Source organism: Camellia sinensis, chromosome 1 (genome assembly GCF_055761805.1).
Source record: "Camellia sinensis isolate YWXY chromosome 1, ASM5576180v1, whole genome shotgun sequence".
NCBI classification, from domain to species: domain Eukaryota; kingdom Viridiplantae; phylum Streptophyta; class Magnoliopsida; order Ericales; family Theaceae; genus Camellia; species Camellia sinensis.
In genome coordinates, this window is record NC_138961.1 from 211,360,006 (window position 1) to 211,432,094 (window position 72,089).

The 72,089-nt window shown below is 36.1% G+C and overlaps 2 protein-coding genes across 22 annotated transcripts; both read right to left on the bottom strand.

Moving 5' to 3' along the window:
• Nucleotides 1-25,579: 25,579 nt before the first annotated feature.
• On the bottom strand, nt 25,580-41,716 carry LOC114257267 (haloacid dehalogenase-like hydrolase domain-containing protein At4g39970). 21 transcript variants are annotated; one of them, XR_003627507.2, is made up of 10 exons: nt 41,547-41,704; nt 40,855-40,952; nt 40,598-40,642; nt 40,433-40,483; nt 39,293-39,376; nt 39,096-39,173; nt 28,135-28,309; nt 27,663-27,901; nt 26,349-26,439; nt 25,580-25,871 (listed from the first exon to the last, which is right to left on the bottom strand). XR_003627507.2 is itself a non-coding variant. In XM_082894540.1 (10 exons), exons 2-6 carry the CDS (start codon nt 40,867-40,869, stop codon nt 39,129-39,131), a joined length of 240 nt encoding a protein of 79 aa, XP_082750666.1. In that variant the 5' UTR covers nt 40,870-40,952; nt 41,547-41,704; the 3' UTR covers nt 25,580-25,851; nt 26,349-27,901; nt 28,135-28,309; nt 28,502-28,517; nt 39,101-39,128. The 21 variants fall into 21 exon arrangements, 20 of the variants coding, with proteins under 20 accessions (XP_082750666.1, XP_082750696.1, XP_082750677.1 ...); XM_082894540.1 differs by adding an exon at nt 28,502-28,517 and having other exon boundaries at nt 25,580-25,851; nt 26,349-27,901; nt 39,101-39,173; XM_082894570.1 differs by having other exon boundaries at nt 25,580-25,780; nt 27,784-27,901.
• A 3,469-nt stretch (nt 41,717-45,185) lies between these two features.
• On the bottom strand, nt 45,186-47,835 carry LOC114257268 (U-box domain-containing protein 30). The gene has a single exon (XM_028197027.2). The coding sequence runs from the start codon at nt 47,098-47,100 to the stop codon at nt 45,739-45,741; it is 1,362 nt and encodes a 453-aa protein (XP_028052828.2). The 5' UTR covers nt 47,101-47,835; the 3' UTR covers nt 45,186-45,738.
• Between the last annotated feature and the right edge of the window lie 24,254 nt (nt 47,836-72,089).

Genomic DNA, 72,089 nt, shown 5'->3' on the forward strand with positions numbered 1-72,089 from the left:
GCCAATACTTTTAGTGACAGGGCTTTGGCGACAAGTTGTATATTTTGTCGCCGATTCGTTTGGCGACGGAATTAGTACTTTTGGCGACGAAATTTGTGGGTCGCCAAATGTGTTTTTTGTTGTAGTGACTTATTTTCCTTTCCAGTTTTACATTTTCAGTCTTACATTTCTTGTTCTTTACATTCCTGTACTTTAAATTCCTGCACTGCACTGCACTTCGTTCATAGGAGTAGTTTCAGGTAGTAGATTGTCGCTGTAAATCTCTACGAGACTGAGTTTGGATCATTGTAAGTTTTTCATTTTAATGAGATACTTCAATTGTTCTTCATTTAATTTGTTATCTTATTTAATTCTCTTAAATCAAGCCACCAATAAAAGTCCTCTTCATTGAGGTTGAAAGAATTAAAATACAATCATCTGATAATTGGTTGGTAATTAATTCTCTGTAAGGACTAATTGATCCTTGTTGGCACGCTTGCAATTACAAAAATAACCTTCGAAAGTCAAAAAACCAACATTATTCAACCAAAAAAAAATGGTGTGAAACCACAATCACATAAAGTGAGAAACTATAATAAGTTTTTTTTTTATTTATTTTTTTATTTTTTTCTTTCTCACCTCCGACCCAAATAGGGTCTAAATTTTGTCATTGTTATGCCTTTGGCAAAAGGTTTGCACATTTCCAAGTTTTGGTAAAAGTCATTTTTGTATTTTTTTTTTTTTTTTTTGGCAAAGAAAATAAAAGAAATAGCATTTTCGCTATTTGAGTCACTTGTCAAATTTCGACATTTCAAGTACTGTATAACATGTCAAAATCTCATCAATTTATTATATTGGAGATGATCTCAATTGTTGAGTTTCGCTTTGTATTGCATTTATAGTGTTTTTATTTTAATTTCATCGAACTTTGCCAACTAGAAGAGAATGATAAAAGACCATAAGCAATTTAATAAAAATACTTGCATAAAGTTACAATACAGTACATAATTACACATATTGATAATCTCCTGGTGATTGAAAATAGAAAAAATTAAAAATTGAAACAGTAAATTAAGCTTTTGATTATATAAATACACTGAGTGAATGGCCACTGGTTTGCTGCTTGCCTTATTTTTGTTTCTTAAATTCCGAACAAAAGTATGATTTGGTGCAACTTTGGAAAAACAAAAAAAATAAAAGGGAAGCCTATTGCTTGATCAAAGGAAAGGAGCATTAAAGAATCCATATTACTAACAAATAGGGGTGGGTGTGGGTCAGTTGTGGTTACGAAACTTTCAATTTGCCATTCGTCCGTTAGATTGGTAGATTGGAGAAAATTAATTTGCATCTGTCTACCAATCCAACGGATGCGGATTGACGGATGGATACTAATCGATTTGGCAATTTAAAATTTTATAAATTTTTAACATAATTCAACATGTGCACTTCCTCAACAAAAAAAAAAAAAAAAAAAAAAAAAACAAAGCAAAACAAAACAAAACAAAAGGCAAACATGTGCACTTCCTTACTTAGAATGAAGAAAACAAATACAACCCAGAAATCAAATATAGCCCAGAAACAAGTCTCTCTCTCTTAATCATACAACCCAGATATTTGTATACTGAAACATATTTGTATAATGAACCCAGTTGAATGTAGAAATTCATCCCCTTGAATAAAGCATATTTGTAGAATGAGGCCAACATAGACAGATGGAAAAAATCTTGTGAAGAAAATTGTGGGTGTTGATTTTTGACCACACAACCAAACAGGAAAACTCAGCAGGAAAGCACCAGCAGAATAGATTCAGCCCAAACAACCTGTCACAGAAAGATAAGAATCTGGCGGTGGTTCATCCACCTGAGGGCACTCCAACGATCAAGTCAATAATTATCTCTAAAAAATAACCAATTGTGCTTAACTCACAGGAAAGAACTTACTGCTTACAGTATATCATACATACCTAAGACCCACGGGGGTGCCTTGCTTTTATAGCTAGCACTGACCTAATCCCTATAGAAGCCTAACCTCAATGGACTCAGGCTCAATATTCATCTTGGACTCTCAGCTAGATAGGGATAAACTCTCAAAGAGGTTTATCTTTATCCAGACTGAGATCCTTCCTAGTTCAGGGACTCTTGTCTCTTATCTACTTGCCTCGGATTCCGGTATCTCCGTAGATAACCGTGGCCTAGCCGAGATCATCTCGGCATCAAGACCAGGCCACGTTGCACCTCGGCTAACACTTCGGCGTCACCTTGGCCACGTGCTGTCATTCACAAAATATTTCCCCACAACTGTCCCCTAGGTTCTTTTACCTCGGCAACTTGAGGTGATGGAACCTACACTGCTTATTCATATATTATATCGGCTAAAATTCATTCTTTCTTTCAACCGAGATCATTACTCGTCGGCTTTAAGTACCCAATACTTAACTGTCCATTTCTATCAAGGATTAAGAACCAAGAACCAAGTTCTTTAAGTATCTTAACTAAGATCGTTCCTCTAGCCGAGGTTTTTGCTTCATTTAAATCCAGAACTCCGAGAGTTTTATCTGCTTATGAGCAGTCACGCACGGTTTCCTCCACCGTTTCCACCACGTGTCCTTCTCTTATTGATTCGTATCTGATACGCGCCACCAGGTCGCGTCGCTTCTGCACACGCCGTCTGACAGACACATCGTCCAAGGCATGTCATTATGGTTTGCCACATTTTTGAGTTTTTGATTAAACTCTTACTCTTTCTCTGCCTCTTTACTTCTCATTCTTGCATTTCCCTCTCCTGTGCCCAAATTTTCGCTCTGTAGATTCTGCCATTTTTATACCTTTGAAGCTCTATACTTGCTTCGATTACCTCCTCCGGCGACCTTTTTATCATTTGATTTTGATCTCTCAAGTCATCTGACTCCGGCGTCTCCTTCTTCGGCTTCAATCGGTAAGTCTCTAATATTACTGTTCGTATCTTTGAATAATTTGTACTGTTCTTTGTTTGTTCTTATGTTCTGGTCATCATGAGTCATTTTTGGTTCCTTGAATTTTCACTGTGCTTTGAATTTCATCATTCAGAATATCAAATGTGTTTGTTTGTAATTTGTGTTGTTCAATTTCTCTCTGTGTCTATATACATTGTTCGTGGTTTTTGCACCCACATACGCACTATTGCACACACCTGTTCAGTGTTCTTGAATCTCTGTTTCTTTCTTGGGTCTGAATCATGTCCTTTTTTGTTTCTCTTTGACTTGATTTCCAAATTCTTGCCCTTGCACCTTTGTTTTCATGCTTAGCCTGTAGTTTTGGGATTTTCCTAGAAACCAAACACTTAGGAGAAACTGAAACAAACTCCCCTTAGATCTGAGAAAACCATAGCCTCAGTGCTAGTTTAGGTTTTAGTTGAGGTGTTCAAACCTATATCCATTACCCTGTTGCTCAATTCCTTTACCCCGAGATAATGGGTATGTTCAGATGGAGGTTTGACACCCCAGAAAAGCTCGAATATTTTAAGAGAGAGTTTTCTATCCCCGCCGAGGTCCAAATTAGGTTATCTAGGGAGGAGGACTCTATCATGCCAGATGGAGACTCCATGCCCTTTCCCATTGTGGCCTTCATAGAATGCGAACTTCAGCTTCCCTTAGATATTCTCTTCAGGGAAATCCTTCATTGCTATAAACTCAACCCGATGCAGCTAGCCATCAATTCTTACAGGGTTATTAATGGTATAATTGCCCTAGCTCGCCAAGAAAACACTAGGATAACATTGGCCGACATTCAGTATTGTTATATTATGTGTGGCCTAAAGTCTGAAAAAGGCTACATTTACTACCTGAAACCCAGATCCACTACGTACAAAATCATAGCTGACCTCCTAGACTCCAACAAGGGTGCTGGAGATGATTACCTCATTGTCTCGGGCAATTGGGAGTTTGCTCCTGATGATGATCTTCATCTCTTTCCTCTGCGTCGATCGGTGTTTAAAGAGGGTAATGGTAAGAACTGAGTCATCTTTTTAATCATATTTCTGTTAGGACTTGTCAACTCACATATCTTCGCCTGAATACTTTTTCCTTATTGTTCTTTTTTGCAGCTCTTCTCCAGCTGGCAAAGGACTTCCGACAAAACTTTTTCCCCAGCAAGGACTTAAAAAAACTGCTTGGCTTACCCATCGACAAACGCAAAGCCCCTTTCCTACTCAATTGCATCCCAACGTACAAGTCGGCTTTGCCCGACGTCCCTCGGAGAAGTCTGACTCCACCTTGTGCCTCAACCCCTCTAGTTACCTCCTCACCAAGAACTAATCAGGCTTCCTCTTCTGATCCAGTTGAGCTGCTATCGACATTCGCCCCCCCAACTCATCCCGATATCATTACGCCAACATCGACACCGAGCTCCACCAAACGTCCCTGCCGGCAGAACCCGAAGTCGCAAACAACGGGATTTTGAAGAATTAGCATTTGACCCAGCAAACCCACTAATTGCTCTACTGGCAATTCATTTTGGTACTAAAATCACTGTCGCTACAACTGCTGAGGAAATGGGCCGCAGCAAAGCTATTGTGGAGGACCTCCTGGCTGACCTGCTAGGAATGGTGACAGTCTAATCTTCTCCATCAGAATCCCAACCCAAACAAAAACCAAAAAAAGGTAAAGAGGGCCAAGACAAAGGCCCTTGTTACCTAAGTTGATATTGATGATATAGTGTCAATCTCAAAATTGGCCGAGGTTGAAAAGAGTGCCTCTAACGCCGAGAAGAGGCCTGCTGAAGACGAGCCAACCAACACCTCGTGGACAAAAAAGCCAAAGTCCCAGGTGGCCGCAAGCCCAAGTGCCTTTAAAGTCGATGATCTTTGGGCTCCTGCCATTATGGTTGGTGATAAGCCAATAAAGGCTGAAGATAGTGCCATTGATAGCATCGAGGTCGGCGCCACTCTCTCCACAGTCATGCTCCTTCCAACTGATCTCAATCGCATAGCCAAGATCAATGAATACGAAAATTTCACTCTGATGATGCAGCATTCTGTCTTGATAAGTTTTCAACGCTTGGAACTTTTTGACTTGTCTTTTGAGTTCTTCATACTAATTTGTTTGTTTCTTTCTAGGCTATCTAGTATGCCCATTCTTTTGCTACGAAAGCCGAGGCATTCAAAGAAGAGTTGGTCCGCAAGACCAAAGAAGTTGCTGGCTTCCTCGCCTCCCTCAACAACGTCGAGGCAAAAATGAAACTGTTGCTAGATCAGGCCAAGGCTGCCAAACAGGCTCAAGATCAAGCCGAGGAGAAGGCAAAGGCCACTAAAGCGGTGACCGATGTTCTTAGGGCTGAGGCAAAAGAGTCTGAGGCTAAAATTGCCAAAGTCGAGGCGAAGTTACAAGAGGCCTTGGCGACCAAGGAGGGCGAAATCAAGGTAGCTAATGAAAAGGCCTACACCGAAGGCCAAGCTGACGTGCGTGATACTTACAAGGAACAAGTAAACCAAGCCTGCAACTGAGGTTACTATCTCAGCTGGACGGCTGCTCTGAACAAGCTTTCCATCCCACTGGATTCCGACCTTCGAAACATCAACAAACTTCAAGTGCGCTTCCCTCCGCCTCCCAAAAGATCAGGCGGCGAGGACGATGAAAATGAGGCCAAGTCAGACGATGCTAAAGAAGAAGAAGAAAAAGAAGATGCTACTAAAGAGGCCAAGTCCCCAACATTAAATGGTCAAATCCTGGACTTGACTCATGATGAAGAGGAAAACTTGGCTTCTAAGGGAGCCTCTTTAAAACAAACCAGTTATGAGGCCGAGGTCCAAGCAGCTGATAAGAGCTTAGACCAAACCTTGCTGGAAATCGATGCCGAGATAGTGGCAGAAAAAGAAGTCGCATTGCCAACTGAGGCCGACACACTACCAACAGTCGAGGTTGAGTGATCAGAGACCAGTGCCCATAATTCTAACACTTAGGAATTTTTATTTTTTACCTTTGAATAGTTTGTAATTTTTGGACAAGTAATCTCTTTTGTCAGGCCGAAATGCCTTTGTTTTTGAACAAGTTCCTCTTGAATGCATGCTTTGCTTTTATGCCTTGTATGCTTTCGTACTTAGAATATTTTTGTATGACTTCAAAGCGTACCCTTACTGTATAATAACTTTGCGGTAAAGTACCTCGGATACAAACCTTGGGTTTTTTTTTTTTTTTGGCCAATAATTTGAATACCGCGGCTAATACATAAAAATATTTCGAAATATTTTTACAAGTGTTGTTTCTCTAGACTTATTCAGTCAAGCATTTCTCCTTCATCTCCACTTACTATCTTCTATCATGACTTTTTTCTTCCATCCTTTCCAAGCTTGGCAACATGGTTGGTCATCTCGGCTAGTATGTATCTCGAATATTGTCTCGACTAACTTCAACTTGTAAATTTTTCTGAAATTTCAACAAGTGTTGAGCCAATTCTAGCTTGTAAATAAATTTCAACAAGTCCCAAGCTCTTAAACTTTTATTCATCATTCTCCAGCTCTATGTCCCCTAATGTGAACCTAAGTTCTACTTAAATTCACAGTATGCGTTTATAGCCTTTCGCTGAAGTCATTTTCGAACAAAGACTAGCCGAGGTGTTCAGCCTTGGTTTCTTTGTTAATCCGATTAAAGCAAACTTAGTTCCATTCGGAGTTTAACTCCGCTGACATGGCAAGTCTAGGTTATTTCAACTTAGTTCAACTTCATTATATGCAAGTATAATTCGACTATGTCATATAATAAGTCTAAGTTATTTGTCATGTTTCACTTAGAAACATCGCCAACTTAGTTCAACTCTATTATATACAAGTATAATTCAACTCTGCCATATAATAAGTCTAAGTTATTCGTCATGTTTCATTCAGAAATATTGCCAACTTAGTTCAACTCTATTTTATGCAAGTATAATTTAACTCTGCTATACAATAAATCTAAGTTATTCGTCATGTTTCATTTAGAAACATCACCAACTTAGTTCAACTCTATTATATGCAAGTATAATTTAACTCTGCCATACAATAAGTCTAAGTTATTCGTTATGTTTCATTCGGAAACATCGCCATGGGACTGGTCAGTCCTTTCGTACAAATTTCAAATTCATCAAACTAAAATTTTATTATTACTTTGGCCAATAAAATTATGACATAAATTTCGGAAAAACAAAAATCTAATAATAGAAAAACTTCAAGTTGCAAGTGTTCCAAGGTCTTTGCAACTCTTTGCCATCACTATCCTCAAGCCGATGTGCCCTATTGCCGGCGACCGAGATGATTCTATAGGGCCTCTCCCAATTTGGGCCTAACTTGCCCTCCCTAGGATCCTTCTTGTTGCCGACCACTTTCCTCAGCACAAGGTCCCCCACTTTGAACTCTCTTGGGTTGACCTTCTTGTTGTAAGCCTTAGCAAGTTGTTGCTGGTACGCCCCCAACCAAATTGCTGCATTCTCTCTTTTTTCCTCCAATAGGTCTAGATCTCGGGCTAGAAATGCCTCATTAGTACCATTTTCCACTGCCTGGATTCTGATCCCTAGAATGCCGACTTCTAGTGGAATAACCGCTTCAATGCCATAAGCCATAGCAAACAGAGATTCCCCAGTTGATCTTCTCGGTATAGTCCAATATGCCCAGAGTACATTGGGCAACTCCTTCACCCATTTTCACTTTGTTACTTCTAGTCTCTTTTTGATCCCATCCAAGATAGTCTTATTGGATGCTTCTACATGACTATTACTCTGAGGGAAACTTGGAGTAGAGTAGTAGTTCTTGATTTTGTACTTTGCACAGAAGCTTTTGATTAGCTTACTGTCAAACTGTGTAACATTGTCTGCTATTATTGCCCTTGGGATCCCAAACATGGTAACGATGTTCTTCCATATGAAGTTCTTCACATCAATATCTCGAATCTTCGCAAGGAGTTCAGCTTCTACCCACTTTGTGAAATAATCAATTGCTACCAGCAAGACCTTTCTTTGCCCAGTTGCTTGGGGCAGTTGTCCAACAAGATCCATGCCTCACTCGGCAAATGGCCAGGGGCTGGACACCGGGTTCAAATTTGTTGCTAGTTGATGTATCAAATGTGCAAACCTTTGATACTTATCGCACTTTTTGACGTAGGCTTCAACATCCTTCTGCATGTAGGGCCACCAGTACCCCTAAGTAATGGCCCCATGAGCAAGTGATTTGCCCCCAGCATGGTTTTCATATACCCTTTCATGTATTTCATACAAGAAGTCTTTAACTTGGGAGGGATGCACACACCTTAAAAGGGGACCAGTAAAAGACCTTATGTAGAGATATCCTTTTGCTGTCAAGCTAAACCTTGCCGACTTCAGTCTGGTCATGTACGCCTCTTTGCGATCATCTAGTAGCTTGTCATCCCTAAGAAACATCATTATTGTATCTATTCAACTTGGACCCATCTCTACACATATTGCTTCATACTCTATGATTAGTGGTTCCACACTTGAGCCTGACAAATAATCAACCATTATTGTCCTTACCTTCCTTGATTTCATTGCACTAGCTAGGTTAGCCAAGGCATCGGCATGGCTGTTGTCATCTCGGCTAACCTACTGTAGTCGGCAATCCTAAAACAAGGCTAACAGTCTAACAACCTCTTTGACATAAGCTATCATTCTTTCATCTCAGACTGTATACTCGTCTGTTGTCTGGTTCACAGTAAGTTAGAAGTCATAGAAGACTACGACCTCATCGGCTTCCATTGTTGCTGCTAATTTCAACCCTGCAATTAGTGCCTTATATTCTGCTTCATTATTTGAGGCTTTAAACCCCAAATGGATAGACTATTCCAACATTCTCCCATCTGGTGATACCAATACCACTTATGTCCCCACTCCTTGACAATTTGAACTCCCATCAACAAACAAGCGGAAGGAGTCGCCGATGTAGATATCGTAGGGCTTGGGTTTTTCTTCTTTCTTCTGCTCTACCGTGGGATTTTTCATTCCCAACTGGGTCTCTTCTTCTTGCCCTGGACACCCTAAGCTGCGGCTCACTGGAGCCCGACATGGGAGGGCACCTAGTGTGAACTCGGCTACAAAGTCGGCTAGAACCTGGCCTTTAATTGTTGTTCTGGGCCTAAACTCTAAGTCATATTGGCCCAATACTACTGCCCATCTGGCCACCCTGCCTGTCAAATCTCCTTGTTGTAGTAGGAGCTTCAAGGGATGTTTAGTTAATACCACAATCTTGTAGGCTTGGAAATAATGATTCAGTTTTTTTGAAGCCATCACCAGGGCTAATGTTAATTTTTCCAAGGGTAAATAGCTGGTCTCTGCATTTGCTAAGGTTTTACTCACATAGTATATTGCCCTTTGTTTTTCCTTCTCTTCTCTGATTACCACTGCACTCACTGAGTGCTTTGAAACCACCAAGTACAAAAACAGTTCCTCTCCAGGTACTAGATTTGAGAGAACTGGGGCTGTGGTCAGGTATTTTTTCAACTTGGCCAATGCGACTTCACACTCCTCTGTCCACAAAAAATCTATGGCCTTCTTCAACAAACTGAAAAATGGTTTACACTTATCTGAACTTCTGCTTATTAACCTATTTAGGGTTGCGGCCTTTCCTGTCAGCATCTGTACTTGTTTTGCCAATGTTGGGCTCTTCAAGTCAATGATGGCCTTGATTTGATCTGGGCTTGCCTCAATACCCCTTCTAGCAACCAGGTATCCCAGAAACTTACCAGACCCAACTCCAAATACGCATTTCGAAACATTGAGTTGGAGTCGATATATTCTAAGAATATCGAAAACTGTTTTCAAGTCGGCCAGGTGATTCTCAGGTTCTTTGGTCTTCACGACCATGTCATCAATGTATACTTCCATTATTTTGCCAATCAGATGTCTGAACATCTTAGTCACCAACCTCTGGTAGGTTGCTCCTACATTTTTCAAACCCGAAGGGCATCACTCTGTAGCAATACAGCCCTTTTAGGGTGATAAATGCAGTCTTCTCCTTATTTGGAGTGTACATTGCTATCTGATGGTATCCCCTGTAAGCATCTAAGAAGCTTATCCTTCCATGCCTTGAAGTGGTATCTACTAATTGATCAATCTTGGGTAGTAGGAAACTGTCTTTAGGACAAGTCTTATTCAGGCTGATGAAGTCTACGCAGACCTTCCACTTCCCATTCTTCTTTTTTATAACAACTGTGTTCGACAACCAAGTTGGGTAGTTTACCTCTCGAATGCTTTTAGCCTCCAATAATTTGTCCACTTACTCCTCTCCTGCCTCCACATGAACCAGCGTCGTCCTCCTTGCTCGCTGAATGACAGGTTTAGCTGACCTGTCTACATTTAGTTTATGGCAAGTGACCTCGGGATCAATGCCAGACCTCTCGTATGGCGTCCAGGCAAACACCTCTATGTTTGCTCGCAAGAATAACTCTAACTCCCTTTCCTCCTCCTTGGCCAGTCCTGAGCCGAGAAGGAAGAAGTGCTCTTTATCACCTTGTTGGACCAAAATTTTCTTGAAGGCTTCCTCGCTTTTGTCGGCCAGCTGTTTGCCGGCATCATCTAGGACCTTCATGTCCTCATCCTCAATTTCTACTGTTTCTGCTTCTCGCACGTTGCAAGTGGATTTCATTGCTTCCATGGAGCAATTCTTTGCTTGCACCTAATCCCCTCTAACCTTCTCAATTCCATGTTCTGTTGGGAATCGCAACAGTTGGTGCAGTGTTGAGGAAACAACCCTCATTGCATGTAATCATGGCCTTTCCAAGACAATATTATAAGAGGAAGGGGTGTTAATTACTGTGAACTCTGTGCTTACCTTGTTGGTGCCTGCCTGTATCTCTAAATTTATTGCTCCCAGCAGCCAGGTCGACGTTCTATTGAACCAGACCATTGGGCTGTTGGATGTTCCAGATCATCTCGGTGTAAGCCGAGCTCCTTGTAACATCTAACATACATGATGTCACAAGAGCTGCCTTGGTCGATCAGAATGCGTTTTACCTGACATTCTCCAATCTTAAGGGTTACTACCAAAGCATCGTTGTATGGATGTTGCACCATGTCCAAGTCTGCTTCAGTAAGGACACCATTAGTCCCTAGCACTCATCTGTCCTAGGCCACTTTTGCTAGACCTGATACACATGTTGTAAGTGTTTCACCCTCTGAGTCTCCCCACGTACCTCATTCTCATTGACCCTTGAGCGAATCACATTGATCACTCGAGGTCTGTCTGCTTGCGGTTGCGGTGCTGGTGGAGGTGGTACTGCCGGTGCCTGGAGCAGCCTCGCCTGTTCTTCCCTCGTTCTGGTCTCATCTTCTAAGTCCCTTAAGTGACCTTGTCTAACCAGATCTTCCAAATGCGCTTTTAGGGCACTACAACCCTGCATCAGGTGTCCATTTTCATTATGGTAAGCACAATGTTTCCCTAGACTTCTCCTCATAAACTCGCCAGGGATCCTCTCCGGTGCTTTGTAATATGGCTGGTTCCTGATCTTTTCTAGAACTTTATAAACCGGGATCCGAAACACAGTGGTGACTGCATGTGCAGCCCTCAGTCCTGTTTCTTGTCTATTTAATCCAGTATTACCTCGGCCTCGCTTCGGCGAGCCGTTTCTCTTTTCCTACTTCGGTGCATTTGCTCTCGCTGTATCCTCTTCTGCTCTGGCATATTTCTCGATCATTGCCATGAGTTCCTCCATACTCTTTAGTAGAGTCTTTGCCAGTGACTTTTGAAGCATGTAATAATCCTCCAGGCCGTTCTTAAAAGATACGACCGCTAACTCCTGGTTGTATCCTAGAATTCGATTGAATACCTCATAATACCTTTTGGCATAAGCCCTAAGACTTTCACCCAGCCAATTTTCAGATCCATTAAGGAGTCTACCCTTAATGGCTGCAATTTGTTTATAACAAACCTGGCCACAAACATCTCGGCCAAGGCTTCCCAACTCTTCACAGTTCCTTTTGGCAACTTGTGAAATCAATCTGATGTAATTTTCCCAATGGATGAGGAGAATACTTTACAGAGCAGCGGTTCGTTCTCGGTATACAGTGCCATTGAATTCAAATATAAGCCAACATGAAAGTTCGAATCGGACTTACCGTCATATATCTAGAACCTCGACATATGGAACCTTTTTGGGGCCTCGAACTTATCCAACTCCACCGAGAATGGTGTCCTCAGCTTGACCGGAGATGTGACCTCGACATTCTATCGCTTCCTTTGGAGGTAGTCCTTCAAATCCTCCTTAGTCTAACTAGGAGCTCGGCTATCAATGAATTTCAGCCTCTTTGGTGCACTGCTCCCGACATCGTTATGAGTCCTCTTGGACTTCTCTTCATTCACTGTATCAAAACACAGTTCCTTCCCTCGAACATGTCGATGTTCTTTGACATACGTTCCTTTGGTACGAGGCGTCCTCTGAGACTCTCCCCTCATTGACTCTGCTCGCCCGGCGTCTCGTAAAAGCCGGTGTGAGCGTTCCTTCACCCTGTCATGCTGAGGGACTGCTGGGATGGCTTTCTGCCCTCCTTTCTGGGCATCGTTCTTGCCCGCTGGAATCGGCGTGTCTTTCAATGGAAACGGTGGCTACATAACGTTATTCTCCATTATGAAGTTAACAACCGATTGTAGGTCTACTAACTTGTTTGCCATTCCCTTCATCTCGTCATCCCTCCGCAGGCATCTACCTTTCCATACCTGGAGGTTTCATTGTAATACCCGTCTTGATATGCTTTCTTCAATGCGTCTCCCTCTTGGCCGACGTCCTTTTCCCTGAGATTCTGATCCCGAGGTCCTTCATTATAGTTCTCCTCCTCCACATTAGGATCAGCGTGTTCGCCACTCCCACTAGGGATGTCATCCCTGACCTTTTCTTTTTTCCCGTTGTTGGCCATCTATTCTCTTTACGTTTCCACAGACAGCACCAAATTGTGAGTGTTGATTTTTGACCACACAACCAAACAAGAAAACTTAGCAGGAGAGCACCAACAGAATAGATTGAGTCCAAGCAACTTATCACAGAAAGATAAGAATTCGGCAGTGGTTCGTCCATCTGGGGCACTCCGACAATCAGATCAGTAATTATCTCTCAAAGAGAGCCAATTGTGCTTAACTCACAAGAAAGTACTTACTGCTTACAGTATATCACACATACCTAAGACCCACGGGGGTGCCTTGCTTTTATAGTCAGCACTGATCTAATCCCTGTAGAAGCCTAACCTCAATGGACTCAAGCTCAATGTTCATCTTGGGCTCCCAATTAGATAGGGATAAACTCCCTAAAAGCTTTATCTTTATCCAAACTGAGATCCTCCCTAGTTCTGGAACTCTTGTCCCTTATCCGCTTACCTCAGACTCTGGTATCTCCGCAGATAACCTCGGCCTAGCTGAGATCACCTCAGCATCAAGACCAGGCCACGTGGCACCTCAATTGACACTTCGGCATCACCTTGGCCACGTGCTGTCATTCACAAAATATGTCCCCACAAAAACTAAGGACAACAATCAAAATGCAATAAAGTACATGCATAGCTTCCTTAAGAAGATTATGGAAAAAAATCAACAATTGGGATACTGGTTCTCTCATTACAGAAACACAAGACCCTCAGTCAGATTGCATCATGTTGATATACTAAATGAAGAACACGGTGACAAGAAAATGAGCAGATTTGCATTTCTACATGATTAATTTAAGCTGAAGCCCTAATTACTGAAAAAAAATAAAAAATAAAAAAATAAAATAAAAACATAGAACACAACACACTCACAGAACAAAGGTTGAAAAAAGATCCATCAAAGAGAAGAAGAGAAGAGAATAATACCTTCAAATTGATGCTTCAATTGCTGCTCGCCGCCACTATCGCCGATCACTAATCGTCACTAGCCACCACTGTTACCGATCGACGCTCCTATTTGCAAGATAGATTTATATAAAATGATTTGTGGATGGATGGCCAATAGCCAATGCCATTGACCAGGAAGGAGAACATATGACCTTACTGTATATTTGTGCTTCAAATTTGTAATAACCCAACCTGTAATATACTTAATTATGCATGCGATCATGTGTTTGATATGAATTTGTATGTTTAATCATGTTAAAAGGTTTGAGAAATTATGATTATTATGAATTAAATCTATTTGCGAGGTATTCAATTTGAATATGAAATTTATCGACAAGGATTTTGGGATTTGATTTGAAATTGAGGGCCTTGGTGATTTACGAAACAAAAATTGATGATGATAATAAGCTTAATTTAATATTTGGAACCTCCTTGTTTTATTTTAGGGCATTGATCGAAATGGTAACATAATGGTAAAGTAGGAGTAAACCAAGAATTTAATTCAGATAATTTTTCCTACGAACAGTCGTCACTCTTTTTCCCTTTTCCTTTTCCACACTTTGAATTTGGGTGTGAGGCTAGAACCATTGAAAAGCTTATTTCTGAGGCTTCAATTTGTACACAAGAACGACCTAAAACGGAGTCCGGACGGTAGAGTTATACCTGTTTGAAGTTTTCATATATGTGCTGGAAGCTGGTACGCTCGAGCGTGTAAAGAAACGCTCGAGCGGACCTCGCGAATTCAGCATGTTTAAAGGGACTTTTCTAGATCATTCATCACACTTTCCTCTCCTCTCTTCATCCCTCTTGCCCTAGGTCCGAAAACCCTAGGGTTTTGATCCCAAATACTCACCATTCCTCTAAGTTTTGATCATGATCTTCCACCAAAAAAGTGAAGAAGGCTTGAAGTTCAACATTTTCAACCGATTAGGATTCGGATTCACGAAGGATTCTTCTCAAAGCTTGCTCCTTTGCTTGATTCTTAAGGTAGGGGCCCTAGTTCTTCTTCAATACTTGCATTAATGGATAGATTTGTGGTATTTTGATTATATAAAGGCAAAATCTACATTTTTGAGCATATAGTGTTATATCATGGGAATTGTCGTGTTAGGATTCAATTGTTGGGTTAAGATTATAGATTATAAACCTTGGGTGTTTAATCAATGGGAAAATTGGAATAAAAAGAAGTAGTGTGAGAAGTTTCAATTTTTCTTGAAAATCTTGATTTTCCTTGAAAGCCCTAAGTTGAGTCATGATGATAATTAATGATTTTGCCCAAATTGAAAGTAAAATCATGAAATTGGGAGGTTGAAGTATATATATACAAGTTTAATTGTATTTTGGAAATGTTTGAAAATTATGTTAAAAATTAGCGATTGAACCTTTATTATGGATAATGTAAATCATGCTATAACATGAAATGAAATTTGGGAGAAAAGATGTGTCAATGATATGGACGACATAAATCTGGTTATGGAATGTTGAAATGGGATTCAAGAATTTATCTTGAATTATGTTAAAGTGCAAATAATGTTGACTTATGTTGAATTAAGTTGTGTTTGAATCGTGTTGAGTTATGTCGGGTTGTATTAAGTTTAGGTTCAATTTGGAGAAATTAAAGGACTAATTCGTGAACACGGTTAAGGTTAATTAATATGGAAATAATTATAATTCTTCAATTGAGCTTGGGTTCGGAAACCTTGATATATATATGAGATGTAAATTTACATGCATCATGGATTTCTAATAATTGATTTCATATTTTGATGAAATAAGAATTAAGCTTTGAAAATTTATGGGTTTATGAACAATAAGCCTAATTTATAATTAAAGGAGTTTTGATGTAAATGATTTAAAATGGATCATATTTTCTTGATTATTCAAGAGTTTGTATGTTTTAGACAAGCCATGTATGAACCTAAGTTTTGAAATTATTTTGAAAGCACAATTCAAGTTTTAGAATTTGTGAATTTGGAATTGGGCTTGAAATGAAGAACATGAATTGAGTTGAATTTGATGAATTTGAGATTTGTGTGTACATGCATATAAAGGATTGTCATGAGTTTGCATATTTGAATACAAACATGCATTTCATTATGAATTGAGGGCTATTTGGCACATGCAAGCATGGTAATGTTGAATTTCATGAAGTTGATCATCAATTGTGCTATTTAAGTTGAGAATGAAGCCTATATTTCACATGCATGTATATTTCAAAATGATATGGGAATTAATTTGCATGAGCTTTGAAGTTATATGGTGGAAATATGAGTCTTATGATATTGATTGCATTGGTTGGAACCAAGTGTTGAAGCTCAAACATAATCTAGAAAAACCCAGAATTCGACCTGTCCGCTCGAGCGTGGAGAGTCCTGCTCAAGCGTGCCTTGTTTTTCCAGACTCCTCGCTCGAGCTTTAGAAGTCTCGCTCGAGCGTAATTTGCAAATAACCAGTACTTTTGCAGAACAAAGGGGTCCGCTCGAGTGGAAGGCCCTGTTTTAGAAATTTTGAAAAGATGTTTTATGCTTCGTTTTCCGTTCTCTTTCATTTCAAAGCTCTCTTAGGCATGCATTAAACATTGTAAATGAATTAAAGAACATGAAATGAACCTAAGAATGTTAAACAAGCTAAAGAATGGGATGAATTGTTATATGACCCAATGTGTTATGAATTATGTAGGGTCAAGCGCAGGGACGAATCAAGCACCAGAGCACTGTGAGTAATAACTTTGTAAAGTTATGTTCAATGTTAAATATTTTCTTAACATTATGATATGAAATGATTAGTTTCTGAAATGCTACGCTATGTTTGAAATTATGAAATGATTGATTTCTGAAATGCTACGCTATGTTTGAAATGAATGAATGATTATCCAAGATTCTGAAATGCATTCGTGGTATCCTTAACATCATATGATATGCGTCCCTTTATGGTCATCAGGTCCCTTTTACGGGTCATCAGGTCCCTTCATGAGTCATCAAGTCCCTTTATGGGTCATCAGAATGCCTTTATGGCCGTCCCTTTATGGGTCATCAGAATGCCTTTATGGCCGTCCCTTTATGGGTCATCAGAATGCCTCTAAGGCTGTCCCTTTATGGGTCATCGGATTTGTTAGCGCTAATGGATGAACCACGTATGATCATATGCAAAATCTGAATATGAAAATGAATATGAACATGTATATGAATCTATTTCTTATTTGGAATCTGAATATGCATAAGACTCTGTTTCCGATAAGAACCTGTTTCTGGTATAAACTCTGATTTTTTACTCTGTGATGGACATTATTCAGTAAGACTATTTATCCTGTTATTATTCACTAGGCTTCAGCTCATTGTATTATTTATGTATATAGGTGATCAGTCGCGTGACCAGGCCTAGAGCTTCTGCCTGGACTCTGTTTTGTCAGCCAACCTATGTGCCTCCCGTGAAGGTTCCGGATACGTCTAGTGGTTATGGCTAAGTACATAAAGTTCAAGTTTTATTTTTTTGTTGGTTAAACAAGTCTTTGTTTATTTTGGATATAAGGCTAAGTCCCTTTTTGTCTAATCTGTATTTATATGATGACATAAGAATGATGTGTAATTATGTATATAAAAAGTTTCAATTTTTTCTGTCTCATATGAGTCTGCACAGCTCAATGGACGTTGTATATTTGTTATTTGCTTTCGCTAGCCCCTAATATTATGTTAAAATGTCTCAGAGGCCTTCGGTAATACCAGGATTACTGGCCGGTTATGATGCTAAACATGTAGGGGCGGGTTTGGGTCGTGACAAAATCACTAACCTTTTTCATCAAAACCCTAACAATGGTTAACCCATACTCCTCCTCCACAATAACCACCACCAACTTCGATTCCCCTCAATCTTACCCCTCCACCTTCTCCGACTCCTTCCTTGACAACAGACAACAACCTTGACTTCAACTCGCAAAGCTGGTGACAGTGGACATCACTATGGGCGCCTCGATTCAAATGTGTGTGTGTGTGTGTGTGTGTGTGTGTGTGTGTGTGTGTGTGTGTGTGTGTGTGTGTGTGTGAGAGAGAGAGAGAGAGAGAGAGCGAGAGAGTTGAGAGAGAGACACAAAGACACTGTTGTTGTTGAAGAACCTAGGGGTACAAAACCTGAAATGAAAAAAAGAGGGGCAAAACAGAGGAAAAATAGGGAGAAATAAGTAGGGGCAGGCGAGTCGGGTAAGCACATGGTGTTGGATTAATTTCTAATTGGGACCACATATTTAAATGTGTGTTATCATTTATAAGAAGCCTAAACTTAAGTGATCTAATTTAGTTGTAAGTAGGCTTAAGGGCATGTTTGCCATGGAATTCATGTGTAGATACTACTATTGTGTAATTTTTATTTCTATGAGGCGTAAAAATAGACATTATGATAGTTTCCAACCGCTAGATGGAAAACTATAAACATTTAGGGGTAATGGTCCCCAACCCTGTCCAACAAATGCATATTCTCCAAATCCTCTCTTAGAGAAAACAAAAGCATTAAAAGTAAGGAAAAGGATTGGAAGACTATCCCGTAATCACGCTTCCGCTCAACCATCATAATGGATTCAGGTACACATTTCTCTTCGATCTCTTAATAATACAATACGATACGTGATCCGATGTTTAAGATTCTTAGGATTTAATCCTTTCACATAGAAATGGTGGTTTATCCGATACCCGACTCAAACCCGCAAAAATGAAAAATATGGGCTCGTATCCGCCCACTACGTTCCACGCATCCACTCAAAAGTGATCGGGTCGGGTCGGTCATATTTGACGGGCCGGTGAATATGCTACACAACCTTACTAACAAACCAAAGTTTGTCCCTTCTTTGCTAGTATACGCTCTCCACCATAGGTTACCATTATTACTCTTCATTTCCAACATAATCAAATAACATATCAATAATGCTATAAAAAATTATTTTTCATTTTTTGAACTTGATTTAAGAGTTAGACCAAGGTGATAATTTTATTTTTGAGTCAAAATTTAAGAAACTTTGTCCACCTATGCTGAAAGTCGGCCCTAATGAAACAATGGTCCTGTTTGGTAGAATTGTGGGAAAGTGCTTATAACTTATGCCTTAACAGCTTGTAGTTTATAACTCCGAACATAAGCTGATTTCTGACTTATAAATTAAGCATCTCCTGCCCCACTCAAAGAATAAGCTGATTTCTGACTTATAAAAAGCTATAAGCTGCATTGTTAAGTTAAACCAAACACATCAAAATAACTTAAATTAAGCTGAAAGCTGAAATAAGTAACTTTTAAACTGCACCAAACAAGCACAATATATTGCTTCAAAAAGTGAACTTTGTCCACCCTTCTCCCACGTGTTCTTTCTGTTTTTTTCCTTTTTACTTTGTAAGTTGTTTTTGTTTTTGTTTTTTTTTTTCTTTTTCGAATCAGTATTCTTTATAATGAGTCTCTCTACAATTATTTTGATATAGTATCTCAACGGTCTATAATAAAATTAAAGGTGAATTACAAATATACTTGTTTAAATTTTAAATTATTTTTGTGATTTGAAAGATTATAAATATTATATTGTCAAAAAATTTTATTTAACAAAATTAATTAAAAAATAAAATTTCTAACTACACTTTTATATAATAATAAAATTATTTGAATTATTAATTGAAATTAATTTCTGACATTATTAACAATTGTTAATTAATTTGATGATTCATTAATCAAATGGGCCATGTATTATAAAATTAAAAACTTCAAAGAGCGAGATGTAATTTTCAGAATCATATGAGACAATTTTAAGCAAACATCAAGAAATGTATTTGTAATTTATTCTAAAATTAAAGTAAAAGTATGTTACTTGATGGTGTGATTTTAATGTCATTTTATATTTATTTTAACTAGAATTATTGAATTATGTATTTTGTTGATACGTCTTATTTTAATAAAAAGTACAATAAAATTATTTTAAGAAAACTATAACAAAGAAATGGGACACTTTTTCTAAGTTGGGTTTTGTGTGTTGGGTGCACTATAAACCATTAAAATTTTAGAAATCAAAATTTAAAGCCAAAATTATTCATTAAAAATTAAATATTTTTGTTACGAGAAGTATCGTTATTATATTTTTAGTAACAAAAATTAGATATTAGTAATGAATTATTATCCTTTTGAGATCAATTTTTTTGTCTAAAAAAATAAATCATTTTCAGACTAAGAGGTTGTTTGAGATGAACTATATAAGTGTATTTTTTGAATTTTGGGCTAAAAAGTAGAGAAAAAAAATATGTATGTTTGGAATAAATTTTTAATTTTTTACGAAAAAATGTGTATTAAAATATTATATCAACTAGCAAAATTACCTTTCTATCCTGTGTTGCACTGTGCTGGATTCCATGCAATGCACTGTGATGGTATTAAAATATTGTTTGGGTTCCGTGCAGTATATTGTGCTGCACTGTGTATGGTATTAATCTATTGTTTGGGTTTCGTGCAGTGCACTTGCTGCACTGTGTTGCACATTTTTTTTTTTCACCAAAAATGTCCAATGATGTATGTGAACAGTGTTACCTGTTTTACTTTTTCAGTTACTTTTTGACTTTTTTAGGGAATGCCAGATATGCACTAAATTATTTTGTCATAAAAGTCTATTTATTAGTGACATTTTCAAAATTTTGTTATTAAAAGCCTTTTTTTTAAACTTTCAAAACGACCTTTTAACGATGGAAATTAGTTCCTAAATATCTTTTGCAACAAATTTTTTACTCTTAGAGACCAAAATATTTGATTTCTAAAACTCTTACATGTTGTAGTGGTGGCAAGGTATTTGATAATATAATTTGGCACTCAAAATTGAATGTATTAAGTGATAACCAATTAAGCCTGTTTGATAATCACAATTGATATTACTTAAATATTTAAGTGTCATTTAAAATGTAAACTAAAATTTAAGAAAATTTTAAATCATATGAAATTTATTTAATTTTGACTGAATTTATAAATAGAAAATATAAGTATTGAAATACACTACTAGAAACTCACCACTACTACAACCATCACCGCTATCACCGCCATTATGCCACCGCCACCACTACCACTACCACCACCCCACCACCACCACTACCACTATCACTATTATCGCCACCGCTACTACTACCACTACCACTACCACTTCCACCACAATCAATCCCATCATGTCATCGCTATCGCTACCACTATTACTTCTACCGCAATCACCCCATCATGCCACCTCTACCGCTACTACTACCACCACCACCACTACCACTGCCACCACCATCATACCACCATTTCCACCACTACCATTACTCCCAGTAATTTCATCACATATATCATTGTTGCCATAAGTACTACCATCATTTTACTATCACTACCATCATTATCGCTACCACCACTACCACCACCATGCCACAGCCACTACCATCATCACCACCGCCACTACCACCACCAAAATTAAAATATACAATTTAAAAATAATAAATTTTAAATTTGATCTTATACATATCAAACAATTTATTTTTAGTTCAATGCTTAAAAATTTTATCAAATAATTTTTCAACCTAATAAAATTAATATTCAATTTTTAATATTTATTTTTCAATCTTTAATTTTCAATTTTTAGTTTTATCAAACACAAATGGATGTTTTAAAGCTCGAGGGGTTATATGATGAGTCTAATCATTTTTTTATTTTATTTTTGTCAAAAGAAACGCTCATTTATTATTAAAAAAAAAAATTAATCTATATCTATCTATTTATATATATTAATGAAAATGAGATTTGTAGTGAAGAATCTTGTGAGTGGAGACTTATGTTTAGGTCTTATTAAGCTGACTTATTATCCAATAAGTTCTGCGAGAATTAATAGCGTTTTTTTATCAAACATTATTAAAAAATGTCACTAATTATTAATTTTTCAGTGATAGTTTAAAAATTTTGTCATAAAAAATGTCACTAATTATAAGTTTTAGCAACAGTTTAAAAAAATCGTTACAAAAAAAATGTTACTAATTTTTAATTTTCAACGACAGTTTGAAAAATTCGTCATGGGAAAACGTTACTAATTATAAGTTTTAGCGGTAATTTATAAAAATCGTGACAAAAAAATTATTAATTGTCAATTTTAGCGACATATATAAAAAAATCGTTACAAAAAATTATTTTTAATAACGATTTTACTGAGATTTATTTTCAATTGTGGGAGTTTTATTATCTCATATTAATTTTCTTGATTTTCTTAATTTGAAACAATTAAGAAAATTTCCATTGACTAACTTTCATTTGACCATATAAAAATAAAATTCTAATTAGTTCATAATTTAAGATTTTTAAAAAAAAAATATACTAATGATTTTCAAAATACATATTTGTGTTTCTATTAAATATGAGAAGCAATTCGCCAAGAATAAGAAAATAAAGATGTCAAATTTTAGCTATTCAAAGATTGACTTCTTATGCACATATATTTCTATCTTTTCATATGTATAATTTTTCTTTAGATAAATTTTCAAATCTCTTATTCTCACCCAAAAAAAAAAAAAAAACCTTACAGATTGTAAAAATCTTGTGTAACACACAAAACTAAGAATAATAAAATATTTTAGAAAAATTTATCTATATTTATGTCTATATATGTAACAAAAGTCTTACCAAAGTTTCAAAATCCCATATCTAATTTCTTAATTTTTTTAATTTAAAAAAAAATCTATTAGGTAATTATTACATTATGGCTTCCAAAAAGAGAATGTACTAATCTATTTTAAAATTCAATTAAAAAGAGAACACTTTTATGGTAAATCTCATAATTTACGATTTTGATTTCCTATTATTTCATATTTATCTATACTATATGTTATGTACCTATATATATATATATATATATATAATATCAATTAAAAAGAGAACACTTTCATGGTAAATCTCATAATTTACGATTTTGATTTCCTATTATTCCATGTTTACTTTATACTATACGTTATGTACCTATATATATAGTATAGATGTAATCATTCAAAAAGATAGAAAAATCTAAAACACACATTGTCAATTCAAAAACCATAAACATTCATATCAGTTATAATATCCAAAGATTTCAATCTCTTCTTCACTGCAATATGGTATCAATATCTATTTCAATTGTTTTATTTTCTGATATAGATTTTAAATATTATTCATTTTTTTTTTTTATTGTGGATGTTAACACATGAGATATTGTAATATTTTTATGATTGTAGTAGTATTTGAGAGTTTTAATTTATATTTATGTCTATTTTTTGTTAGATATATAGCAGTCCAAGAAAGTTGATGATACAATGATGAATTTATCCAAAAAAAAATTGCATGTTTTAATTTTAATTCCTCTAATTTTGATTTGAAGTGGGTTGTTTTGATTATTTTCTAACTTTACCACTTTAAGCAAAACTTGTGATGATGGTCACTCTGGTTGACAACATGAAAGTTTTTTTATTAATTATTTAATTTTTTTTGTGTTATTTATTTATTTATTTTGTAGTTTCAATGTAGAGCTACAAATCATTTGAAATTTTTTATGAATCATTTGAAATTTTTCATGGAAGTCATTTAGATCACCATTTATGAATGTGAGATCATGTTTTTAGTTAAGTCCGCATTAATATTATCATATTATTATGAATTATGAATATCTAACCATATTACTTTTTAGTTTTGTCAATATCCATTATTTCAATAATTTTTTGATAATTGCCTTTCTTTTTTTTTCCTTTTTAAAATTATTTGTAATCTTTGAACAGGTTTCCTGCAAATGGTTTGGCATATGTATTGATTATTTAGTCATCAGACATATGAATAATATTATAGGTGCATCACTATGATTTTTGTTTATTTTGAATTTTTTTTTTTTTTTTTTTTGTGGCACAAACAAACTTGATATCCATATTATTCGTTCATAATTTTTTCAAATCTCACTAATATGAAGCACTCACAAATGTATATATTGATGTTTGATTCAGTATGTATGTACTTTATTTTCATCAATAAAGTTGTTTTTTTTCCATTTTTAAAATATATATTAAAAAAAATAGCCCATAATTTCTTCATATCTCTAACTAATATGAAGGGCTCACAAATGGCATGTAATCTCACAAAATCATAGAGACAAATCAAATGATTCACTCAACTTAAATATTGTAAATTTGTTTTTTTTTTTTATATAGATAAATATACATAATCTTATAAGATAGAGAAGGAAAATATAATCAAGATATATATAATGTTTTTTGAATTATTTAATTTAAAAATAAATATAATTTTTTAAATTGACTTTAAGATTTTATTGATTCAAGTCATGAAGTGAGGTTAACTTCATATTTATAGCCAAGTTCAGTAATTTTTATTTTTTTCACGTCTTATACAATTAAAAAATTCATTTCCAAATACAATAACTTTCTTATATCATAAAATAGTCAAAAAGTCATTTAAAATGTTAATTTCAAACAACCACTTAGTTAAAAATAGTTAAAATTTACTTATCTCTTTTTTAAAAATTATTTTTAATTAATTAAAAAATAAATTTACTCATCATTATTTAATCCGGTACATAACACAAGTTGTACGCTTGTTAAATAATTAATCAAATACGGTGAAAGATTATTTAAAAATTATTTTTAACGACAGATATGAATTTTTTTTTTTCTTTCTTTATTTTATTTATTTGTTTATTATTACTTTTTTAAATCTGTTCCAATTTTCAAAGATGAAGGTGAATGTATGTGCTGAATACAAGGTAGTTGGACCAATCTATCTAATCCTTATCTGATCAAAAAATCTATCTAATCCTTAAATCATGATGTATAAACTGCATGTTCATTAAATAAATAAACCAAAGTCAAAAGCAGTAACATTATGACATAAATGAACTGGTTAAAGTGGCTGCCAGTTCATTACTAGTTTTAATATCTTGATTTAGATAAACTTTCCAATTCTGTCGTACTTACAATATAATATAAAATTAACCACAACTTCTTGAAAATTATGATAGGGTTTGTTGAAATGCTCTTGTTAATTTCAAAGCCTGACATCTTTGCTTGCATTGTATAACAGTAACATTACGGATCACAAAACAAATTTCATCAAAATCATTTCGAAGTTGTTGCTGGATGACTAGCTAGTTAACCCTAAGTTTTTCTAGTCAATTGACTGATTGATTGGCTACAACTTCAAAATATTTCTGGTCAATTGGACAACCGAGTGAACGACTTGGTAGACAATCGATTTTGAAATGAATTTGATAAAAATTTATTTTAAATCGAATGACCAACCAAATAACCAGCTAGATTTGATAAAACTATTGAAATATATCATATCATCTCAAACTTTTCATCAAATTTTTACTTGAATTTGATAAAAAAAAAAAAAAAAAAATTATAAACCTTTTGAGATGCTCTGACAAAGACTTTTAAAATGAAATTTGCAAACATTCAAGTGACAAAAACATATCTTCTTTTAGATATTAAAAAATATAAAATTCTTCCATCCTTTCTTTTTCCTCTTTTCTTTTTCAGTATTACGAGAAAGCGTTTTATTCTACAAACTATTGCCGCCAAAACTGCTCACACTGGGATCCTTTAACAAGTGAACTTCATCAATGAGCACAAGTGCCATATCATTGAAAAAGCTCAAACCACCATCTTTAATGTGGAGTCACTGCATCAAACTTCTGCAGAAAGGATAGGCAGCTTACTAAACCATGCTCCAGAAACAATTCCCCCCAGTCATCACCAATACAAAGTAAATGAAACAAAGAGTATCCGTGGATGTCTTGATGGTGCGAAATCAATAATCTTCTGAACTTTTCAGTATTCAAATAAACATCAAAAAATTTTCCATATACAAAATCGTAGAAAGCCTACTGTTTTGAGTGTTCCCTTCCAAGTGAATAAATCTTCCCTCTGCAGAGATGAACCTTGAGAGCAGCCTCAAAATGCAAAGCTCAAAAAGTACTGTTTTTCCACTACCAATTGGTGCTGAAATGACCATATTCACATGAGATAGGAAACAGGCAAAAAAGCATTCACTTTGCAGCGAGTTAAAGTACCTGTAAAACAAATACAAATGCTAAAACAGGACCGATTACACCGTGTATAGCAAAAGAACAATATTTTAGGTATTGTGGGCCAATTCCCTAAATCACATTTATCATCATACATGGTTGATGTTATGAAAATTTAGATAGACAAATAAAATAAAGCAAAAATTATTGCATAAATTTAGCATGCATCCATCTCAGTTGTTGCATGTTTATAAAACTTAACAAGACCAGTTCAATAATTGAAAATCAATGTAGGAAAAAATATGAAAAAATGCCAAAAGGATGCCCCCATGCAAGCTGTTAGAGAAAAAAGTTGTAATTTCTTCAAATGTTTTATGAACTCATTTTGCTTGGTTGAATATTTTGGTCAACCAATAACACATCTGAAATCTCAATCTCTCATAAATAAGAAAAAGGGGATTTTTAAAATATAACTTTTCCATATAAATCATGATTCCAACATAATGGTCAACCATCAAATTCCAATAGGAACTTAAAGTTACCTGAAACCAAAAATTGAACAGAAAGGAGCAGGTGAAGCTGAAACAGACTGCAGTGCATATTGATCCATAAACAAGCTCATTTATCAGTCCACTAGGGAAATGAAAAGATAAAAATCTCTTTAGCTTAAACTCATGTTTGTTTAATATATAATAGTATATTCCGTAGGATAATCATTTCAGAAACACATCATATAGAAAAAGGATCAAAGCAATCCATGAAAATTAAATTTTGATCATTGAAATAAAAACTGTCTGTTGCATTTTAACTGACTTGACATTGATCCTAGACTGAGGAATTCAAAATAATAGACGTGGAAAATAAGTGAGGAGACATTAAAAACATTAAATAGTAACTGTGTAGAAAGAAGCATGACACCTTCAAACATTCAGAGTGTAAAAATCTATATTTATGCATTCGAAGTGTAAAAATCTATACTGAAGTAAGATCTAAACTATATAGCATCTGATTCTTACATTTTATTTTAACTATGCACATAGAAACAAATCAGAAGTCAAAATTCTCCAAATTAACTAACAGTTGATAGTGTTGATCCAATCAAAAGTTCATTCCATCCCAAAACCAGTAAGAAAATTTGAAAATATCACAAGGAGCAAAATCTGAGTTAACATTCTAACTGAGTTAACAAAATCTGTTCTATTCCACATTAATTTGACTTAGAAAATGTTGCCAAGATCTACTAAGGTTCATTGGGCTATGAAGACAAAGTTTATGCCCCTCTTTCCTCGATAATAAGTGAAATCAGAAAAAGAAACATTTCAAAAATAAAACACTGCAAAAACTCGCTGTTTATAATGAATCACAGGTCAAATAGATAATAGAATTCACAAAGACCTGGTCATAATTCACTGAATTAGCTACGGTAATCGCAAATTTGGAACCGAAGGACCTCTAGAATCTCAAACTACGAACTCGAATAGATTTATTGCAAATGTGTTCTAGATTCAGGTTGAAGTTGTCTTAACTACCTTAGAAAGAGTTTGTGAGTTGTTTGATCTCAAGATAAAATGGTAGTAGATGCCAATGGCAATGATGTGAACTCCAATTCGAGTAGATTTTCAATTACGTGTATAAGCGATTGAAAATATGAAAAAACAATATAAAATTTCTCAATTCATCAGATCAAACATGTATATACGACTTTTCAACATATACATATGTATGCACATCAGTACGTACCTCATAATTTGTATTACAGTATATGCATATTCGTTAAAGCTTGCAAAGAGTTTCTCTTCTCGAAGTTCATAGATTCAATGAGAGAGAGAGAGAGAGAGAGAAGGGGGTGGGGTTACCTCACAAAGCAATAATAAGCTTCGACTTGCGGTGGAGGCCAAACAATATGGTGAGAGCAACGAAAATTGAGCCATTTATAGGCTGAGCAGTTTGTGCTACAAATATCAATGAGTCACTCACCTGTGCAGATGAACCAAAACTCTTAGAGCCCTGCCAGACAACCTCATGGCTCTTCTCATTTTTTCGCTTATCTGTCTTGGTAGTCAATTTGGCCGAAGAAAAAAGAGTCAAATCCAACCTAAATGAACAAAAAAACTCAAATTCAATCAACCTGCAGTGTGTGTAATATGGTAAACTTGTGTGGATCAAATTAACTTCTTTTTTTTTTTTTTTTAATTTTTTGGAGATTGTACAATTTTTTTATTTCCTTCAAGATAATAATATTCTTTAATGTCTTGATGGTTGGTGACAAAGCCATACATAAACAACAATTACCTATGCTAAGGACTAACAATACCGAGACAGTCATACCTCTGCCCCCAAAAGGTAAGCCTGCACTGCAGAATGACCAAAGAGATCAATCCGCCAACCAACTCTTGGAGTCACAGTGAACTTCTCTTCGATAAACCAGTGCCCAAGTGTAGTCTGATCTATCATGTCAATATAATGTGAGGCCACCTCATCATCCATGCAGCAACCACCATTTCTGCACCCATTCAAAAAAAGAAGGAAGAATTTTTGAATTAATCCAATACCTTAAAATAGCCACTCTTGTGAGTAATGTGCTCAATCAAAACCATATTGGTCTCAATTTCCATCTTTGCGAACTTAAAAAATCAAACAAATATAGAGACCAAGTTCGGGGTATAAAATTAAATGAGCATATGCAATTGTATACATCAACTCTAGTTGGCCTATAGCGATCCCGGTCGTCCCTTTACTGTTCTGTTGTATTCCGGACTCGGTTCCGTGAAGTTGGTAGTTGTATCTATCTTGTTGTCGTCCTTTAATTCCACTTGATTGAGTTTTAGGATGTTTTGGGCAGGGCTGTTACAGGTTGGTTAGGCCTTGGTTTCAATTCCTTGTTGTCCAGTTTTTAGGCGGTCCGCTCGAGCGGGTCTTATTGTGCTCGAGCAGGGATTGCACACTCCCAGTTTTTCATGTCCCTGCAAAACTTCTGCAGGTATGATTTCTACGCTCGAGCGGATTTCTTTACGCTCGAGCAGTAGCGCTCGAGCAGGTTTGTTGACACTCGATCAGGTAGTGCCTTTTTTGTGTAAGTTCTGGGAGGGGGAAATCTACGCTCGAGCGGACTGGTTTTCGCGTTCGAACGGATTTACTTTATTCTTGTGTCTTGGCGCTCGAGCGGGCACTTTTTGCGCTCAAGCGGACCTAGTTTTTGTTCTTGACGCTCGAGCGTTGTGTTTTCCGCTCCAGCGGGAATGTCGTATATCAGTTGGCTGTGAGGCAGTTTTAAATCACTTTTTCTCCTCCTTTCTCTCTCTTACTTTTTCCGAAAAAGCCATTTGAGAGCCTCTCTCTCTAAAACCTTGCATTCTCTCTAGATATTGATCTAACTAGGATGTTTTCCTCACTTTTGGTCTTTACAAAAAGGTTGTTGATCGTCGAGGGCTATCTTTTGATCCGAGGAACTCGTGGTTTGAAGCAACTTCGTTTTCACCATCTTCTTCTTTGGGTCTCATCTTTTGAGGTAGGGATTCCTACTCACTCTTATTGGTTTTAACCTAGATTTTGAGCTTATTGTTTAAATGGTTGATTTTGGGACTTAGGGTTTCAAAATGTGTTAATGAGGGTTTTGTGATTTTGGGCTCATAATATGTATTTTGGGTTTCAAAATGATGATATAGTTGTTGGTTGGTGATATTTGAACCTTTGAGTTGATATTGAGAAATGGGGTAGAAGGCCCTAATTTGTTGTTTAATTAATTGGTATAATTAATTTGGGAAAGTTGTGACTTTATGGAATTGAGTTGGAAATAATGAAATTGGTTCATTATATGGTTGAATAATGGAGTTAGATTCATAAATCGCTCACTTTTGAAAACATTGATATTTTATCTGTTGGAGCTTTTATTATCTGTTTAGAAATAATTGCTTGGGCTACCGGTGGAGGGTAGTTTTGATTGTTGTAGACAATGCATGATGATTAGGCAAACTAAAACTAATCAATTAGTTATGTCATACAGTATAACAGTTGATAGAATACATTAACGTTATGTATTGTTTGATTGTGTATATGACCTTTGTGTATATACGTTGTATGTGTGGGAGGAGATGGGGGATGTACTCTACGGTTTAGGGGAAGATAGGGGATGGACCTATAAACCGGATGTCGTTTGGAAGGAGATAGGGAATGGACTCCACTGATACAGCTCATATGCTTGTCAGATAATGTGATGATACAGCTCATATGCTTATCTTTGGAAGTGTTGATACAGCTCATATGTTTGTCATTGGAAGTGTTGATATTGCTAATATACATATCTGCTGAAATGTGGATACAGCTTGTATGCTTATCTGTTGAGATGTTGATACAACTAATATGTTTATCTATTGTAAAATGGGAAGTGTTTAATATGAGTCATTGTCTCATATAAGCGGTTGGCCAGGTTCTGAGCCATTGATGTAAACTGTGAAATTGATAAGCTATGGAAACTGAAATGAAACATGAACACAGTGGTCATGAAATGGAAATGGGTTATGAATTGGTTTATGAAAATTGAACATTTATCAATTGCTAATGTCTTAGTTATTGCTCATACTGTGTTTAGCATATCTCTACTGGGCGTTGGCTCACCCTTTATGGGACATTATTTTCAGGTACAAGTAGTATGCCACCTCCAAGGACATAGCTTGGGTGAGGATGAGAGTTGAAGACTCTTTTGTTTATTTTGATGTATTCCTTGTAAATTCAAGCCAAGGGCTTAATATGTATTGAGTTAGCACTCTTCTTTCTGTAACCAAGTGTTAACTTGGAAAGCTGTAAGCCCATAGGGTATTTGCTTTTGTTGTTAACATGTAAGACAGTTGTAAGAATTACTTTGATGGATAGAAATGATTGGTTTCTTTTATATCAATGCATGTTTAAAGTAATGGATTTTATGTATTTTTTTGAGGGCGTTACAACTTGGTATCAGAGCGTACCGGGTTCGAATACTTTGGGTACGTGGGACGTGATTAGGATCACAATGGGTTTGTCTCGCTTGATAGAGACTTAGATGTAGTGTCATTTGCTATGTGTTTAATTGATAACATGCTTATGTGACTATGTAGGTATGGAATGTAGTTTCTAGGATGTTGATTGGATCCTTGGGTTTCTGTGAGTCTTGTTGGAAAAGCACTTGATCAATGCTGTTTCTAACCGGAACTCTAGTAACACCTCGGGACTATCATTATCCGGAAATGAAATTCATAAGTGCTTATGTGTTTATGTGCTTACGTGGAGTGAATTACAATTGTCCATGCATTAGGACGCAAGTGTTATAGCTTCGGCACATTTGTGAATGTGCTAATGGTCTTGGTTACCTTTATTAGGATGTCAGGACGAGGACGTGGTAGACGAGGCAGGCGTGGTAGGCAGGAGATGCCTTTACCGGATGATATTCCGGCATAGCAGGAAGGGGTTGGCCAGGCCAATGTGGCTGAGCCAGCAGGTCAGGAGGCTATGGGCGCTTTAGCCCGAGGGATAGCCGATGCTTTGAGGGAGTCTGTGGGTTTTTTCCGAGCTGAGAATCCAGTTCAGGCTCCAATTCAGGCCCAGGTTGTTGAAGCAGGGCCTTCCTTCTTGAAGAGGGAATTCTTCCGGTCCAATCCGGACGAGTTTGTTGGGGATCCAAAGGAGCCACTGAAGGCTGACGAGTGGTTGGAGCAGATGGAGAAGACGTTCGAGATGCTTGGCATCGAGGACGGGACCTTAAAGGTGACCTTAGCATCCTTCCAGCTGAAGGGAGATGTGGGTTAATGGTGTGCATAATACCGCCAAAACCGCTAAAACCGCACCGAACCGCACCGCCAAGGCAAATTCATTATTATTTGTCAATCGAACCGCCGGTTTTTGGTAAGAAAAATGGCAAATTCTAATGACACTTTTATCAATCCGCCGGTTTCTATTTTTCTTCCAAACCGCACCGACCCGCACCGCTATTAAATCATGTTTTATAAGATTCTAAAAATTATTTTTTACTTAAGTTTGCTTATTGTTCTATACCTTAAAATATAGTATTACATTACTGCTCGAGGGGAATTTTATGTATTGTATTTGATCATTATAGCTTCCACAGATGCTTGTAATGAACTGATGGTATAGTCGTTGATATTATCATGTTGTTGCTATACTTGCTGCATCAGAAGAAAGCTTTACAAGATGCTTAACATTACGATATCTCTCGTCTTTTTTTTACTCTTTGATTTAAGTTTTGTAATTTGAATTATATTTTTTATAAACCGCCAATCCGCCCGAACCGCCAAGGCAAATCCGCCATTATTTGCCAACCGAACCGCCGGTTTTCGATAAGGAAAATGGCAAATTCTAGTGACACTTTTATCAATCCGCCACCCGCCATACGGTTTCTATTTTTCTCTCAAACCGCACCGACCCGCACCGCGCACACCCCTAGGTGGAAGTACGAGAAGGGCAGTGTTGGTGGTGCATGGGAGGCGTTTGTGAATGCTTTCCAGGAGAAGTTTTTATCTTCAGCTGCTAGGGAGACGCTGAGGCAACACTTTTGCCAGCTTAAACAGCAGGGCTTGTCGGTGGCCTAGTTTGAGGTTACTTTTACTAGTCTGTCCAGGTTTGCACCTGAACTGGTGGCGTCCGAGGAACGCCGTTGCTTTGAGTTTGAGCGGAAGTTGAGGCGAGGCCTCAAGTTGAGGGTTGGTGGATCTTTCATCCGGGAGAATAGACGTTTGGTGGATGCGGCAGCTCATATGGAGCTCTTGATGCAGGAGGAGGATGAGGGGCAGAGAGGCTCCAAGAGGAGCCAAGATGGTCAGGGTGACGGCAGGAGACAGAGGGGTTCTAACCCTCAGCAGTCTCAGGGTGGTGTGGCTAGATCGACCTTTCCAGTGCCGAGTGCGGGCTCTGGGAGAGGTAGTCAGGGAGGCTTGACTTGTTTTGCGTGTGGCCAGCTGGGTCACAAGTCTTCGGTTTGCCCGCAGAAGGGAGGGGGTCAGCGAGCTGCTTCTTCTTCAGCTAGACCTCAGGGCCAGAGTCAGGGCAGGGGCCAGCCTTTGTCTTGCTATCAGTGTGGTCAGCCTGGGCACCTGAAGAGGTATTGCCCACAGTTGAGTGCTACTTCAGGAGCGTCTGGTTCTAGGCAGACGCAGGGTTATCAGCCAGCTCAGTCTGTGCAAGCCTCGAGGGCCAATCCGGGAGCTTCGTCGTCCCAGTCAGTGCAACAGTCTTTTGCTCCTAGAGGTGAGCAGGTGGATCAGGGGCCTACAGGGCGCGTGTATGCTGTTACCGCGCAGGACCTAGTACCGGCTCCGTCAGTTGTGAGAGGTACCTTTCTGTTTTGCAACTCGGTTGCTAGTGTATTGATTGATACGGGTGCATCTCATTCTTTTGTGTCTGCTGCATTTGCATCTGTTTTGGAATTGGAGTTAGCACAGTTAGCATCTCCTATATGTGTGGTATCGCCTATTGGTGGTGAGTTGATCTTGAAGCAAGGTGTTAGAGGTTGTGATATAGAGGTCGCCGACCATAGGCTTCCTTTTCCATTTGTGGTCATGCCCATGAAGGGTTTTGATGTTATTTTGGGTATGGACTGGCTATCGTCATACCGGGCTATTATTGATTGCTACCGCCAGAGGGTCACGGTTTGTACCTTAAGCGGGGAGTGTTTCCATTTCTTGGGGGATCGGGTTGGTAGTGTGTTGCCACCGATGTATGATCCGCGAGAGCGGAGTGAGCTTAGTGGTCTACTTGCTAGCTTTTTGAGTGGTGAGTGTGATGAGACCCAGACTGTATTGCCAAGAGTGGTTTGTGAGTATTCGGATGTTTTTCCCGAGGATCTCGTTAGTTTACCACCCCACCGAGAGATAGAGTTCTCTATTGATTTAGTGCCTGGCACAGCGCCGATTTCTATGGCACCTTATCGTTTTGCCCCAGCCGAGTTGAGTGAATTGAAGATTCAGCTCCAGGAATTGCTAGACAAGGGTTTTGTTCGCCCTAGTGTTTCGCTGTGGGGAACACCGGCCCTCTTTGCTAAAAAGAAAGATGGTGCCTTGAGATTGTGTATAGACTACCGGAAGTTGAATCGGGCTACGGTCAAGAATAAGTACCCTGTGCCCCGTATAGATGATCTGTTTGACCAGTTGAAGGGTTCCCGTTGTTTCTCTAAGATAGACTTGAGATCGGATTACCACCAGTTGAGGGTCAGGGAGGAAGATATTCCTAAGACGGCATTCCGTACGCGGTATGGCCATTATGAGCTTTTGGTGATGCCATTCGGGCTTACCAATGCACCGGCAGTCTTTATAGACTTGATGAACCGGATCTTCCGGGAATTCTTAGATCGATTTGTAGTCGTTTTTGTGGACGACATTCTTATCTATTCGCCTTCTGAGGAGGAGCACGAGGAACACTTGAGAGTGGTGCTCGAGTTGCTTAGAGCCCATAGGCTGTATGCCAAGTTTGGGAAGTGTGAGTTCTGGCTAGGAGAGGTCAAATTCTTAGGCCATGTGGTATCCGGGGAAGGGGTGTCTGTTGATACGTCCAAGATAGAGGCAGTGCAAGACTGGGCACAGCCTAAGAGTGTGTTTGAGATCCGCAGTTTTCTGGGATTAGCTGGGTATTACCGTCGGTTTGTGAAAGATTTCTCCAGGCTAGCTTCGCCGTTGACTAGATTGGCGCGGAAAGGGGTCAAGTTTGTATGGAGTGAGACTTGTGAAAAGTCGTTCCAAGAGTTGAAGGTTAGATTGACCACCGCTCCGGTTTTGATTATTCCGGAGAGAGGGTTAGGTTATGCAGTCTATTGTGATGCCTCACGAGAGGGTTTGGGTTGTGTGTTGATGCAAGAGGGGAAAGTGGTAGCTTATGGCTCACGTCAGTTGAAAATACACGAGAAGAATTACCCTACGCACGACCTAGAGTTAGCAGCAGTGATCTTTGCCTTGAAGATTTAGAGGCACTACCTTTATGGTGAGAGGTTCGAGGTGTTCTCGGACCACAAGAGTTTGAAATATCTGTCTACACAGAGAGACTTGAATTTGAGGCAGAGAAGGTGGATGGAGTTCAGTGAGAACTATGATTTTGAGTTGCACTATCACCCGGGAAAGGCCAATGTTGTGGCCGATGCCCTTAGTAGGAAATCCATTAGTAATGTAGCTTGTATAGCCATCCGGGAATGGGAGATGTTGAGTGCGCTTGGCGAGTTTAATTTACTTCTGGGCGAATCTGTTGAGGCTGCGGCCTTGTTTTCTGTTGTTACGCAGCCTACACTTGTGACCCGAGTGTTAGAGGCAGAGAGAGGTGACCTTGAGGTAGAATCCCTCCTAGAGAAGATCTCAACTGGGAAGGTTGAGAAGAGTTTGACGGTGTATCCCGACCTGAGTGTGAGATACCGAGACCGTTTGTTTGTGCCGGAGTCTTGCCGAGAGGAAGTACTCCGAGAGTTCCATCATTCGCGCCTTGCGGTGCATCCGGGAGGCACTAAGATGTATCGGGATTTGGGTTGCCAGTTTTGGTGGCGAGGTATGAAGAGAGATGTGGCTGTTTTCGTATCGAAGTGTCTTACTTGCCAGCAAGTGAAGGTCGAGCATCAGAGGCCAGCGGGTTTGTTGCAACCCTTGCCTATTGCCGAGTGGAAGTGGGAGCATGTCACTATGGACTTCGTTGTAGGTCTTCCAAGGACTCAGCGGGGTAGTGATGCCATTTGGGTGGTTGTAGACCGGTTGACTAAGTCGGCGCATTTCATTCATATGCGCGTGAGAGATTCGGTAGATCATCTCGCCGACTTATACATTCGGGACATAGTAAGATTGCACGGGGTCCCAGTGACGATCGTCTCAGATAGAGATCCTCGTTTTACTGCTAAGTTGTGGCAGAGTTTGCAGAGTGTCTTAGGCACTAGGTTGACCTTTAGTACGGCTTATCATCCTCAGACTGACGGGCAGTCCGAGCGTACTATTCAGATCCTTGAGGATATGCTTCGAGGTTGTGTCCTTGACTTTAGTGGGACGTGGGAGAGGCACTTGCCCTTGGTGGAGTTTGCCTACAACAACAGTTTTCAGTCTAGCATCGGTATGGCACCGTTTGAGGCCTTGTATGGCCGACCGTGTAGGTCTCCAGTGTGTTGGGCCGAGGTGGGTGATGCACCTTTGTTAGGTCCGGAGTTGGTTAGGGAGACGACGGAGAAAGTTGAGCTTATCCGTAAGAGGCTTGTTACAGCCCAGAGTCGCCAAAAGAGTTATGCCGACCGTAGGAGGAGGCCTTTGGCGTTTGAGGTAGGTGATCATGTCTTCTTGAAAATATCACCTAGGCGAGGTTTGATGAGATTTGGGAAGAGTGGGAAGTTATCCCCTCGATTTATTGGTCCCTTTGAAATCCTTGAGAGGATTGGCGAGGTTGCTTATCATTTAGCCTTATCGCCCCAGTTGTCCAAAGTGCATGACGTGTTTCATGTGAGTATGCTTCGGAAGTATGAGCCGGATCATCCCACGTGTTAGATTGGACCGACTTGGAGGTAGATGAGGATGCCTCGTATGAGGAGAGACCGGTACGGATCTTGGATAGGCGGGATCAAGTCCTGCGTGGCAAGACCATTCCTTTGGTGAAGGTTTTGTGGAAACATCACGAAGTGGAGGAAGCCACTTGGGAACGTGAGATGGAAGTCCGCGAGAAATATCCGGACTTGTTTGTTGATGTGTAACCATGTATTGGTAATTTTGAAATATCGTTGAACTTTAAGAGCATTGTATATGTCTTAAGTTGTAAAACATTGTGAATGTTTTGGTTAATGGAAATTTGTTTTAACATTACGTATGTTAAGTACATTGTGGAAATGCAAGCATGATAGTAATGTTGCATGTGTTAAGAAATGGTGAGAAACAGGTTGAAATTGATAGATTTCAAAAGAATGCATGTTGATAATGCAGGTTGTTATGAATAATGTGTTTTGCCTCTTGAAAAGAGATGGAATTGACCGGGTAATGGGTCGGGTTGTTTAATATTATGTTGTAATATTGTTGAGAATGGAGAAAACCTGTTTTTGAAAAACTTGTGTTTAATTTCGGGGACGAAATTTTTTAAGAGGGGGAGGTTATAACGATCCCGGTTGTCCCTTTATTGTTCTGTTGTATTCCGGACTCGGTTCCGTGAAGTTAGTAGTTGTATCTATCTTGTTGTCGTCCTTTAATTCCACTTGATTGAGTTTTAGGATGTTTTGGACAGGGCTGTTACAGGCTGGTTAGGCTTTAGTTTCAATTCCTTGTTACCCAGTTTTTAGGCGGTCCGCTCGAGCGGGTCTTATTGCGCTCGAGCGGGGATTGCACACTCCCAGTTTTTCGTATCCCTGCAAAACTTCTGCAGGTGTGATTTCTACACTCGAGCGGGTTTCTTTACGCTCTAGCAGTAGCGCTTGAGCGGGTAGTGCCTTTTTTGTGTAAGTTCTAGGAGGGGGAAATCTACGCTCGAGCGGACTGGTTTTCGCGCTCGAGCGGATTTACTTTATTCTTGTGTCTTGGCACTCGAGCGGGCCCTTTTTGCGCTCGAGCGGACCTAATTTTTGTTCTTGACGCTCGAGCGTTGTGTTTTCCGCTCGAGCGGGAATGTCGTATATCAGTTGGCTGTGAGGCAGTTTTAAATCACTTTTTCTCCTCCTTTCTCTCTCTTACTTTTTTTGAAAAAGCCATTTGAGAGCCTCTCTCTCTAAAACCTTGCATTCTCTCTAGATATTGATCTAGTTAGGGTGTTTTCCTCACCTTTGGTCTTTACAAAAAGGTTGTTGATCGTCGAGGGCTATCTTTTGATCCGAGGAACTCGTGGTTTGAAGCAACTTCGTTTTCACCATCTTTTTCTTTGGGTCTCATTTTTTGAGGTAGGGATTCCTACTCACTTTTATGGGTTTTAACCTAGATTTTGAGCTTATTGTTTAAATGATTGATTTTGGGACTTAGGGTTTCAAAATGTGTTAATGAGGGTTTTGTGATTTTGGGCTCATAATATGTATTTTGGGTTTCAAAATGATGATATAGTTGTTGGTTGGTGATATTTGAACCTTTGAGTTGATATTGGGAAATGGGGTAGAAGGCCCTAATTTGTTGTTTAAATTAATTGGTATAATTAATTTGGGAAAGTTGTGACTTTATGGAATTGAGTTGGAAATAATGAAATTGGTTCATTATATGGTTGAATAATGGAGTTAGATTTATAAATTGCTCACTTTTGAAAACATTGATATTTTATCTGTTGGAGCTTTTATTATCTGTTTAGAAATAATTGTTTGGGCTACCGGTGGAGGGTAGTTTTGATTGTTGTAGACAATGCATGATGATTAGGCAAACTAAAACTAATCAATTAGTTATGTCATACAGTATAACGGTTGATAGAATACATTAACATTATGTATTGTTTGATTGTGTATATGACCTTTGTGTATATACGCTGTATGTGTGGGAGGAGATGGGGGATGTACTCCACGGTTTAAGGGAAGATAGGGGATGGACCTCTAAACCGGATGTTGTTTGGAAGGAGATAGGGGATGAACTCCACTGATACAGCTCATATGCTTGTCAGATAATGTGATGATACAGCTCATATGCTTATCTTTGGAAGTGTTGATACAGCTCATATGCTTGTCATTGGAAGTGTTGATATTGCTAATATGCATATCTGTTGAAATGTGGATACAGCTTGTATGCTTATCTGTTGAGATGTTGATACAACTAATATGTTTATCTATTGTAAAATGGGAAGTGTTTAATATGAGTCATTGTCTCATATAAGCAGTTGGCCAGGTTCTGAGCCATTGATGTAAACTGTGAAATTGATAAGAAATGGAAACTGAAATGAAACATGAACATAGTGGTCATGAAATGGAAATGGATTATGAATTGGTTTATGAAAATTGAACATTTATCAATTGCTAATGTCTTAGTTATTGCTCATACTGTGTTTAGCATATCTCTATTGAGCGTTGGCGGCACCCTTTATGGGATATTATTTTCAGGTACAAGTAATATGCCACCACCAAGGACATAGCTTGGGTGAGGATGAGAGTTGAAGACTCTTTTGTTTATTTTAATGTATTCCTTGTAAATTCAAGCCAAGGGCTTAATATGTATTGAGTTAGCACTCTTCTTTTTGTAACCAAAGGTTAACTTGAAAAGCTGTAAGCTCATAGGGCATTTGCTTTTGTTGTTAACATGTAAGACAGTTGTAAGAATTACTCTGATGGATAGAAATGATTGGTTTCTTTTATATCAATGAATGTTTAAAGTAATGAGTTTTATGTATTTTTTTGAGGGCGTTACATGGCCTGTGCTAACAAACTGCTTGGTTATACTCTAGACTCCCTCGCTCTGGTCCCTCCACCATCGCTGGAAAAATGCCTGTAATAAAACATATAACTCTCAATCAATTCAACTTTCAATCTGCGTATCTTCGTGTGATTGTGTCAGTAACAAATCCATTTATATAATACATATATCGAAAGGAAATGGGTTGTGACCTGTCCAACGAAAATGAACTTCCGATTTTTATCAGCCAACAATGCCAGAATTAATGAATCTAATACATTTTGAACACAAGACACCTAAAACAAGCAAAAACTAATCAATATAAACTCGAATACTAATCACAATTAATGAATCAAATACATTTTGAACACATGACACCTAAAACAAGCAAAAACCCATCAATATAAACTTGAATAATAATCAAAATCAACGAATTTAATAACATTTTGAACGCACACTGCCTGAAACAAACAAAAAACATCAATAAAAACACAAACACTCATAAAAAAATCAATGAATTTAATAAAATTCTGAACACACGTTGTCCGAAACAAGCAAAAGCCCATCAATTTAAACTAAAATACTAATCAAAATTAATTAATCTAATACATTTTGAACACAAGCCGCCTGAAACAAGCAAAAACCCATCAATTTAAACTTGAATACTAATCAAAATTAATTAATCTAATACATTTTGAACACAAGCTGCCTGAAACAAGCAAACATAAATCAATAAAAACTTGAATACTGATCAAAATGAATGAATCTAATACATTTTAACACAGGCAGCCCGAAACAATCACAAACCCATCAGTATAAACTCAAATACTAATCGAAATTAATGAATCTAATACATTTTTAGCCTGAAACAAGCAAAAACCCATAAACATAAACTTGCTTTGCAAATTCTTTTGGGTCATTTTTCTTTGTTAGTAGAATTTGGTAATGCTTCACTCAATTTGGAAAATATTTTAAATGCTTCGCTCAATTTGATGAAAAAAGGGTTTCTCCCTTGATTTGATAAGCATTTTATGAAAGGGTTGGAGATGGATTTTGAGCACTTTTTCATCAAACTTAAATTTGATAGGAAAAAAAAAGGCTTAAGGATTGAAAAAGAAATTTTTTAGTTGCAGTAGAGCAGACTGCTAATTTTTTACCCTATAATCGTCAGCCAAAAAGGTTAATTCAAATATGATTCTTCACGTAAGAAAGGGAATGTGGAATTTGACTAAACTTTGGAAAGAAAAGTAGTCTAACCTAATTAACTGTGGATAACATATGCAAATACAACGAAAAACTCAAGAGCCATGACAAAGTGACGATTGCATTTATAAGGTAAATGTCTATCTTACAGCAGCCTTGGCCTCATCCATCAATCTCAAAACTCTAGGTCTGGGCTCCACCTGCCCATTGACAACACAAATCCATTTTGTTCAAAATCATTCATCCAGAATAATCAGCCACACAGATAAACTAACAAGTAATCATAAATGAAGAATAAATAAATTCCTACTTACAGTTTCAGATTTGATAATTTCCTTGTATCTTTCAGTCTTCCAATCCTACAGATAAATAACCCCAAAACAGTTCATAAATATAGCCAACTAATTGATGATACAGATTAAAGAAAATCTCTTCAAATCTTTGAAATTAGCACAAAATCGAGAACTTGAACAGAAATTCAAAGATAATCGAACCTTATTTCGCATATCAAAACCAAAAAATAGAATTCCTTAATGTGTTTAGGACTTGATCATCAAATTGAATAAAGTACCTGGAGGGTATCCATTAATATTGCTCTGCCAGCATTGTCCTCGGGAGGTGTCTCAGAGATGGTTGAACATGGCCAATTGTGCCCCTCAAACAAATAGCCTAAAATGCTAAATGGATAATCAACATAGTGAACCACAAGATTTAAAAAAAAGAAAAAGAAAAAATAAAAGCACAAACATTAAATAGAATCTCATGTTATGATAGCACAATAAAATTGAACAAACTAGTACAAAATATCAGTTAAATATTTTAAGTCTTCTTGCATTTTTACATGTTAAATTTTTTATTTTATTCAATAAAAACTATCCATTAATATTGGCTTTTGTTTATGCTGCTAAGATAATCTTAAAAAAGCGATATCAGCATGTTGACATCTTCAGTCTATATTCATACTCTTAAGAGTAAAACTAGAACAGCAAGTAGTTCTAATAATGGGTAGCTCAATCACACACAGAAAATTTATACAACTGAACTTTATTGCTCTTATCTTATGGCTATGGGCATATTGTCAAACAGATGTTGTGCAAGGTGTATCCATGCTGAGAAAATCAGCAACACAACAAAGAATCATACACACAGCAACCGGTAGCAGATTAATACCAAATCAAAAACGGCAAAAGAACAGAGAATGCAAAACTCAAAACCAAAACGCATACTAACAGATTGTACGAATACAAAGAGAAAATTACATACCTTGCGGTTTAGGGAACGACTTTGGGTACGGACTTCAACCAACTGATATTTGCAGTCTTACATGGACTTTGGCGCCTCCCGATCGCACCGCCATGGATAAGCAGATGTTGGACAATGAAGCGTCAGATTCACAATTGCGTTTCGAAGCTTTTAGCCACGTTTGGAACCTGACTAGTTTAGTAGGTTATTTTAAGTTTAAAATATTTGTATTTGAAAAAAAATAAAAAAAAATTTATAGCTGAATGTAATATTTATATAAAAAAATAAAATAATTATGAATTTGATATGATATGATATTTTATGTTATTAATTATTTTAACTTATTTTATCTTTTTATGAATTTTAAATTTAAAAAAAAAAAAAAAAGAAGCCAAACCTTGGCTTCTCAAACACCCCCAAAGTAGGTTAGCTTCGTTTGGCAAAGGCTTTTGTGGCTATTTTAACCACAAAAAATAAAATAAGTTATTTTAGTCACAACAAACAAAACATCACATCCAATTCATAATCATTACACTCTTCTCTCACAAAAAAAAAGTCAAAAAACTCTTCCCAAACCAAGCTTTTTAGCCCAGGTTAAAAAGCCAAAAAATCAACCAACTTCCCAAACGGAAGCAAAATAAAACTTTTGTTGAAAAATAATTTTATATAAAATCTTGTTTCTAGCCCCCCAAAAAAAAAAAAAAAAAAAAAAAAAAAAAAAAAAAAAAAAAAAAAAAGACGACAACAACTCTAAAAAAACCATAGCAAAAATTAAAGAAAAAAAAAACAAACAATATGTCAAATGAAATAATTTCATATAATATTTAGTCTTTGATGTCTTATTTTAGTCAATAAACTAATTTTTTTAATTAATTTTCAAACGAAACTAAAATATTCCATTCAACAAGTAAAAGAATCATTTAACCTTAATACAACCACAAAAACAGTGACAAGGGTAAAACATGAATCAGAAATTAAGAAATAATAAACCGAACAAACACATAAGACCTTAAAAAAATTTAGCATTCAAAATAATTCAATATATATGAGAATCCAAACAATACTATTTGGTGGAGATAGTAGACCCGAAATCAATGATGAGTCTTAGCAGCATAACAAAAATACTTCCCTTCCTTGTTATAAATATGTTTGTGGCCACTCGGCAGAACCGATTACGAGTTTGAGCCATAATGCAGGTTGAATTCAAGACGCGGCACAACTTCCTAGATTCGTTGCATAGAGAGATATGCTTCAGCTTTATTTTATTTTTTTTGATCCGAATATTTGCTTAGCCTTGTGTATGTATTTTATGAACATGAAGAATGGTGCTCTATTTTGTGAACATGAGGAATGGTGCCCAAGTTAACCAGTGGCCTTTATCCTGCTGGGCCAATCTGCAGGCCAAAAACTTAGGCCTAAGTCCTGCCCACGAGCTAGCAAGCAAGCAGGCTGACAGGTCATACCTGTCAAACCAATGGATAGGCCAGTAGCCTGGTCCAACCCACAGGCTTGCCCTAACAGGCCCAAATTCATGCCTATCTTTTAGCCCATTCATAGTTTTTTGTCAAGCTCACAGGTTGGGCTAGTGGATCTGATTGGATTTCAGCCCTTAGAGACAGGGCTAGTACAGGCCTGCTTCATGTCGGATCAGCTAGCCAATGACACGGGTCTGCGTCGGGTAAAAAACCGTCTAGCTTTTGAATCAGATGATGACCCTTAAATAGATATTGGATAAAAATTGGAGCTATATATGAGTCGAGCCAAGCCGTTTAGTAGATTCTTCAAGTATAAATTGAAATCTTAACAGACTTTAAAATGTATTTAAATTTGATTTTTTTTGTAATTCATAAAATCAAGTCAAATCAAGTAATAAATTGTTCAAGTTTAGACTTAAAAATAAAATAAACGTTAAAATGTGTTTAAGTTTGATTTGTTTAGATACATGAGCTAATCTCAAATGAAATCTTAACAACTCGAACACAATTTAGTTCATCTTACAGTCCTTGGTACAAGCATACACAAAACCTTATTATTGCACAAAGTAGTTTACCTTGGTATTTGAATCCACGACTTCAAGGCAAATAGTGTAAAGAAGAAAAAACAAGGTAATTGAGCTCAACTCGTATTCATCTTTATCTGTTGCAAGGTGCATTTGCCTCTTCAGAGACTATAGAACCCCACTTGAAGTGAAGAGTTGAGGAAACTCCCCGAAGGACTCACCAGGAAAAATAAAAAAAAAAACTCCTGGTAACTTTTGCAGAAGACATTCACCCAAAAAACTTTTGCAGAAAACAACTGCATATTGGTACATTTCCAATCCAGATAACATCTCCCCCATGCTTTTGCAGAACCATTAGTTGCACTCTGACAGGGCAGCTCACATAATTTGGAGCCTACTACAAAACCCAAATAGAAATTCACATCAGCTGCAAAAACCCTCCCCAAACTTCCTCTCCTTTCTTTTCATCTCAGCAGTAATTGCGCTCTGAGGTAGCAATAAGTCATGTCCTCGACTATTATTCCGGCAAGAGGATAAACAAAATCACACCTGCAAACAACCATGGTTATCAGAATCCCGATCCGGATCTTACGATCTTACGATCCATTTAAGTACAATCGATCCGGATCGTGTAAAAATCTCTTTATAGTAAGATCTTTCGATCCTGGTAGTGGGATCTTATAGGATCATGGAATCCCGATCCGAATCCGATCCAATTTACAAGCCTTATTTTGTATTGTATGACATATTTTATTGTAAATTTTATGTTTATTGTCTAAATACCAATTTACATGGTCAAAATAAATGATAAAAATTAAGTCGTATTGAATCAAATAGACTAAGAAAAACAAACTAGGAAACAAACATTCAAATATTACGGTAATTTAAAAAAATTAAATAGTCGGAAAAACAAACTTAGCTTTAGCGGAATCTAACGAGGGTAAGATGATTGCAACTCTATCCCAATTTTTGGAGAGATTATTTTTGTGACTTGAATCCGCTCCACCAGGAATGCTAACGACAAATCTTATCATTCGGTTAAGCTACTCTTTTGAGTTCTTAATCTATTTTCATATCCAACTTTATTAAATATTTTTTCTTCTCTTTTTATGCATTATTGTAAATTGTGAATTATTTTGTTATAGAATTCTTTTTCTTCTTCACCTTCTTTTTTGATAAAATACAAAACTTTTACCATCGAGTTTTCTATTGTATATTATTATATGTACATTTTACATGAAGTATTATATTTTTCACAATATTTTCACTTCTTTTTAATAAAATATAGACTCATTTTGTGTATACTTTATAATAAATATTTATTTAAATTAAATTATTATGTAATTTGTCTTTTTCGATAGGATCTTACGATCCTCGATCCGATTCTACGATCCGATCCTATAAACACCTCCAATGATCCAACGTAGGATCTCGATTTTAACAACCTTGCATACAACCAGGTTTCATTGGTCCTTCCCACAACAGTAACAGCCCAAACCATCAAACATGCTGTAATATCCCAGCAGCACACCTAATTCTCTTCATCAAGTGCCATTTATGAGAAAACTATATCGAAAGCCCAAGGAGAGAATCAAGAATCAAGAAACTTGCAAAATCACATTGCCAAAACTAAATAGAGCAAAACCAGATCACACAAGAAAGAAGAAATGGGACATTTCATTATACATATTAAATGGTTAATGCCGAGGCCAAATGGCCCCTAATCTCTACACTTTGTAACACGAGAGCAAAACTGCCACAAAGCTAAGAGGAAAATCGAAAGCTATACTACACTATGGAGGACTCTAGAGAAATACATAGGATGGGGCAAAGCAACCCATCAACAGTTACAATTGCAGTTGCAAAGCCCCATCATGTTCACAACAGAATATAATCTCTCCCTCAAGCATTATGATGCCATTGGCTTAACCAAATACAAATCAATTGCGAACCAAGGGGTCTTTAGAGCCCTCTCTTCTTGCTGGAGATTATTGAAATTCTTTGGCAATGGTACCAGCTAAGGGGCAGCAGATATAATCCTGTCATTATGATTCTTCCTGTATGTTGAATCAACTGGATTAAAGTTCTTGAGTATGTACAGAAGACTGCAGTCGTACCTCAAAACCCGCATTCTTGTGATTATTGCTCTTTGTTAAAATGGTCCAAGAGATTAACACCTCAATTATGGGAGCCTGCCAAATAAAATTTCCTCTTTCATTGGATCGTTCTTGAAAGCTTGCACTTGGAAATGAAGGTGGTATCTGTATAATTTAGACTACATAGCTTCAAGAGCTCTGCAGACTGCTGTTTTAATACTGGATTGCAACCGCTCTGGATGACAAGAAGTAGCTTCGCTGCAAGACCCGCATCCAACGCAATTGATGAGCATTCCTCCGGGGAAAGCTTGCATACCGACCCCAAGATTGACAGCACGTGTTGTGTACAGCTTTCTGAAACCTTCATTATTAGTTTCACTGTGTTTGCAATGGTGTTGGAGCAATTCCTCAAAGCCAAACTACCCTCAGGTAAAGAGGATAAGGTATCCAAAATGAACAGAGCTAATTCCAAGCAATCCGGACTCAAACCGGGCAACAATTCAACCAATTGAGGGACAGCACCGATACTGACAATCAAGATTCTGACTTGTTTATGCAAACATATTGTTCGGAGGAGACTAAGACCGGGCAAAATCCCATCTGGGTGTCTCTTATCCTTCACCAGCCTCATCAAACCAATCAATAACCTATGGCTCGAGACAATTTCCGGTCGAAAATCCTTCTCCTCCATCAATGTTTCAATCAACCGGGTACAGTTGATCTTGGTCTCAATTGAGCCCTCATTCAACATGTCCACCACTAATGAGATCTTCTCAGGCTGCATCAAATTTGTTTTCGATTCCGAATTGAGCATCAAATTGACAAGAATCGCAATAACTTCGGACCCAACAGCATAAGTAGTAAGCTGGCCTATGAGTGATGATAGCAGAGCAACCCCGCCTTCATCAACCACAGTCGTCCTAGCAGTGGCATGAGCTGCCACAACCTGTCGGAGCTCCTTCAGGGCTTGAACCCTGGCTTGACCCTTCACCTTCTTGATTAAGCCGAGAAGCTCGGACGCCCTTCCCTGTACATCTTCCGATTTCTTCTTCATTTGCAAGTACATCTGATAAAACCAAGTATGGATTAAATGGTAAAGGGTTTTGTTCGGTGTAACTGAATCATCCCAGAGCTCTTGCATCGTAGTGGGGCAAGTATAGTGCCCTAAATTGAGCCATTTGAGAATATTAGACCTCTCATATGTTTGCCCAGTGCAAAGGGTTACTGGGTCTTGCATAGGTTCAAGAGAAATTGGGCAAATGAACACAGAAGGAACTTCAGACAAATCAAGCTCTTCAATCATCTTCTTCAGATCAAGTTTCTCCCCAAACCCACCACCAAAACCCCCACCACCACCGCCGCCGCCGCCGCCGCCCAAAACTCCATCTTTGACGGCAGTGTCCAGATCTAAAACATGGCCATCGCCACCGCCTTCAAACCCAATAGACCCACCTCTCAAAGAAGGCTGAAACATAGGCATCTTTGCAACAATGCCAAAAACTACACAGAAATACAAAACCCTTAAAAGAAAAAGCCTCTCAAAACTATACACCCAGAGTCACCATAGAAGGCACATTGCACATGAGATGTGAAAACAGACAAAGATGATAGTATCTCTTTCAAAGCAACTCTCTTTCATTGACAATAACAAGCAACGAGACTGTCCTCTTTTGTTCTCTCTCTCTCTCTGTCCTCTTTTTCTTCGCTTTATCTCTCATTTTCTTCTTGTAGGGTCAAAAGTCTCCTCACCATCATAACATACATTATCAAATCAAATACACTCAATACTCTCTTTTCACAAAAAAATCAAAGTTCACTTCCAGTTCAAGTTCAAAAAGGGTTTAATCATACAACCCAGATAGCAAAAAGATCAAAAATCACCGAAATTAGATAAACAATATCAAATATCCAGAGATCTACAGTAACACACCAAAAAAAATGAACTAGGAGTAAATTTTAACAAATGGAACAGAAATTGAGAGACAATGAAAAAGACCCAGATCATACGAGCCTATAAATGTGAGAATTGAGAGGCCATACCGGCATGGTTGGTTGGTTGGTGGTGGGAGAGAGAGAGAGACGGGAGAGAGAGAGGGGCGTCCCTTGTAAAGCTCCTCCTCTTTGGAGTCCTTTCGGGACAGTTTTGATTTTCACAAAATAAAGTAGGGAAAAATTAAAATAAAATTAAAGTGGGAAATTTATAATATACTAATAAGAAATGAAATACTAAGATGTTTTAGAGGGTAATTTAAGGGGAAGTAATTGGTTGGTTATGGGATATCGTTATGCGGCGTTTTAATGGTGTTGTGACGGGGGAAAGAGATAAGACTTATGAATTTATGTTTAGTAATTAATAAATATGATGTTCCTTCTGTTTTAAAATATTAATTTTTTATTTTATTTTTTATTATTCTAAAATATTAGTCATTTTTCAAAACTTAATGAATAAATTAATATTAATTTACTATTTTACCCTTATTTTAATTTTATTAATAATACAAAAAGTATAATTATGACAATTGATATTTTTAAAAAATATATAATATCAAAGGATAATTTTGGCAAATTAATATTTTTAAAATGAGTACTACTATTAGCATCCCGTGAATTATTTTGGACCTTTTAGTTTTTAACTTTTTTATTACAATAATAACCTCAAATAAAATTACTAAAAAGAATATCATTAATTTTAAGACATCTCATCTCACAATTAAGACCAAGTTTGGCATAACCTAAATAATACAAAAAGTCAAAAAGTCACTCTCATATTTAAGTCACATCATCTTATTTAAATCACATCACCTCTCTAACACATCACGTCAAACCCAACCCAAACCCAACCCATATAAGCCAATAAGTCAAAAAGTGTACTTTTTTAGAACATCCCAAACCAACCCTAAATCCACACACCGCTACATCGTGACTTAAGATTTATGAGAGTACTCACCTCCATCACCATCCATCCATCTTCCCCAAATCTCACATTCAAAATTTACCGACCATTAAAACCTTGAAAATCCTTTAGCGGTAATATTTCAACGATAATGATAGCAACCATTTGATTAATCACACTTTTTTGACAATGATAATGAGTGAGAGTTTTTTCAACAACCACGACTCCATGAGACGAGAGAAGTACAACAAAAAAAGTTCAGAGGAAATTCATAGTTTTTATAGTGTTCTTAGCTCATAGGAGATTGGCCTTGCAAGGGTAAGTTTCTCAACAAAAAAAAATGTAAAAAAAATAAAATATGTTCATTTTTTCGAGGCTGAACTTCCGAATATATGATCGAAATTTGGGAACACATGTCCGAACATTTTTATTTGTTCAAAAATCGGTAATCGAAAATTTATTATTTGTTCGGGAACTGGAAATCGAACATTAATCACCGAAGAAAATGATGAGGCAACAGAGAGAGAGCACAGACAGTAATCGCACTTGACTCTTCTTCTTCTTCTTGTATTTTGTTAAGATTTTTTTAAGAGATTTTTTTTTTTTAAGTGTGGGGAGTGTGCATTTAATTGAATAGGGGAAATATTTTCACAAAGATAATTTTGATATTATTTATAAAGAGAAAAGAAATTTTAAGAATTTCAAAATTTATAAGTAAGAATCCAAAGAAATGAGGGGTCTAAACTAATAGACGAGGTGCTCATAACACCACTATTTAAAAATATAATAATTATACTATTAAAAAAAATTAAATTCTCTAAAAGAGACTATTATTTTGAGACAAATAGAGTAATAAATTATAATTAATGTGAATATAATCACGTGTCGTGCCAACTTTAGGGTTCGTTTGAGAAGTAGGTTGATTTTTTAATTTTTTTAACCTGAATTAAAAAGTATCATTTGGAAAGAAATTTTTTATTTTATAAAAAAAAATATAATAATTATAAATTTAATATAATATTTTATCTTATTGAACTAAAAAATCTATTTCATTTTTTTTTATAACTATTATAATAAAAAAAAACCCTAATCCTTACTTTCCAAATGAGCCCTCGATCATAATTTTTCTTAAGCAAGCGGTTTGGAAACGGTAATTAAGCCCTCGACCCGCGCACCGCACGTGCAGTCTTATCACCTGTCGCCGTAATCTCCAGGTTCTGTCTCCTATTTTTAACCAAAGTTAATTTAATTCAGAATTACACAAAAATCCTTGCTTGTGCTCTATGATTTTTATTTTTATTAACGATAGTGGTGCATGTAGTAATTCGTATATTAATTAATATATCAATATATTTTATAATATTATTACTTATCTCACTCATTATATAAATAAAAAAATATTTAGGGTGTGTTTGGTAACATTTACGTTTTCAGTTTATATTTACAAAAATTTTATAAACTGATTTTTGTTTATTTTTAGAAAAACATAAACTACAAACGTGTTTGTTAATTGACAAAATGTTTAAAAAATTTTAAAAATATAAAAAAAAGTGAAAAATGGCAAGTGATGGCAAGTGGCGGCGGAAGACGGTGATAGAAAGTGGTGACGGTTGGTGGTGGGTAGCTGGTGGTGGCAGGTGGTAGCGGGCGGGTGGTGGTGGTGGTAGGTGGGTGGGTGACGGTGGCAGGTGGTAGCGAGTGGGTAGTGGTGATGGTGGCGGCGTCGGGTGGTGGTGGCAGGTGGGTGACGGATGGCAGGTGGGTGGTAGTGGTGGATGGGTGGGTGATGGTAGTGGATGGTAGCGAGTGGGTGGTGGTGGCAGGTGGGTGGCGAATGGCAGGTGGTGGTGGGTGGTGGTGGTGGTGGTGGTGGTGGGTGGGTGGGTGACGGTGGCGGGTGGTAGATGGGAGCGAGTGGGTGGTGGGTGGTGGTGGCAGGTGGATGGCGGGTGGTGGTGGTGGTGGTGGTGGTGGGTGGTGAGTGGTGGTGGCAGATGGATGGCGGGTGGTGGTGGTGGTGGTGGTGGTGGTGGTGGGTGGTGGTGGCAGGTGGTGGATGGTGGTGGTAGGTGGGTGGTGAGCGGTGGTGGCGGGTGGTGGTGAGTGGTGGCGGCAAGTAGGTGGCAGGTGGTGGTGGCAGGCGGTGGATGGTGGTGGGTGGTGGCGTGTGGATGGCAGATGGGTGGTAGTGGTGGTGGTGGTGAGGGGTGGGTGATGATGGCGAGTGGGTGGCAGGTGGGTGGTGAGTGGTAGTGGTGGGGGGTGGGCGGTGGTGGCGGAAGACGGTGGTAGAAAATGGTGACGGGTGGTGGCTAGTGTTGGGTGGTAAAAAAAAAAAAAACTGAAAACTCAAAATGAAAACACATTTTTTGTATTTTCATTTTTTGACCAAATTTATAAACTGAGACCACTGATTTATAAACCAAAAATTTTACCAAACAAGTTTTTATTTGAGTTTTTTAAATTTTTGTAAATATAAACAGAAAACTGAAAACGTAAATGTTACCAAACAGCACCTTAGTGATTCTAATTTGTGTGATCTGAATGGCTCGAATGTATCAAAATGACATCGTTTTATCCGAAAACAACGTCGTTTCGAGTCATTTGAGCCGTAAATTTTCGGATTACCAAACATTACTATGGAGTGTTTTGGAAAGATGATTAAAAATTATTTTTTGACTTTTTTTGACATTTTATGACAGATAAAAGTAAATTAAAAACTGAGAAGTGACTTTTAATTCACTTTTCAAAATAGCTTGTATATAAATTATGATAATTAAAACTTTTAAAATTATAAAGTATAGTTTATTATTATATTAGTTGATATACCAATTAGTATATATAAGCTCATTTTCAAAAATAAATTAAGAGTTTTTTACTAATTTTTAACCTACTTCTTTCTCTCTCACAAAAATCTTTAAAAAAATTAAAAAATAACTTTTAATCATATTTTCAAACACGCCGCAGTATTATTCTTTTACTAATAGGAGTGCCCTACGATAGCTTTGAAAGTATTTTTCGCAACCTCAACCCAGTTCGTAAATGCTGAAAAGAATTGAATAGGTGTGATTTGCAGAGCATCTTCAACTTTTTTATTATTTTTTATTTTTTGATATTTTTTATATAACTTATTTTAATGGTAAAAAATCAAATTTTCATCAAATATTTTTTAGATAAATTATAAATATATTTTTTTAAAATTTACTTAAATTAAAAATTATCTTCTATGATTTTAAAAATTACATTCTACTTATTTAAATTTTAATTGCATAACAAATAACATTTTTATTAATAAATTATCTAGTCAATTAACAATTTTTAATAATATCAAAAATATATTTTAATTAAAAATACAGTTAATTTTACAATTATATAAAAAAATTTAGAAATTTTATTAATTTTGTTAAATAAAAAATTTTGATAATAAGGTATTCATAATTTTCAAAAGGAGTTTTTATTGATAAATCTTATTTCAGAGTGTTCTAACCCAAGAAGTCTATGAAGGAAATTTATAACCTACTCCCATGTATTTATACATTTATTCCATAAAGTCATTTTTCTTGATTTACACTATTTTCTTAGACTCTTATACCCTTATATTTATGTTGATATGTATTAACTACACATCACTATTTAATGTTGATATACATTACACAAAAAATATTAAACATGATTTTTTATTGATTGTCATTATGTTTTGATAGTTCTCATGCATCCAAATATTGACTGTGTGTGATGACGTGAATGTCTACGTCAGATGACGTGAATGTGAATGTTCACATCAAATGATGTGAATGTTCACAGTAAAACATATGAATGTGAATACATATATTAATATAATTCATATGAACATTCACATTCATGTGTTTAAGTGTGAATATTCACGTCATGTTTATATTCAAATGAAAGTTGGGGCTTGTGGTTATGTAATTTGATACAATACTGATGTGAACCTTAACATTACCTTTATCACAACGTCATATGATGTGAACATTCACATTCACATTCACATCATCTCATGTGAGCATTCATGTTATCACGTATCGTCAACATTTAGATACATGAGAACTACTAAAATATAATGACAATCACTAAAAAAAACTATGTTTATTTTTTTTTGTACGTAATATATATCAATATTAAATAGTGGTGTGTTGTTAATGAATTTTTTATTATTGACCCCACTCATTAATCACATTACAAATACTAAAAACTTCTTAAATTATGTCACATCGTCAATTGGTACACTAGTTAGTACACTAATTGGTGCATATAGCATTATTCAGTAAATATATAATAACAATCAACATTAAATATTAACATTAATAGGGACAAGAGAGATTTAGGGCGTTTTGGTCTTCTTACCTCAAATAGAACCTAATGAAATAGTCAAAAAAAATATGAGTTGGCTGGAATAAAACTCTTAGAAAGGGAATTTATCAAAAAAGCTCCATTTTCAAAAGGATGAGACTTGTCTTCATTTCGAAATCAGACTAAAGCGTAATGTTTGGTCTGCAGGGCCAATCACGGGTTCAATTTTGATAATTTGAACTGTTCAATGTGTAGAACTCATAGAGTACTTCATCCTTACAAAAAATCACGTTGATCAGATATCGATAGCTACTTGATCAGTTTATATTTTTGCCTCTGTTTGGGAAGATGGATTGGGTTCTGTTTGGGGCTATTTTAGCCACAAAAGACAAAATAAATTTTTTAACCCAATAAGACAAAACGTCACATCTAACCCATAATCATTACAATTTTTTTTTCACAAAAAAATCAAAACAGCCAAAAAAATATTTCCCAAATGAACCTTTTTAGTCCTAGTCTAAAATAGCCAAAAAAACCAATCTACTTCTCAAACGAACCCTTTATCAATAGTAAATATGATTTTAAAAATAAATTATTGACAAAAATGTGTTATGATCAAGTGATTACGATATTCGATTAACGGGATTTTTTTGTAGAGATGAAGTACTCGAAGAACTCTAGACATTGAACTGTTCGAATCATCAAAATTTGACTTGTGGTGGGTCTCACAAGCCCAAACAGTATCGTCCAATCCACTGTGGACTGGAAATAATCTGTATCCTTTTCAAAACTACAAGGATAATCTATATTTTAAACAAATCTCAAGAGATGTATTTATAATTTTTTTTTTCATATTTTAAAATCACCTAATTTATCCTAAAATTTCTTTTAACCAAATTAGGTTAAAAAAAATGGTCTCCAACTCTTCATGGTCTAACAGTTTCATTAATGTAAATGAAAAATGAATTGATTAAAGATTTTATTTGATTCATTCTTCATTTAATGAAATTTTGTATGAAAACTTAATTTTAAACAAGTTTAATAAATATATTAGATTTCATTTCATTAAAACAATTTATCAAATTTAAATTTGATGAACAATTTAATGAATAATTGGAGATAATCTTACATTGGCCAAATTTTGTTAAGGAATGTTATATATCACTTTTTTGTATCATTAAATTACATGACAAAATATATAAATTGTCTTTATTGTTTTTTTAATAATTAATTTAAAAACAAAAGTGATATAAAATTGTATCTAATAATTAATAACATATAATATTTCTTAATTTGCTAATATCTTATTAACGAGTGTTTGGCAATTATTAGCACATTTCCAAAATAAGAGTTATTGTATTTTCATTTTGGTAAAATTGAATAATTGTGAAATTATAACATATTAATATTTGTTAGTCAATATTTTTAAAACATTACGAATCAATTAAAATAATTTTTATGTGTAAAGTATAAATTTAATTTTATTTTATTTTTGTGAGATGAGTAATACTTTACAAAAGTGATATATTATTGTATCAAATAATTGATAACATATAATATTTCTTAATTTATTAATATCTTATTAACGAGTGTTTGGCAATTATTAGGACATTTCCAAAATAAGAGTAACTGTATTTTCATTTTTGTAAAAATTGAATAATTGTGAAATTTATAACATATTAATATTTGTAAATCAATATTTTTAAAACATTACAAATCAATTAATATACTTTAAAATAATTTTTATGTGTAAAGTATAAATTTTATTTTATTTTAAGAATTAGTACATTGATAAGTGTCACTGAATTATATTTATCAAAAAATAAAAAATATTATAAATATTAATTATTAATGTTATAATTTTTTTATTAATTTATTTCGACTGACACCGGTAATTTTTCCCAAATGATAAATTTTCAAATCAAATGCTGTGTGACTGTGACGTTCAACTAATAAATAGTTGCAACATTCAAACATTTCGGGTATGCTTGTTATATGATTTTGAGAGAGTAGTTTTTAAAAATTATTTTGAAAAGAGAGTTTGAATTTTTTTTTTGACTTGTTTGGTTATGTATTTTGAAAATAATTTTGGAGTTTGGGAATTTGGAATGATTTGATATTTTGTTATAATTGAATAGATGTGTGGGAGAGAAAAAATGATTGAGAATGAGAGAGGAAAGACAAAAAGTGATTGATTGATGTGTAAGAGAGATAAAGTAATTTTAGAAATTATTTTGAAAAAATTACAAACCAAACAAGTTTTTAAAAAAAAATTTCCTAAATCACTCTACAAAGTCAAACCAAACAGACCCTTCATATTTTTAAGACACCATTTACTAGGGGTGGGCGTAGGTCGGTTGCGGTCACAGAACCTCCAATTTGCTATCCGTTCGTCAGATTGACATTGGAGAAAATCAATCCACATCCGTCCGCCAATCCGGCGGATGTGGCTTTAACGGATTGGCAGTTTGGCGGATGGATGCGAATCGGTTTGGCGGTTTAAAATTTTATAAATTTTCAACATAATTCAACTTGTGCACTTTCTCAAAAAAAAAAAATATATATATCACAGTCAATGGTTTAAAAAAATATTATAATCACTGCATGCCTCATCCAAAGTAAGAAAGTTTGAAACTTTAGAATATCACAATCACAGCATGCATCATCCACATAAAGTATTATAATCTGTGATTCTTAAAATATAAAAATAATTCAAACCACCAAAACCATGAACAAAGCAGCAGTAGAGATTGTATGTTTCTGTATTGTTACATCTATATCTGTTTTTGAAAACAAAAATCAACCAGCATATATCATATTTTCTATTTATTATTTTTAGAGATAGATTTAAAAACTAAAAAATATAGATAAATAATACGTTTATTTTTTTCAATTCAAAAAAGATATTTAAGTTGAATTTTTTTTTTCAATAGAATATTTAAATTCTTTTTTAATTGAAAACATAAACAGAATATTTAAACAAACTGAAAACACAAAGTCTTATAAATTACTAGGGATGCTCACTGTTTAGCGGTTTGGTTGCGGCCAAAGGAATCTCAAATCTATCATCCGTCCGCCAGATTGGCGGATTGGAGAAAATCAATCCACAACCATCCGCTCGTTATCACGCATCCGTCCAAAATACGGCGGATCAGTTCGGTTCGGTCGGTTTTAACAGATCGGTATATCTGCTGCTCACCTCTACCATCTACCATTATTTATTTATTTTTCAATTGATGGAGAATTTATAAATATGATAAATATTTAAATCATCGAATTATTAACCTATAATAATTAAAAAGTTAATAAAACTTAACAATAATAAAGGGGGAATTAACCATCAGTGGGTTCAGCAAAAAGTAGTATTTACAAAAGGGTCTGGACGGTCTTCAGTTCAGATCTGGAAGAGTCCAGTTCAGTTTGGCTTATTGGGTTTAATTTTGAGTTCTTTTTCGATAATCCGAACTGTTCATATTTTAATATTTATTGAGTGCATTATATCTGTAAAAAATCACATCGATCGGATAATGGATACTATATATTCGGATCACTTTTGTATGGGAAAAAATAGACAGTCAGAAAATTAACGGTTCATAAAAAGTGATTGAATACATAATATTCGTTATCTGATCGACGTGATTTTTTACAGGAATAATGTACTCAACAAATTCTAAAATGTGAGCGGTTCAGATTATCGAAAGGAGGTCAAAAGTGAGCCTAATGGGCCGATTAGACCCTCCACTCCACCATCTGAACTTGAGGCAAGCCACTGCCTTTACAAAAATCTAAATTTTTTTTATGATTTTGATTATTAATAATTATAATATTTATCACTTTTTTGTAAATATTTTTTTCACCCTTCACTAACCAACAATTCTCCCTAAAGGCATCTTAAAAGTCACTTTTCAACTTTTAACTCATTTTAAATCACTCATCTATCACATTTTCTACACATTTTTTTATAAAAAAAAATTAAAAAGCCAAAAATTTAGCTTTTAACAATTTTTCCAAAACACCAAAACTAAACCCACCAAGCCTAAACCCAACAACTACTATTCAAAAACAACTCAAGAGAAAAATATCATCACAAAATGTATTAAATTACATTTCATAAAAGTCGAACTAAAAATTTCACATCACAAAAAATATCATACAACCACTAAACCAAATGTCCGGATCAATTTTCTACATATCAATAGTCTCAAAATTTGGTACTATAATTTTATTTTTTTATTTTAATTATATATTTCATTTTATTTGTGAAATAAAGTATTTACCTGAAGGATAAGTCCGTCTTTTGATTGCATACGAGTTCACCCCACGAAGTGAATAATAAACTGTAGAAAGTAAGTCCGTTTTTTCACACCGGAGAGTCCCCCCAGATGAGGACGAGTCCACGAAGCGTGTGCAGTGTGAACCTCCCGGCGTACGATGCGCACCTCTCAAAATTATAAATAATTATTAAAAAAATAAATGTTTCAAAATATTTATTTATTTGGAATAAATTATACTTATTCCTCTTAAAATCTAGAAAAAAATATATAATAAATTTATCATAATTATATTAGACTTTTGTAAGATTTTAATTAATGTACCACTTATTTAATTTTTATCAAAAAATTATTAGTGGTATGAATAAAAAAAAATATTATTATTTCTTTTCTATTGAAATATAAATTTTACTTTATTTATCTTGGTACTTTATACTATCTATCTATTTAATTTTATTGAATAAAATATTAATATAATTATATCAAAATTATAAAGAATCATATATTCCCTTTGTCTCAAAATATTAGTTTCTTTTTGAGAAATTTAATTTTTTTGATAGATTTAATTTTTTTGATAGTACAATTATTACACTTCAAATATATTAATTTTCTAAAACTATCCTTTGATTTTTTATTTTTTTTAAAGATCAATTGTCATAATTAATGAATTTAAAAAGAAAAAAAAAGAAATTCATGTTATTTTAGTATTTTATTTTTGAAAATAGATTAATATTTTAAAAAGTAAAAAATAAAATAAATGACTAATATTTTAAAACAAATGGAGTATATTTTCTCTAAACTTTAAGAAGGTGACTGAAATTAGGGAGATTTATTAAAAAATTATTTTTTAAGTGTTTATATCCTAATTAATCTATAAGATATTCTTGTATTTCAATAAGTCATATTATTTGAATGTTTGATCTATCAAATCCTAATTCTTATATTTCAAAGTATTTTATGGATATTTCTACCCTCACAAATATTTTTTTAAACGGTTAACAATTTGGTGATGTGAATATTCATATTTTACAATATGAATATAAATATTCACATTGACATGTGAATGTTTACATTGCCAGTGTGAACATTCACATTGACATGTTAATGTGGGACATGTTTTTAGGTAGTCTATGTGGCCGAGGTTGTTAACCGAGGTGCCACGTAGGCGGACCATGGTGTTGTTGAGATATGGTGCGATAATACCGGAATTCGAGATATTTGGATAGAGGATTAGAGTCCTAAATAAAATCAAGCTACCTATTTGGATAAAGATAGGACTCTTGAGGGAGTTCATCTTAATCTGAATAGTGTGAGTTGTGATAAATGTTATCCTTGTAAATAATAAAGTCCCATGAAGTAAGACTTTTAGGAAAAGTTGGACACTGATCATTATAAAAGTAAGGCACCCTCATGGGTCTAAGATGCTTTTATGCCTTCATTGTTGAAGTTTAAGTACTTGTGTTGATATCTGTGAGAGACTCCAGCTGAGTTCCTCGTTTGGTTATGTGGTCGAAAATCAACACCCACAATTTGGCGCCGTCTGTGGAAACTTAGTTAGAATAGATGGCCATCATCGTGCAAGATCAACATGTCGGCAACGACTAGTTTAGCGAAGATGGGGAATGTGTCAACATTAACGGAATGAAGACCCTTCTAGAAGAGATGCAAAGACAGAGGGCATGAGCGTTTCCAAAGAGATGACTTTCAAGTATAGAAGGATCAACCTAAGTAAGCAGATCCCAGATTCCAGATCCCGAATCCCAGATCCTAGAAGACAAGATCTCGGCCTAGATAACTAGGTCCGAGAAGACAAGAGCTTAGCCTAAGTGAGAAGATCCCGGATTCCAGATCCCGAATCGCAGATCCTAGAAGACAAGATCTCGGCCTAGATGATAGGTCCGAGAAGACAAGAGCTCAGCCTAAGTGAGCAGATCCCGGATTTCAGATCTCGAATCCCGGATCCCAGATCCTAGAATACAAGATCTTGGCCTAGATGATTAGGTCCGAGAAGACAAGAGCTCAGCCTAAGTGAGCAGATTCCGGATTCCTAATCCCGAATCTCGGATCCCAGGTCCTAGAAGACAAGATCTCGGCTTAGATGATTAGGTCCGAGAAGACAAGAGCTCAGCCTAAGTGAGCAGATCCCGGATCCAGATCCTAGAAGATAAGATCTCGGCCTAGATGAGTAGGTCCGAGAAGACAATAGCTCAGCCTAAGTGAGCAGATCTCGGATTCCCGATCCCGGATCCCAGATCCTAGAAGACAAGATCTCGGCCTAGATGGGTAGGTCCGAGAAGACAATAGCTCAGCCTAAGTAAGCAGATCCCGGATTCCAGATCCCGGATTCCAGATCCCGGATCCCAAATCCTAGAAGACAAGATCTCGCCTAGATGAGTAGGTTCGAAAAGACAAGAGCTCATCCTAAGTGAGCAGATCCCGAATTCTAGATCTTGAATCCCGGATCCTAGATCCTAGAAGACAAGATCTCGGCCTAGATGATTAGGTCCGAGAAGACAAGAGGTCAGCCTAAGTGAGCAGATCCTGGATTCTAGATCCCGAATCTTGAATCCCATATCCTAGAAAACAAGATCTCCGCCTAGATGATTAGGTCCGAGAAGACAAGAGCTCAGCCTAAATGAGCAGATCCCGGATTCCAGGTCTCGGATCCTAGATCCCAGAAGGCAAGATCTCGGTCTAGATGAGTAGGTCCGAGAAGACAATAGCTCAGCCTACGTGAGCAAATCCCGAATTCTAGGTCCTGGATCTCAAATCCTAGAAGACAAGATCTTAGCCTAGATGAGTAGATCCGAGTAGACAATAGCTCAGCCTAAGTGAGCAGATCTCGGATTCCAGATCCCGGATCCTAGATCCTAGAAGACAAGATCTCAGCCTAGATGATTAAGTCCAAGAAGACAAGAGCTTAGCCTAAATGAGTAGATCTCAGATTCCAGATCCCAGATCCTAGAAGACGAGATCTCGGCCTAGATGATTAGGTCCGAGAACACAAGAGCTCAGCCTAAGTGAGCAGATTTCGGATCCCAGATCCCAAAAGACAAGATCTCTGCCTAAATGATTAGGTCCGAGAAAACAACAGCTCAACCTAAGTGAGCAGATTTCGAATCCCAGAAGACAAAAAAGAAGCACACAAGATCAAACTAAAGTCGGCTAGGTTCTGTCTGTCGGTAGAAGACTATTTGCGTAGAAGGACTTTTATTGGACCTCTATTGCGATGTGTACATCCTTCCCAGGATGAAGACTTTTTACACGAGATTCATGCAGGGGGCAGATCCCTTGCCCACAGAGCTATATCATAGGGATTTTGGTGACCCTACATGCAAAAGGATATCAAAGCCTATATAAAAAAGCATGAAAATGTTATTGGAATCCATGACTGTGTGATAAGACTGAAATGTCTTATGGCGATGTTCTTATGGTGAACATGACGAGTAACTTAGACTTATTATATGGTAGAGTTGAATTATTCTTACATATGATAGAGTTGAACTAAGTTGACAATGTTTTTGAATGAAATACGACGAATAACTTAGACTTACTATATGACAGAGTTAAATTATACTTGCATATAATAGAGCTGAACTAAGTTGGCGATGTTTCTAAATGAAACATGAGGAATAACTTAGACTTATTATATGGCAGAGTTGAATTATACTTGCATATAATAGAGTTGAACTAAGTTGGCGATGTTTCTGAATGAAACATGATGAATAACTTAGACTTATTATATGGCAGAGTCGAATTATACTTGCATATGATAGAGTTGAACTAAGTTGGTGATGTTTCTGAATGAAGCATGACGAATAACTTAGACTTATTATATTGTATAGTCGAATTATACTTGCATATAATAGAGTTAAACTAAGTTGGCGATGTTTCTGAATGAAACATGACGAATAACTTAGATTTATTATACGGCATACTCGAATTATACTTGCATATAATAGAGTTGAACTAAGTTGGCGATGTTTCTGAATGATACATGACGAATAACTTAGACTTATTATATGGCAGACTCGAATTATACTTGCATATAATAGAGTTGAACTAAGTTGGTGATGTTTCTGAATGAAACATGACGAATAACTTAGACTTATTATATTGCAGAGTCGAATTATACTTGCATATAATAAAGTTGAACTAAGTTGGCGATGTTTCTGAATAAAACATGGCGAATAACTTAGAGTTATTATATGACAGAGTCGAATTATATTTGCATATAATATAGTTGAACTAAGTTGGCGATGTTTCTGAATGAAACATGACGAATAACTTAAACTTATTATATGACAGAGTCGAATTATACTTGCATATAATAGAGTTGAACTAAGTTTGTGATCTTTCTGAATGAAACATGACAAATAACTTAGACTCATTATATGGCAAAGTTAAATTATACTTGCATATAATGAAGTTGAACTAAGTTGAATTAACCTGGACTTGCCATATCGGCAGTCAAACTCAGAATGGAACTAAGTTCATTAACAGAGAAACCAAGGTTGAAACACCTCGGGAAGCCTTTGTTTGAATCTGACTTCGGCAAAATACCATAATCACATGCTTAATGTGTACTTACGTGGAACTTAGGTTTACATTAGGGGGCAGAGAGCTGGAGTGATGAACAAACTTAAGAGTTTGACACTTGTTAAAATTTTCAGAAATGGGCTTAACACTTGTTGAAATTTCAGAGAAATTTACAAGTTGGAGTTAGCTGATCCAATGATGAATAAAGTATCCGAGGTACATGTTATCCGAGGTGACCAGCCAGGTTGTCAAAACTTGGGAAGGGTGAAGTCTTAATAGAAGATAGCGTACGGAGGTAAAAAGGCAATAACACTTGTAAAAATATTTTTATTTTTAAAGTGTTAGCCAAGGTATGAAAATGGTTAGATGAGGCAAACAGTCAAGGTTTATCTGAGGTATTGTATCCCAGAGTTATTATACATTTAAGGTACACTTTGAAGAAATGCAAAAATATTCTAAGTTTGGAAGCATGAAAACCATGAAAGAAAGCAACGAACATGCATAGAAAAAAAAAGAAGGCATACATTCAACACTTGGGAGAAAATGTAAGACTTGCATTCAGAAAAAAAACTTGTTCAAATACAAAAAGGCACTTCGGCCTGGCATAAGAGATTACTTGTTTATCTACAAAGACAAAAAGGACACATTGGCCAAATATAAAGCTAACATTTTTTCAAATAAAAGATTACAGCTGTCCAAAAGTAAGAAGGAAAAATACAAAAATGAGGAAAAACCAAAGTTCATGCATTTTCCATAGTCTGCCCTACCTTGGCAATTGGCGTTGTGTCAGCCTCGGCAGACAGCTGGGCAAATTTTTCAGCTTGGACCTCGGCGTCGATCTCACGTAGTGTGTCATTTAGGCTCTTGTTGGCAGTCTCGACCTCGGCCTTAGAAGTGGTTTTTTGGACCTCATCCTCCTCATCCCGAGTCAAGTTAAGGACTTACTCATTCAGAGTTGAGGACTTGGCCCCAGCAGCAGCTTCAAATTCTTTTTCGACAACCTCAGCGTCGGCCTCTTCCTTGTCTCCAGCCTCCTCGTCATCTGCCTCTTCTACTTCGTCAGCCTTATCCTCAGATTGATTGGGAGATGGAAGGAAAGAGACATTGAGTTGACCCATATCACGGAAGGGTGAGTCCTCGGGGATAGACATCTTTTTGAGGGCTGTCATCCAATCAAGATAGTAGCCTTTGTTGCAGGCCATGTTGACTTGTCTTTTTGGCCTTAGCAATGGCCTCGGCTTTGGCAGTAGTAACTTGGTCCACTTGCTTCATATTGAGTTGCTGGAGGCATGAGCATGTTGGATTGACTATAAGGAGATGGAGTGGATTGCACAGTTATGATATCAGGGATGTCAACAAGAAGGTCCTCTATGACTAGAGTTCGACGAGACATGTCGTCATTGGTTGCGGCGATGGTTACTCACAGATAAAGCGATTGGAAAATTATTAAGGTCTAAGGTTGAGAGCTTAGGACCTCGATGTTTCCTGTTCCTGGTTCTAGCTGTAAGATTATCGCTATGTCAGTGTTTTCACTGCCATTGAGATGGTTGGTTGATGTGTGGTGCAGCTAATAAATTGCTTGGCTGTTAGTCTGGTTCAGTTGGTAGAGTTTGAACCTTGGGCACGAAGGGAGTCTTCATAGTAATGAATGCTTGAAGAACAGTGATGATGGTTTGTAGAGGCCAAGAGAAAGAGAGTCTAGGGACACAGATAGAGACGAAATAGGAAGATGAAATGGTTTTGTTGGAATTAGAAAAATATGGCAAAAAGTTATGATTTCGAGTCTTGACGTGCCCGTGCTGACGTCAGACGGCGGGGGGCAGAACTGATGCGACATGATGGAGACGTGATTGGTACGCTCCAATCTCATGATGATCTTGATTGAGAAGTACAATCTCAGTTGAGATATTGATCTCGGTAGAGATAACGATCTCGACTGAGATGGCAATTTTGGTTGAGATGGTGATCTTGGTTGACATGATGACCTCAGTTGACATATTGATCTCGGTAGAGATGATGATCTCGGTTGATATGGTGATCTTGGTTAACATGACGATTTCAGTTGAGATGTTGATCTTGGTTGAGATGTTGAACTTGAATGGGGGTAGAACTTGTTTATTCTTGGTTTTTGATGAGTTGATACTAGGATCTTTATGTTCTTGAACTAGCAAGTCATAATCTTTGCTAGTAGTGTGATCTCTGTCAAGATGTTGGACCTAGATGAAATGGAACATGATGGTTCATGGTTTTTGGTTATTGATTCTTGATTCTTGACGAATGGACATTTGAGTCCTTGTTTCTTTGTGCCAACGAGTTATGATCTCGGTCGGGGAAGTACATGTATAGGTTCCATCACCTCAGTTTGCCGAGGTAATAGAACCTAGGGGGCAGTTGTGGGGACATATTTTTAGGTAGTCCATGTGGTCGAGGTGCCACGTAGGCGGACCATGGTGTTGAGATATGGTGCGATAATACCAGAATTTGAGATATTTGGATAGAGGACTAGAGTTCTAAATGACATCAAGCTACCTATTTGGATAAAGATAGGACTCTTGAGGGAGTTCATCTTAATTTGAATAGTGTGAGTTGTGATAAATGTTATCATTGTAAAGGATAGAGTCCCATGAAGTAAGTCTTCTAGGGGAAATTGGACACTGATCATTACAAAAGTAAGGCACCCTTATGGGTCTAATATGTGTTTTTTTTAGATACTTTTATGCATTCATTGTTGAAATTTAAGTACTTGTGTTGATATCTGTGAGAGAAAAGATTACTGACTTGATCGTCGGAATTCCCCTGGGTGGACAAACTACCGCGGTATTCTCATATTCTTGTTGGCAGGTGTTCGGGCTTAATTTATTCTGCCGGTGCTTTCCAACTAAGTTCCTCGTTTGGTTGTGTGGTCGGAAATCAACACTCACGGTTAACATTCACATCACGGAATATTCATATTGTAAATGTGAATATTATTAGGGATATTTTGATAATTATATTATCCATAAGATTCATTAAAATGTAAAAAAAATAATGTGAATTAAATAAAATATAAGTAATTAAAAATAAATTTATGAAAAAGTACCCTTTCTAATTAACCTTTATTTTGTTTTATTTATTTATTATTATTATTTAGTAAAAGTTGGGAAAACTGGTGGAAAATTAGAGAAAATTGTTGAGGAGGTGGGTGCCACAATTATTTTATGAAAAAGGTGCCAGCTAAGAAGTTTGACTAGGACAGTTTTTCGATTTGACTGGATAGGGCCTCGGGGTCGGGTCGGGGTGGGTTTTTATATTCCTTTCATTTGTTGGTGTTGCTGCTGCTGGGTCTGGTCTGGTCTGGTCTTTGCTTTGACTGCTTTCTTTTCCGCATACCCAGTCCGAGACGTTAGCTCATCAGAAGTTATTAGTATTTTACTAACAATGCCCCATTCTATACATATATAGTGCCACTTGTCATATTGTTTTCAAAAAAATTACAAAACCAATAAAAAAGACGTATGACCAATACATATACACTTGCCTCGGGACCACAAGATAATTTTCTCTACCTCATGGTCTCACACCTCTTTGCTGGCCTCTCACCCAACTATGGTCCGACACGTTAACATGGAAATCTTCTCTTAATAAGATGATTATTCAGTAGGCCCAAATATCACAATCAAAATTCTAGCAAAAATTTTTACGAACAATTGCTCTAACGTGAGGTGGTGAAAGAAAAAATTAGAGTAAATTGTAGTATTTGTATGGGAAGTTAGGTTGGGGTGGGTTTGGATTAAAATAATTATAAAAAGACAAAATGAGATTTTAATTTTGGGTTAAAAAATGTCACATATGAATTATAATCATTTTTTTTTCTCTCACAAAAATTTAAAAAGTCAAAAAATTCATTACAAACGACAATTTTTAACTTAAAACTAAAATAATTAAAAAATTAAAAAGTCAACTCACATCCCAAATGAACTCATATTCTCTGAGATTTGATTAAAATACGATTTATCTCATATAATTTTGAATATTATATCTCACTCTTTGAAATTTCTAATTTCATATCAAGTGGTTCATTTTATTAATAAATTAGCAAGTTAATTAACATTTTTAATGATATTAGAAATTTATTTTAGTTAATAACTCATGTAATTTTATTATTGTGTAAGACAACTGTTCAAAATTTTATTTTTTGAGTTAATTTTGCTAAATAATTTTTTTTTATAAAGAGATATTTGTAATTTTCTAAACTACAGGAAACAATTTGTATTTTACGCAAATCTCAAGGGCGAATTTATAATTTACCCAAAAATTAATTACTCAATAATGAAAACGTTTATAATATTAATAATTAATATTTATAACATTTGTTATTGTTTGGTAACTTTTTTTTTGACACCCACTGTCACTGTTACGATAAACTAATATTGACAGAAAATAAATAATTCATTATTGTGTTGTTGCAACTATTATTATTATTTTTTTAAATGTCATGTAATAGCTATCTAATAAATTTCATCTGTTTTGTCCATATTTAAAAAATAAAAAAATCCTATAGTCTATTAGAATAGTCTCCTTGTGAATGTTAAAATAAATTTTCCAAAATGTTTTAGCTTGTTACAGTGCAAAAATTGTCATTTTCAACTGTACCATTCTTATGATTCTCATGTATATTTGGACCAACCCTGTTTGGTAGCTCGAATTTGCCGTGGCTCGAAATATCAAAACGATGTTGTTTTGATTTTTTTTTTTTTTTTTCCATCCTTTTTGACTCAAGAGCAGAGAAGAGAAGAAGAAAGAAGGCCGAGAAGAAGAAAGAAGAAAGAAGGCCAAAGAAAAAGAAGAAAGAAGGCCAAAGAAAAAGAAGAAAGAAGACCAGCATCAGCATCAGCATCAGCATCAGCATCAGCATCATCAACAACCAACAAATCATCATATACAGATCTGCATCATCATCATCAACACACACACACATCATTTGGAAAATCAAAAGCATCTGGAAAATCAAAAGCATCATCAACAAACACACACACACAAATCATCTGAAAAATCAAAAGCCACCCACAAATCAAACCCCCTCCCCCCCTACACATACAGATCTGGAAGCCACACACACACACGGTGGTGACAGAGTTGAAGAGGAAGAGGCGACGGCGGCGGAGTGGAAGAGGAAGATCGTGGAAGAGGAAGATCGGCCCTTTCTCCTTTTCTCTCTCTTTCTTCTCTCTTCTCTCTCTTTCTTCCTCCTTCCCTCTATTGCGTTTCACAGATAAAAGAGGAAAAAAAAAAAATCGAAATCAAAACGACGACGTTTTGATTTCGAGCCATTCGAGCCTGGGGAGTTTCGAGCAACAAGCTATTTTTCTATTTGGACACAGCTAACTCTACTGTCAATTTTTATTTTTTATTTTTTATTATTGAATCTATTTCTAAAAAAAAACATGGGGAATTGACCAGTAAATCCTATTTTATCATCTCATAGATCATGTGGTCCTAATTGTTTTCTTTTAAACCGTTTAGTCCTTTGGGTTGTTTGTTTACTATTTTACCATTAAAGTATTAATTTGAGTTTGTAGACCCACATGTATTTATGGGATGGGGTGTGTGAGATTCACGTTCCAAAAAAAGGTAATAGTACTCTTTTTTTTTTTTGACGTGGGTTGTGACGTGAATTTGACACTTTTTTTTATTTTATTTTTTCTATGACGTGGATTGTGTCACGTTTCAGCTTTACATCAGTTTGAGCCTTTGTTTTCCAATTGCCATTTGTGGCGTTTCGACGTGAACCTCACCGATTCCACAATTCTCGTTCTCAAGCTCACCTATTCTGGTTCTCAATCTCAGCGATTCACAGTTCTGGTTCTCAATATCAAACTCAGTCCTGGTTCCACAGTTCCGGTTGTGCACTGTGGGGTTCGCTCGGTGAGGTTCACATTGAAACACAAACTGGATTAAGGTTCACATCTGAAGAACGACAATCGAAACACAAACTGGATTAAGGTTCACATCGAAACACAATCCGCCGGAACAGATGGAGTAATAACATCACCATTTCCCAACCCCCGGGGAGAGAGAGAAATGCTGTAACTGAAGCAGTTCAACACGCAAAACCAATTAGTGTTTGTTTCGCGAGAAAATTCCCCATTCGGATCCACTCTATTCAAACGCTTCATCGATCTCGCAGAGCGTGGGCGCCAGAGTAAATCGCTGTTTCGGTGATCTTCTGAGTCGAAATCGTTCACTCCCACTCTCAATCCCAACTCCATTGTTTGTTTTCGTGATCTCTCTCTCTTTCTCACCTACTCTCCTCCTAACCGAACCCCGTCCAAGCCCTCATCACACAACCACCCTTTCGTTCTGTAAGTTTTTACTTCTCTGTGTGTGTGTGTGTAAAATTTGTACGACGAAATGGCAGTAGATCTACTCAAAATCAACATCTACGAATGGGTTTGGAGGCTCAAGTACCACGTTCCCAGTGAACCACATTCCAGTGAACCACGTTGGATCTATCGACGGAGCAGAAGAGGAGATTGGAAAGATTGGCGGCGGAGGTAGGAGGAGAAGAGAGGGAATTGGAGGGGGAGGTGGTTAGGGTTCAGGCGAGGATGGCGGCGCTGGTGGTGGTGGAGGCGACGAGGACGGCGGTGAACGGAGATGCGAATCACGTGGAATTAGTGATCAGGAGGTTGAGATCGGCCATGGAGGAGCTTGTGGAGTGTGATGATAATCTGAGAGTGAAGACAGCGATGATGGTAATGGGGATTTTGAATGACAGATCCGAATTGCCAAACGTGGATGAGGAAATGTATCCCACAAAATCTGTCCACACACATATCCCATATATACACCTGTAGAGAAAAAACAAAATAGGGTTAAATCCGTCCACATACACATCATATAAATTTAAAACGGGACTTGATTGTTCACAAAACATATCAAACAGGACTTGTCAATCTAAGAGAATGAACATGGGACCAGATGGAGTAATAAATTGGTAAATAGGACTTTTTGATAATTTCCCCAAAAAACATTTACATCTTTTGGTTTTAATTTTTCAAAAATATTATGCACATAAAATTTTATTTTATTTCCCAAAAAACGTGTTGAACCCAAATTTGAAATTTGCAATTTTATTTTATCCAATCATATATTTGAAATTTGCTATGTGATGCGAATTTGAGTAGTGTCATAGGATTTTTTTTCCCCCTTAAACATCTTCAAGCCGTTTAGAAAGTGATACAATAATTTTAAATAATGTCATTTTTTTTCTTTTTGTAATATGTCCATGATTAACGTTGAAACGCTTCATTATATACATAAATGTTATATAAATTTTTTATTTATATTTCATTACTCGTTTTATTTTTGGCATGATGAATAGTGGAAGTTTTGAATTTTTTTGATTCAAAATTTTGTAACAACCGTCATTATTTTTGCATATGAATACACCTTCAATTTTGTTTGTTTATTTTTTTGCGTGTCAATCAATAGCAAGAGATGTAGATATAAGGATTTGAAAGTTAAGGTTGAACTTGATTAATTCTTTAAAGTTCAGTGTGTTTCCATTACCTCTTCTACTTCTTCACTGCACCCTCTACCTCTACACCAAAAACGATAACCTAAACACACGAGTTTACTATTTATTTTTATGCAAGTCTCATTATCAGTAGATTAGTCATGTGATTTTTTTAATATTTATTTTACTTTATTTTATCTTATTAATATATATAAGCACCTAATGGTGATCAAATGAGTATAACTTTGCAATTTAAACTAAGAATACCTATTATAGTGTTAAATATTGATAGGATGAAGTGGGCATTAATCTTGATTTTTTTGGTGCTACCTTTTGCTTCATTTCATGTATCTAAAACTCTCCTTTTTAAATTCATTATTTGTGCATCCAATGAAACTTTTATTTTAATGTGATGTGCCAATGTGAGTCTCTATCTGCCTCTCCACTTTGAACTCATTTGAGCGTGGCGACAAAAAGGCTGGGAAAATAATATGGACAGGTAGAAGCCCATACAAAAAGGTCCAACGATTGTGAAAGAACCCATAACCCACAAAGCAACCAAGCCCATTTCAAAAGATCACCACTGGAGCACAAACCATATTAGTTTACATATTCGGAAAAAATATTTATTATTTAAAATATATGAATTAATTTTATTTTGAGTTATCCACACATTAAAAAATTAGATTTATAATTTAAAATTTAAATATTTAAATATTTTTTAAAAAATTACTGTTCAACGTTTGACAGTAGTTTTTTCACTAGCAATAACAAATAAAAGAAAAATAAAATGGAAATAAAGTATACTTAAAAAGAGGGAAAACTATGACACTATTTGGCATAAACTAAATAAATGCACCTATTTAGATTACATCACTTTTCTGCTAAAAGTCAAAAAATATATTTGTTTAGATTATTCCAAACAATCTCATAGGGTGTGTATCATATATATTTTATAACTATAGAAAAAATGATACAATAATGTCATAATTAAATGTGCATATAGTATAAATGATATAATAATGTCATAATTAAAGAAAAATCACACAATTAAATGTTCATATAGTATAAAGTGTGTATAATAAAATTATCCTGAAAAATATGTTTGTAATTCAAGTTTTTTTATGAAAAAATTTCACTTCCTTTCCTACTCAAATAAAAAAAATTAGTAGTACAACACTAATAATAACATGCATCTTTTTATTTATTTATTTACTATTACTAGTTGGCATAGCGCGTTGGGGGTCGCATTCCAGTTGGAGTGCTTATTTTCTATAGGAATACATTGTACTATTGTAAATCAAAATATAACGCAGTGGATGAAAAAATATTCATAGTCATACCTTTTAAGTAGAGTTTGAATTGAAGGATCTCGTGGGTAAATCACGTGCTTCCAGAAAGTGAACAATCAACCCAGCAGTGGAGTGATATTACAAAATGAATATCACCCACACAAATCACAATGTAAAATGGATTGATCGTTGTTTTTTGGGAGAGAGTCAGTAAATGGGAAAAATATAAAACATACGTTGTTTTTTCTGATTACCCATATCCCATATCATATCAGATGTATAGGATAATATCTCATCTATCCATATCAGTTGATATGATAGATATAGATATCCTAAGTGGTTATCCAAATAAGTTTTGAATTTAAATTCAAACTTAAATGGATAAGGTTCAAAAGATTCAAAAGGTCATGCCACATGGGCGCCCAATTTCTAACATCTTCCACTCGCACATGAGTTGGCATGACACTGCCACATTTCTATCTCAATCTCCTCAAAAATGAACAATCTCAAACTAGTCAATGCACCGTGCGATCGCTGAGAACACCTGTATGTGGGAGCTCTATACTAGAAACTCAATATGAGTCAGTATAGAGACATCAACCCAAAAAGAACAAAAATAGTGTCTCATGTACCCAGACCCATCTAGCTACATCAGTCCAAAAACATCTCTAATCCCTCAAAGAGTATGTTTGACTCTCCTAGGTCCCGCATTATATTCACACCCAATCAGCATCCCATAGAGAGCGATGTGAGTTGTCAATAGTGAATATAGAGCAAAGATGTAGAACTAGATGATCTTCCTTTCACCCTCACATCATTCAATTTGAAATTGACCGCTTTTCCAATAATGTCCCTTAAAGCCGAATCATACATGACCGTAGGCAACATACCAAAGTAGCTGAGCATCAACTCCTCATCTTATGACATAGTTAAAGGTCACAAAAGGCACAAAGTGAAGTCATTTTGGGAAAAAAATGACTTTTAGGACTCACACGGTGAAGAAGCAGGGATCCATTCTTTCACCTCGCTAACGGGTCGATAAGCACATGCAGTACGAATGCATGTTATAGTGGAGTAACTCTTTCAAAGAGTGATGTTAAACTCACACACCATAAAGATCTTAGTCTAGTTGCTCTTAAGCGCACAAGTCGCTTTCTAGCGTCTAACTCGAATTCTCTATTTGCTCGCCTCTCAGGCATCAAATGAGATCTCGCATCTGGTTATCTATAACAGGCATATCATGGAAAAGTAGGTACTCTCATATCCATGGTCAGTCTTTAACAAGACCTCATCTTGGCTCCAACCAAGGCGGCATAGCTAGTGGATAATTTTGGCTTCTCTATTTGCTCCAAATACAATAAGCCACTAGTCTCATCCTTACTCGCTACCTAGCGCAAAGGGCGATTGCTCGTGTGAGTGAGCCAATCTTGCCTGCTAACATCAATTTAGTTATTTTGTGTATGCTAATTCACAAACCATTGCAAAAAGTAGTAAACATAAATGTGTAATAGAAACAAATATGAATACTAATGGCATAAATATCCTAAAAAAAAGAGTTCAACTGAATACACATAAATATATCACCACCTACGTAGTCCTAAAGCCCTAACATGAGTAAGATAAACATCTCTAGCAATGGGTTTAGTCATAGGGTCCGCAACCATG

What these genes read in the sequence shown, in the direction of transcription:
- LOC114257267 (XM_082894499.1), bottom strand. An exon ending in TGGATGAGGCCAAGGCTGCT is followed by an intron (nt 39,377 to 40,432) that starts GTAAGATAGACA and finishes TGCTTGTTTTAG; the next exon opens with GTGTCTTGTGTTCAAAATGT. An exon ending in AGTTCATTTTCGTTGGACAG is followed by an intron (nt 39,174 to 39,292) that starts GTCACAACCCAT and finishes GTTTTATTACAG; the next exon opens with GCATTTTTCCAGCGATGGTG.
- LOC114257268 (XM_028197027.2), bottom strand. Translation starts at nt 47,100, where the DNA reads ATGCCTATGTTTCAGCCTTCTTTGAGAGGTGGGTCTATTGGGTTTGAA.